Below are 72,089 nucleotides of genomic sequence, written 5' to 3'. Positions count from 1 at the left end.
GAGGACCGAGGTAGTTCGGCGGCGGAATCCGTCAACGGCGCAAGGCTAGCTCGGCCAAGGGCGGTGCGAGATGGGTCTCAGCTCAGGGTAGGCGGCACGGCGTGGAGGCTTGCTACTTATGGGACTGGCGCGGCTTGGACAGCAAGGCAACGAGCTCGGAAGGCAACGTGGGCGGGACGGACACGGCCTCCTTCGGCAGAGTAGTGTCCGGTGTGGCAACGGAACGAGGAAGAAGAAACCGGCTGACATGGGGGCTCAGGGTGGCAGCGAGGGAAGGGCGCGGGGTCTTCAGCTTGGGCCTTCGATGCGAGTGAGAGGAAGCGAAGGAAAACTGGGCCGGTCACGGAGGTGGGCTATGCGGAGCGAGCGCGGGAGATGGGCCGGTGCGCGCTGGGTTGCGAAGCTGGGCCGCGGGGCTTGCTGAGCCGCGGAGGGAATGGGGCAGGCCTTCGGGCGGGGAGGAGGCCAGGTCGAAGAAAACCGTGGGCCAAAAGGCAAGGCTTGCGAATTTTTTTTTTCCAAATTTGATTTTTCTAATACATTTTCAAATGGATTTCAAATTCATTTGAACCTTGAATCAAAACCAAATTTAAATATTATTTAAAATATACTTTCAATTCAAAGTAAACTGAGAAATTTTGGTAAGTTTTCAAAAATAAATTTTATAACTTTTTAAATTCTTTTATTTTCTAATTCTTTTCTTTTTTTTCTTTTACTTCAAAGCCATCTTCAAATTTTTTTTTTTTCAAAAGCATTTTGAATGTGTTCAATTTGAATCAAATCCACACAGTTCAAAGAAACAAATGCACCGGCATGTATGCACAAACATGTTGCTAAACCTTATGATGAATTTTAATTTAATGAAAAAATTTATTTCCCTATATTTCATGAACACAAAAATGTGAAATTAAATCAATTTAACTTCATTTCCAAAATTCAAATTTTAGGGTGTTACAATTTTTCTTGAACAAGATTTCTGTTCCATGCCATTTATATATTTTTGCACTACATTCTAGAGTTTGTAGTATTCTTATGCAGCATGATAAGACTAGAGAAACTCTTCCATTATATTCCCTTTTTGCTGTGGAAGTATTCAGAACAAATTTTGCATGGACATTCAAAAGAAATTGTTGCCATAACATTCATTTAGCTAAATCGAACTAAGTACATTATATAACCCATGATGGAGGACAGTTGATGCAAACTCAAATTCTCAAGTCATCTTGCATTACTCATTTTTACCACATCATACATAGCGTTGCTTAAATGCTGTTTAAAAGGTCAAAACTACAGAATGAAGCACACAACAATCTAGAATCCAGCAGCCTTTTGCCAATGTATCCAGACAAAGATATCTGCGTGAACTGGATATATTAGAAGAGCAGGCAATTGCAATACTCACCTCATTAAGTGGCATCATTTGCTATGCTCAATAGGTTTCCCGTGTACAAACCAATTCCAACACGGGACCCCATCTCTGCCACATCTGTACAAGTGTTGGTCCTTGGATTATAAATCCTCAACAATCCTCTAGATCCAATATAAGTAACTATGCTCCCATTCTTCAGTATCACCGAAGGATGTGCAAGGAATTCATCATGGGCACTCAAATTGATCTCTACAGTATGTTTTTTGACCCATAAGCTCTTTTCAAAGTGCACCAGAAACCACAGGTCCATTGAAACATGTAACATACAATGGACCAGAACTAAGGATCCATCAAGGGCAGCCAGAGAAAGATTAGAATAGTAAGCAGGGATGCTTACAGGTCCTTGGAGAATTGACCTCCACTCTTCTGTCAGAAGGTCAAAGGAAGCTATGCCTTTTGGTCGAACATTTCGGTTGATCAGATCCTCGTCCAAGAGAAAATACACAACTCCATCGACGACGACTCTGCTCATTGGGCTCATATGAACACGATCCTGAGCGGCCTTCTTTCCTCTCCACCGAGCATCGCCGCTGCCACCGAGTGTTAAGACCTCGCACAGCTGCATGTAGCGGCTGCCAAAGAAGGCATTATCAGTCACACGAAGCAACTTGAACTCCCCCGTCGAGGCAACCTGTCCCAATGCAAAGGAAGTTCTGTAATTCATGAAGTCGAGCTTCCTTGGCGTGTGTTCTTGGGACAATCCTTCAGGCAAGGAAAATCTGTCTCCAGTGACTAGGTTGAGCAACTGGCAGCTCTTGCTTGTCCCTTTCGCAATGCAGGTGAGGTTACGCTGGGTGGATATATCAGCCACTCGTCTTCTGTCGAGCGGATGATCTGCTTAATGACCCGGCCAGAGATGTCAATGATGTCGCAGAGGATGCCGTCATCACGATGTGATTTGTCGTGGCCTGCGACGATGAGTGGCCGTCGGTGACGGGTGGCATGAGCGGCCATGAACTGCGGATCGGAGAGGAGGGATCACCACGGCTGACAGACAGCACGGAGGCGGCAGAGATCCTTAACCGGAAGGCGGGGCAGGACCTCATAGAGCGTGTCGATAGGCAGGGCGCCTTCCCCTTCTTCTGTCCTGGAGTGCAGAGTCGACGATGCCATAGCCGATGCTGGTAACGGCTGACCTACAACCGCCGAAGAAAGATTTTCCATTTGTGATTGCACGGATCCCATGTATCAAAGCAAGAAACAAGAAGGGTTAAATGTATGAGCGGCTCTGAACTTATATGGAGTGCTATTTAGGTCCACGGACTTTGATATGTATTTCTATGTTCCTAAACTTGTTAAGCAGCCCAGTGGTCAGTGCCTGTGCCTTGGTATGGTCCATGGACCAGCGGTGCTCCAATTTACAAATTTAGGGATGTGTGGTGCACTATTTAGCAAGTTTGAGACTTACAAAATGTGTTCTTTAAATTTCTTGAACTTAGGTGGCATCTTTTGACAAGTTCAGAGGCTGCCATTTCTTAAAGTTCTTGAACCTAGGTTGCATCTCTCGACAAGTTCAGAGGCTGCCGATGCATTTAACTGTAATGTAATATAAGAAGCAAGGGGGTTTCTAAAAAAAAGAGTGGGGGTTTCTGCAACCGCAGGTACACAACTAGAGCTTACCAAGCAAGCGCGGTTGAGCGTTCTAATCTCCCGCCGGTGGTTAGGTAGTTAGGTTAGCCTGCGCCGCCGCGCCGCTTCGCTTGACTGCGATCTGGTTGATGTCCTGGCCAAAATCCAACGGATGCGGTACATATTCCAACCGCTTACCAGCAGATCGCGACGGATTCGGGCGCCGCGCAGGGGAGTTGTTGTTCGGGGGGTCGTTCCGGCGGGAACGAGGCAGTGGTGCGCCGTGTGTGATCCTGCGCTGCGCCGAACTGTTGACCGGGAGTTGTGGCGGCGAGCGGCTGGTCACGGTGCGACGCGGAGGGGCGGCGCGGTGTGTGAGGAACTGAGGAGTGAGGACGCCGCTGAGGAGGAGCGGAGAGGGAGAGCGGAGCGCCGAAGCAAACAGCAGCAACAAAGGAAAAAGGAGTGGGCCGTGATGAACCTTCTCGACTTCTTCGCAGCTGGGTCAGTGGGCCGCACCACTGCTGATGCTAGAAATCCCTTTATGCGTGGATCCACCTGTGAATACGCATGGAATTTCTACATTCCTCCAGCACTTGTGAATACGCAAAATTCCACGCCAATCAAGTGGTACTTTGGTTAATAAAAAAGCATACACAGACTGATAACCTTCTCCAATTTTAATTAAATTTAAATACAAAATCAGTTTCATCAAATACATCTTAAATATTTTTTGATATAGTATTTCATAATAATAAATAAGAGTCCGTTTGGTGGAGCTCCAACTTCAACAAAAACAACTGCAACTAATTTTATAATAACAATGGTCTATTTGGAAGAGCTATAACTAAGAAAAAACAAATACATCTATAAAAAAACATTTGATAAAACAGCTTCATTTGCCGGTTGAAAAGCACGGAAAGTCCATAATACCCTTCTTTGTTTCTTTATATTTTTATATTTTCTTCCTCTACTTTTTCCCTCTCCCACGTCTCTTTCCTTCCTATTCTCTCTCCTCATTTCCCAATCACCCACCGCACGCCTCCTCGCGACCTCATCCCACGCGCATCTCGTGACTTCGCCTCAGCTGGCGCTGTCGAGCCCTCTCCATTGTACACGCCCCCATCTCCGGCCACGCCCGTGCCATCTCCGTCGCACCCTCCAACCGCATTCACTCCAGTGTGCCAACCCGCCAGCTATGCCATGCTCTCTCATTGCCCGCGCTATGCCGGAGCATCTAGCCAAGGAGCCGGTGGGCGGGGGCTGCATGGATAGCCACGTCCACCCCCGTGCGTCTGGCCAGGGAGCGGGAGGAAGCTAGTTTTGCCAGCTCTACTAGTGAAAGCCCTCCACCTCCGGCCAACGGGATTTTAGGGGCTTCTCACGTAGAGCAGTTTGATGGGAGACGGCTTGGTTGTGTAAAATGGCTTCAGAAGCAGTATATATAAGGAGCAGTACGTACCAAACAGGCCGGGGCTAATGTAACTTGTCCTCTAAGTCCATTTGTATCACGCGCAAATGCGGGTACTAGAATAATTGGATATAGATGTCGTACTTAAATTGCATAGAGGAAAAGAGAAAAAAGTTCATACTTGATGAAACCCAATCAATCACTATACTGTACAAAATGTTGGAGACACTTCTGTCGACCAACGCATCTGTGGGGGTTCATTTGTGACCGCTAATAGCGGCTCTCAGGATCACCCATGTTGCTTCGAGCAGTTGTCACCTTTCACGACCATTGCGAAGTTCAAGTGTAGCCTTGCCATTAAGCAGTGGGCACGTGGCAAATGCTACCATTGTTTTCTTGGCGACCATCTAGTTAGCTCGTGTCGAGATCCGTTCTGTTACATTCGCGACATGGGTATCAGGACTTGAAAATGATGAAGTGTTGCCAGCCAACACCCAAAAAAATATGATTGGTTGTTGGACATGGTTCATGACAAAATTTGCTACAAGACATGTTTATTAATCTGAGTATATTTTATATTCTTTTCTCTATTCGGTTTCAGATATGGATTCAAAAATATCCGGTAACTTATGTGAGAATATGTACTAATTGAAACTATCTAAAAGTTATTATGTGTCTAATTACTAAGATTTTATAATATTACTAATATATCCAAATTGTATGTTATTTTAGTTTTTCTAGATACATAGCTATACACCTAGATGTACATTATGTCTATATACATAGTAAATGTTATGCATCTAGAAAAACGAGACTTACAATTTGAAACAGAGCGAGTACCATTTAAACTATTTAAGAGAAATGAATAATAATATTAATCCCAATATCAATAAGGATATATAAACAAAACTTTAAGTATTTTTTTTATGTAACTAATGAAATTAATTTAATATGGCTAATCATGTTAATTTTAGTTAATATGACCAATGATATAGAATGTAGTTTTTAAATAATTAGCATTCAACTTAAAATGTTGAGACTATTTAAAAGTTGTCTACGAGTAATTAGCAGCATGTGTTTTATTTTAAATACTAATGATACACATATAGTTAATGTGATTATTGATTTATATTCTATATATTTAATATGATTATTGATTTATAACTAATATAGTTACTATGATTATTGTTTTATAATTAATATGATAATTAGTATGATTTATTGTGTTTTATCCAATGTATAGAATTTAGCATGTTTATTATATTTTGATATCTTGTTACAGGATTTTGTTTCTCTCAGCACATAAAAAAGTTAAATAGGTATCTGAATACAAATCTATATCCAAACTATCAATTTTATATTAATGTCCGAGAATATTCAAATATGTACCCATATCCGATAAAAAGTATGGTAAATAATGATATTCATATCCAGTTGGATGCATAACCAATCCGTTTCCACCGTCCCAATGTTTTACCTGGCAACAGAGAAGTAGAGGTAGGGCTACTACACTTTTTTTTATTTTAAAAAAAGAGCACCACTTGGGAGGCCAAGTGCGGGACGGGCCATCCAACCCCACCGGCCGGAGCCTTCACCACTGGGCCACACTGACACTGAGCAGAGCCATCTTGTTAGGACTGGCGAAAGAGCTGTATGCCTATACAGAATAGTTGCTTGATGACTGTCCACCACAAATTCACAATGACACAAAGGTTGCTCAATGATCTCTGGTTTCTACTGGACAAAGGACGTAGACATGGGGACTACTGACCAAACAGTACCACATACGGTACGCAGCCTGATGTGAATGTGAGCAATACACACTCTGTAATTCATATCAACTACTACTATTTCTGATGATGAGCGTAACGATTTCAAGCCGTATAAGAGATTAAGACTATACTATCCAAGAACAACCACGTGGAAGGAGCGTCATACAAAAAAACGTGGAAGGAGGTCTTTTGTGTCCAGGTCTTCTTCAGAGGTGAGCCTTAGCTTTTAAAAAAGCACAGCATGAATTTGTCTCCATTCCTTCATGTAGCTTCAGCTTTCAGGATTAAGTTTTCAGCTTCTTCCTCCAGCAAACAACTGCTTCCTGCAATTTTTAGCTGAAAGTTGCAACAGAGATACCAAGGGAATTTACCAGAAAGGTAAAAAAAATGTGCTCAGTCACCACTTTAGCTTAAAAAAGAAAAGGTACAGACATATTTGGGTGGTTGTGCTATTCTCTCCCAAACGGTGTCTCCAATTAACTAAGCCCAATAATTGTTGAAAATAATGTTTGTATCTTGTTATACTGGTGCTGCATTTCATATATATTTTTTTCATGAGAAGAAACTCATGTGATCAGTATTTAGTTGTAAAAGGTAAGTGACAATGCATGTTTCTGGAGATCTTCTGCGGACTCTTCTCCAGTTGTTATCAGATTATTGGCTCATTCTGATGAAATCAAGTAGTAAGAAAATGGCTGCATTTTAAAAGGCATTGTTCTCAGGACATTTTTGCAGAACATTTTGCACTTGTCATGAGATTGGTTGCTCATTGATATTAAATCAATTAGCAAAGCGACCACATTGTAAAAACCAAAAAGTTTAAGATTACTTTATAATATCTGACGGTGGACCATAACATTCTCCTATAATGTATGGGTTTCAGAAGTTTGATTTTTCCTAGACAAGATTTCTGCCCCATGTCATTTTTATATTTGTGCACTACATTCCAGAGTTTGTAGTATTTTTATGCACTACATAACAGCTGATGCGAACTCGTACATAGCATTGATTAAATGTTGTTTAATAGGTCAAAACCACATAATGAAGCACAAATAGCAATCGAACCCACCAGTTTTTTTTTGGCAATGTATGCAGACAAAGATATGTGCATCAACTGGATATACTAAAAGAGCAGGCGATTGAAATACTCACTCATTAAGTGGCATCATTTGCTATGCTCAAAAGGTTTCCCGTGTACAAAGCAATTCCATCACTAGACACCATCTCTGCCACATGTGTATAAGTGTTGGTCCTTGGATTATAAATCCTCAATGATCCTCGAGATCCAATATAAATAACTATAACTATACACTACGCCAGATTTGGACATCACTGTCGGATTTATGAGAACCGGCAGTGATGTACCTTCACTGCCGGTTATGAGCTCGAAAATAAGAAAATGATTGGGGTTGGGAAAAACGGAGGAGGGGAAGAAAAGAAGGAATTTTCTTTTTTTTCCAAACAAATTTTTCAAAAGCATTTTCAAATAATTTTTGAATTCATTTGAACTCTAATTCAAGAACAATCATCACATGAATAAATATTACAGCAGCATGTATGCATCAAAAAGTTTCTAATCTTATAATTGATTTTAATTCCCCAAAAATTATTAATTTCTTATAATTGAATGCACACTTAATAACATAATTAAATCTAATTTACTTATTTTAAAAGAATGAAAAATTTTGGGTGTTACACTTGCCAACTGTTGTCTTGGTGAGAGTAGTTTTGCGTGGCTGTCCGAGTAGGTGCTTTGCTTCTGGCCTTTCTTGGTTGTTCGACTCGGTCGTTTTGACTATGGTTTCTTTTACTTTCTCTGTTGTGACTTCTACTTGGTCCAAGTCTCTCGAAGGTGGACTTCCTTTGATTTTGATCTTGCTGCTCATGAGATGTTGCCCTTCCGTCGTGCGTCCTTAGGACTGTTGATCGGAGGAAGTCCCGGAGTTGTTCTTGTTTTTCATTGGGATGTGAAGTTGCCCTGAGTTCTTCTAGTGCTTCTCGGATCTTATCGTAGGTGTATTCACTGCACGTCCTTCTTCGACCTCTTGCTCTGATTTTCTTCTATTGTACTCGGCTAGGTCTGACTCATATTTGATCCAAGCTTCCTTGCGCTGCTTAGCACGACGTTGACGTTCTTGTTTCAATTTGTTCTTTCTTTCTCTGGCTTGCCTCTGACTCTCGGTCTCACCATCGTGCCCCTAGGTGAATGGTGATATGTTGGACTTAGATTCATTTGAAGACCTGACGTAGGGCGCTTCTGGGGGGACCAATGGTGATTGAGGACAGCGAATCATGAATACTTCTCGAGCGTGAGTTGTTCTATCATCGGCGTTGGTTTCCGCACTGCTAAAGTTGTTGATAACTTCAGTAGAGGCTTCTAGGTCGCAGATCGAGTCTCCTTGGTAGGGTAGAGTTGTTGTTTTCATATCGTCAACTAGTTGGGTGCCGCCATCCTCAGGAACGGAACCTGGCCAGTAGACGATGTAGTCTTGAGATGTTATAGTTAAGACGAGACCTTCTTGAGCTCCCCGTCAGTGGTATTCCGAGCACTGGATTCAGAGATCTTTTGAGCTGTGCCTGATAAGACGTTGCCATATTGTGGAGTCCGAATGGAAGAGGATCCGACTTCTTTAGAGTACTCTGAGTGTACTCCGAGTTGTATTCTTGATAGGTTGATGTCGTGTTCCGGAGCCTTGTTGGAAAAGAACTTGGTTTTTCAAAAGAACTTGGATAAGACTCTGTCTTGGAAGCGGAACCTGAGTTTGAATCGGATGCGTGAAGCCATGAAATCCGAGTCGGATCGAACATCGCGAGCTGCGTGAATCTTCCAGCAAGTTGATCTATCGTTGTCGCTGAAATGGAAAGGTCTTGATGATGATCCAAATCTTTGAGGAGATGGCCTTGGAGCTTGCCATTGTCACCTGCCTTGTAGATCCACAAACCGAAGATGAAGGTTGACCCTGTCAAGAAGATCATGTTGTCGAGGTCCATCGAGCTCTCGGATGCAAAGTCGCCGAAGGCCCCTACCTGGCGCGCTAGCTGTCGATGTTTGACCACCGGGCAGTATGTTCAGGCTTCAGCGTATGCAGAACTCGACGGTAAACACAAGAGACGGTCGATTTATCTTGGTTCGGACCCTCGATCTTTGATCGAATAATAGCCCTACGTCCAGTCGGCGTTAGCCTTTATATTGGATTAATTGTAAAGTGTTGTGTCGTACAATTGTTTTTTCTCCCTAGGAACCCTACCCTCCTTTATATAGTCAGGAGATCAGGATCCTAGTCAGTTTACAATAAGAGTTCCTAGTAGGATTACAGAATAATACTACTACTAATATTACAGGGGAAGAATCCTATTTAGACTAGATCTTCCCTCTTCCTTGTGGGGTATCCTGTAGGTCCCGCATCGACATATACACATAAGAGTAGAGGCTGTCCTATACCCGATTCGGCAAGCCATTCTTACGCCAATAAAGGTAACCACTAACAAGCTAGAAAAGGTCATCATACTGAGCTAAAGCCAGAGCTACGTAGCCCTCATAGCTGTACTGTAAGTCCCGGATGATCACTTACAGATAAGTCCGTATGGAGAGGAATCTAGAGCACCATAAAAACAACCCAATGCTCTAGCCCCCTGATTCCATGTTGCTAAAAAGCATCTTTTAATGTTTATTGCATATTACAATAGTCAAGTTACAAGATCATGGCTTTAGTTGAGCACTAGCATCATACTACCCAATGCAATAACCCAAAGATATCAAGGTACAGGGTAACAAACTACTAGGAAATCCTTAGTGACAGTCAAGGTAGACACATGCAGTATGAATTAAATGATTAATGGTGTATAGGTAACAAGAAAGATCCCATGCTATACTTGCCTTAAACTTAGATCCTTCTTTAAGTCCAAAACTGCAAAGATCTGCTTCTTGATTCACCACATATATCTCACCGACTAGACATGATCATATAGCACCACACAAGCATCCATACAATCATACACGAAGCAAACAATAGATCTAAATTAGAACAGTACACCAAACATAGAAAAATAAGTAAAAGAGTTTGAAACATGATTCTACGCATCGCTACGAACACGCAGTCGCGAGAAGCACTCTAATCGGAACTACGGTTGAAAAGATACATCTACCGAAAGATCTACTCATAAAACTATTAGTTTCATGTGTTTTAATTAGATAAAAACATATATAATATATTTTATAGATAATATAAATTAAGTCAAATTTGAGTTTGAAATATAATACTAAAGTAAAACAAATCATATTTTATTTATAAAACCCAGTTGCATAATTGTTATTCAAGATATGATTTAAACCATGAAATTCCAAAAATAGTAATATGATAAACATGGTTACTAACGCGTAGATCTCGTTGCTATGAATCTAACGCAACTTGGATGGATCAAAACGGAGCTTAAACGCAGAAGATATGAAATAAACAAGATTTCCTTTAGTAAAATATTAGATTAAATCTAATCGCGAATTTTAAAAGTTGAAAACATACTTAACAGTTGTATGAACACGAAGGTGATGAAATTACGAACCTAACGTAATTTGAACGGGTCAAATCGGAGTTAAAACGGAGAAGTTATGGCTAAAACAAAATCAGTGGCAAAACTGTAAATAGTTGTAAACGTATTTTTGAAGTCAACCGAGAAAAATACGCTTTTTAAAAGAAGAAGACGCATTCTATCTGATACGTAATGGACCGCGGGTTCTATTTTAAAGAAACCGAGGGGCTCTTTATAAAGATGGCATGTGAAGGGGTAAGTTTTATTCCCCGCCCTTGATCTAGATTTGGACGGCCAGGATCAAAACAGGAAGAGAGAGGGAGGAGGCTGTTGCCAGAACAGTAGCTGGCGCGGTGGCGCCATGGCCGGAAAATCCGGGACCTCGCCGGCGCGCGTGACTCAAGGCCTACGGCCACGATTTTTAACGGGAACGGCACGGGGCGAAAGAGGAGGTCGATGCGAACTCACCTAGCTGCTTCCCGCGGAGGATTAAGGGTCCGTGGCGGTGTGGAGAGGACGGCAGCGTGCGGCATGGAGAGGACGATAGCGTGCGGCTATGGCGGTGCTAGGCGGCGGCGTGGCTGTTCGGCGTCTCGGCGAGAGCAGCGGCTTGCTATCGGGTTAGGCGAGGGCAGCAAGGTGCGGTCGGCTGATATGGGGCGGAGCGGCGTGGAGAGGACCGAGGTAGTTCGGCGGCGGAATCCGTCAACGGCGCAAGGCTAGCTCGGCCAAGGGCGGTGCGAGATGGGTCTCAGCTCAGGGTAGGCGGCACGGCGTGGAGGCTTGCTACTTATGGGACTGGCGCGGCTTGGACAGCAAGGCAACGAGCTCGGAAGGCAACGTGGGCGGGACGGACACGGCCTCCTTCGGCAGAGTAGTGTCCGGTGTGGCAACGGAACGAGGAAGAAGAAACCGGCTGACATGGGGGCTCAGGGTGGCAGCGAGGGAAGGGCGCGGGGTCTTCAGCTTGGGCCTTCGATGCGAGTGAGAGGAAGCGAAGGAAAACTGGGCCGGTCACGGAGGTGGGCTATGCGGAGCGAGCGCGGGAGATGGGCCGGTGCGCGCTGGGTTGCGAAGCTGGGCCGCGGGGCTTGCTGAGCCGCGGAGGGAATGGGGCAGGCCTTCGGGCGGGGAGGAGGCCAGGTCGAAGAAAACCGTGGGCCAAAAGGCAAGGCTTGCGAATTTTTTTTTTCCAAATTTGATTTTTCTAATACATTTTCAAATGGATTTCAAATTCATTTGAACCTTGAATCAAAACCAAATTTAAATATTATTTAAAATATACTTTCAATTCAAAGTAAACTGAGAAATTTTGGTAAGTTTTCAAAAATAAATTTTATAACTTTTTAAATTCTTTTATTTTCTAATTCTTTTCTTTTTTCTTTTTTTCTTTTACTTCAAAGCCATCTTCAAATTTTTTTTTTTTCAAAAGCATTTTGAATGTGTTCAATTTGAATCAAATCCACACAGTTCAAAGAAACAAATGCACCGGCATGTATGCACAAACATGTTGCTAAACCTTATGATGAATTTTAATTTAATGAAAAAATTTATTTCCCTATATTTCATGAACACAAAAATGTGAAATTAAATCAATTTAACTTCATTTCCAAAATTCAAATTTTAGGGTGTTACAATTTTTCTTGAACAAGATTTCTGTTCCATGCCATTTATATATTTTTGCACTACATTCTAGAGTTTGTAGTATTCTTATGCAGCATGATAAGACTAGAGAAACTCTTCCATTATATTCCCTTTTTGCTGTGGAAGTATTCAGAACAAATTTTGCATGGACATTCAAAAGAAATTGTTGCCATAACATTCATTTAGCTAAATCGAACTAAGTACATTATATAACCCATGATGGAGGACAGTTGATGCAAACTCAAATTCTCAAGTCATCTTGCATTACTCATTTTTACCACATCATACATAGCGTTGCTTAAATGCTGTTTAAAAGGTCAAAACTACAGAATGAAGCACACAACAATCTAGAATCCAGCAGCCTTTTGCCAATGTATCCAGACAAAGATATCTGCGTGAACTGGATATATTAGAAGAGCAGGCAATTGCAATACTCACCTCATTAAGTGGCATCATTTGCTATGCTCAATAGGTTTCCCGTGTACAAACCAATTCCAACACGGGACCCCATCTCTGCCACATCTGTACAAGTGTTGGTCCTTGGATTATAAATCCTCAACAATCCTCTAGATCCAATATAAGTAACTATGCTCCCATTCTTCAGTATCACCGAAGGATGTGCAAGGAATTCATCATGGGCACTCAAATTGATCTCTACAGTATGTTTTTTGACCCATAAGCTCTTTTCAAAGTGCACCAGAAACCACAGGTCCATTGAAACATGTAACATACAATGGACCAGAACTAAGGATCCATCAAGGGCAGCCAGAGAAAGATTAGAATAGTAAGCAGGGATGCTTACAGGTCCTTGGAGAATTGACCTCCACTCTTCTGTCAGAAGGTCAAAGGAAGCTATGCCTTTTGGTCGAACATTTCGGTTGATCAGATCCTCGTCCAAGAGAAAATACACAACTCCATCGACGACGACTCTGCTCATTGGGCTCATATGAACACGATCCTGAGCGGCCTTCTTTCCTCTCCACCGAGCATCGCCGCTGCCACCGAGTGTTAAGACCTCGCACAGCTGCATGTAGCGGCTGCCAAAGAAGGCATTATCAGTCACACGAAGCAACTTGAACTCCCCCGTCGAGGCAACCTGTCCCAATGCAAAGGAAGTTCTGTAATTCATGAAGTCGAGCTTCCTTGGCGTGTGTTCTTGGGACAATCCTTCAGGCAAGGAAAATCTGTCTCCAGTGACTAGGTTGAGCAACTGGCAGCTCTTGCTTGTCCCTTTCGCAATGCAGGTGAGGTTACGCTGGGTGGATATATCAGCCACTCGTCTTCTGTCGAGCGGATGATCTGCTTAATGACCCGGCCAGAGATGTCAATGATGTCGCAGAGGATGCCGTCATCACGATGTGATTTGTCGTGGCCTGCGACGATGAGTGGCCGTCGGTGACGGGTGGCATGAGCGGCCATGAACTGCGGATCGGAGAGGAGGGATCACCACGGCTGACAGACAGCACGGAGGCGGCAGAGATCCTTAACCGGAAGGCGGGGCAGGACCTCATAGAGCGTGTCGATAGGCAGGGCGCCTTCCCCTTCTTCTGTCCTGGAGTGCAGAGTCGACGATGCCATAGCCGATGCTGGTAACGGCTGACCTACAACCGCCGAAGAAAGATTTTCCATTTGTGATTGCACGGATCCCATGTATCAAAGCAAGAAACAAGAAGGGTTAAATGTATGAGCGGCTCTGAACTTATATGGAGTGCTATTTAGGTCCACGGACTTTGATATGTATTTCTATGTTCCTAAACTTGTTAAGCAGCCCAGTGGTCAGTGCCTGTGCCTTGGTATGGTCCATGGACCAGCGGTGCTCCAATTTACAAATTTAGGGATGTGTGGTGCACTATTTAGCAAGTTTGAGACTTACAAAATGTGTTCTTTAAATTTCTTGAACTTAGGTGGCATCTTTTGACAAGTTCAGAGGCTGCCATTTCTTAAAGTTCTTGAACCTAGGTTGCATCTCTCGACAAGTTCAGAGGCTGCCGATGCATTTAACTGTAATGTAATATAAGAAGCAAGGGGGTTTCTAAAAAAAAGAGTGGGGGTTTCTGCAACCGCAGGTACACAACTAGAGCTTACCAAGCAAGCGCGGTTGAGCGTTCTAATCTCCCGCCGGTGGTTAGGTAGTTAGGTTAGCCTGCGCCGCCGCGCCGCTTCGCTTGACTGCGATCTGGTTGATGTCCTGGCCAAAATCCAACGGATGCGGTACATATTCCAACCGCTTACCAGCAGATCGCGACGGATTCGGGCGCCGCGCAGGGGAGTTGTTGTTCGGGGGGTCGTTCCGGCGGGAACGAGGCAGTGGTGCGCCGTGTGTGATCCTGCGCTGCGCCGAACTGTTGACCGGGAGTTGTGGCGGCGAGCGGCTGGTCACGGTGCGACGCGGAGGGGCGGCGCGGTGTGTGAGGAACTGAGGAGTGAGGACGCCGCTGAGGAGGAGCGGAGAGGGAGAGCGGAGCGCCGAAGCAAACAGCAGCAACAAAGGAAAAAGGAGTGGGCCGTGATGAACCTTCTCGACTTCTTCGCAGCTGGGTCAGTGGGCCGCACCACTGCTGATGCTAGAAATCCCTTTATGCGTGGATCCACCTGTGAATACGCATGGAATTTCTACATTCCTCCAGCACTTGTGAATACGCAAAATTCCACGCCAATCAAGTGGTACTTTGGTTAATAAAAAAGCATACACAGACTGATAACCTTCTCCAATTTTAATTAAATTTAAATACAAAATCAGTTTCATCAAATACATCTTAAATATTTTTTGATATAGTATTTCATAATAATAAATAAGAGTCCGTTTGGTGGAGCTCCAACTTCAACAAAAACAACTGCAACTAATTTTATAATAACAATGGTCTATTTGGAAGAGCTATAACTAAGAAAAAACAAATACATCTATAAAAAAACATTTGATAAAACAGCTTCATTTGCCGGTTGAAAAGCACGGAAAGTCCATAATACCCTTCTTTGTTTCTTTATATTTTTATATTTTCTTCCTCTACTTTTTCCCTCTCCCACGTCTCTTTCCTTCCTATTCTCTCTCCTCATTTCCCAATCACCCACCGCACGCCTCCTCGCGACCTCATCCCACGCGCATCTCGTGACTTCGCCTCAGCTGGCGCTGTCGAGCCCTCTCCATTGTACACGCCCCCATCTCCGGCCACGCCCGTGCCATCTCCGTCGCACCCTCCAACCGCATTCACTCCAGTGTGCCAACCCGCCAGCTATGCCATGCTCTCTCATTGCCCGCGCTATGCCGGAGCATCTAGCCAAGGAGCCGGTGGGCGGGGGCTGCATGGATAGCCACGTCCACCCCCGTGCGTCTGGCCAGGGAGCGGGAGGAAGCTAGTTTTGCCAGCTCTACTAGTGAAAGCCCTCCACCTCCGGCCAACGGGATTTTAGGGGCTTCTCACGTAGAGCAGTTTGATGGGAGACGGCTTGGTTGTGTAAAATGGCTTCAGAAGCAGTATATATAAGGAGCAGTACGTACCAAACAGGCCGGGGCTAATGTAACTTGTCCTCTAAGTCCATTTGTATCACGCGCAAATGCGGGTACTAGAATAATTGGATATAGATGTCGTACTTAAATTGCATAGAGGAAAAGAGAAAAAAGTTCATACTTGATGAAACCCAATCAATCACTATACTGTACAAAATGTTGGAGACACTTCTGTCGACCAACGCATCTGTGGGGGTTCATTTGTGACCGCTAATAGCGGCTCTCAGGATCACCCATGTTGCTTCGAGCAGTTGTCACCTTTCACGACCATTGCGAAGTTCAAGTGTAGCCTTGCCATTAAGCAGTGGGCACGTGGCAAATGCTACCATTGTTTTCTTGGCGACCATCTAGTTAGCTCGTGTCGAGATCCGTTCTGTTACATTCGCGACATGGGTATCAGGACTTGAAAATGATGAAGTGTTGCCAGCCAACACCCAAAAAAATATGATTGGTTGTTGGACATGGTTCATGACAAAATTTGCTACAAGACATGTTTATTAATCTGAGTATATTTTATATTCTTTTCTCTATTCGGTTTCAGATATGGATTCAAAAATATCCGGTAACTTATGTGAGAATATGTACTAATTGAAACTATCTAAAAGTTATTATGTGTCTAATTACTAAGATTTTATAATATTACTAATATATCCAAATTGTATGTTATTTTAGTTTTTCTAGATACATAGCTATACACCTAGATGTACATTATGTCTATATACATAGTAAATGTTATGCATCTAGAAAAACGAGACTTACAATTTGAAACAGAGCGAGTACCATTTAAACTATTTAAGAGAAATGAATAATAATATTAATCCCAATATCAATAAGGATATATAAACAAAACTTTAAGTATTTTTTTTATGTAACTAATGAAATTAATTTAATATGGCTAATCATGTTAATTTTAGTTAATATGACCAATGATATAGAATGTAGTTTTTAAATAATTAGCATTCAACTTAAAATGTTGAGACTATTTAAAAGTTGTCTACGAGTAATTAGCAGCATGTGTTTTATTTTAAATACTAATGATACACATATAGTTAATGTGATTATTGATTTATATTCTATATATTTAATATGATTATTGATTTATAACTAATATAGTTACTATGATTATTGTTTTATAATTAATATGATAATTAGTATGATTTATTGTGTTTTATCCAATGTATAGAATTTAGCATGTTTATTATATTTTGATATCTTGTTACAGGATTTTGTTTCTCTCAGCACATAAAAAAGTTAAATAGGTATCTGAATACAAATCTATATCCAAACTATCAATTTTATATTAATGTCCGAGAATATTCAAATATGTACCCATATCCGATAAAAAGTATGGTAAATAATGATATTCATATCCAGTTGGATGCATAACCAATCCGTTTCCACCGTCCCAATGTTTTACCTGGCAACAGAGAAGTAGAGGTAGGGCTACTACACTTTTTTTTATTTTAAAAAAAGAGCACCACTTGGGAGGCCAAGTGCGGGACGGGCCATCCAACCCCACCGGCCGGAGCCTTCACCACTGGGCCACACTGACACTGAGCAGAGCCATCTTGTTAGGACTGGCGAAAGAGCTGTATGCCTATACAGAATAGTTGCTTGATGACTGTCCACCACAAATTCACAATGACACAAAGGTTGCTCAATGATCTCTGGTTTCTACTGGACAAAGGACGTAGACATGGGGACTACTGACCAAACAGTACCACATACGGTACGCAGCCTGATGTGAATGTGAGCAATACACACTCTGTAATTCATATCAACTACTACTATTTCTGATGATGAGCGTAACGATTTCAAGCCGTATAAGAGATTAAGACTATACTATCCAAGAACAACCACGTGGAAGGAGCGTCATACAAAAAAACGTGGAAGGAGGTCTTTTGTGTCCAGGTCTTCTTCAGAGGTGAGCCTTAGCTTTTAAAAAAGCACAGCATGAATTTGTCTCCATTCCTTCATGTAGCTTCAGCTTTCAGGATTAAGTTTTCAGCTTCTTCCTCCAGCAAACAACTGCTTCCTGCAATTTTTAGCTGAAAGTTGCAACAGAGATACCAAGGGAATTTACCAGAAAGGTAAAAAAAATGTGCTCAGTCACCACTTTAGCTTAAAAAAGAAAAGGTACAGACATATTTGGGTGGTTGTGCTATTCTCTCCCAAACGGTGTCTCCAATTAACTAAGCCCAATAATTGTTGAAAATAATGTTTGTATCTTGTTATACTGGTGCTGCATTTCATATATATTTTTTTCATGAGAAGAAACTCATGTGATCAGTATTTAGTTGTAAAAGGTAAGTGACAATGCATGTTTCTGGAGATCTTCTGCGGACTCTTCTCCAGTTGTTATCAGATTATTGGCTCATTCTGATGAAATCAAGTAGTAAGAAAATGGCTGCATTTTAAAAGGCATTGTTCTCAGGACATTTTTGCAGAACATTTTGCACTTGTCATGAGATTGGTTGCTCATTGATATTAAATCAATTAGCAAAGCGACCACATTGTAAAAACCAAAAAGTTTAAGATTACTTTATAATATCTGACGGTGGACCATAACATTCTCCTATAATGTATGGGTTTCAGAAGTTTGATTTTTCCTAGACAAGATTTCTGCCCCATGTCATTTTTATATTTGTGCACTACATTCCAGAGTTTGTAGTATTTTTATGCACTACATAACAGCTGATGCGAACTCGTACATAGCATTGATTAAATGTTGTTTAATAGGTCAAAACCACATAATGAAGCACAAATAGCAATCGAACCCACCAGTTTTTTTTTGGCAATGTATGCAGACAAAGATATGTGCATCAACTGGATATACTAAAAGAGCAGGCGATTGAAATACTCACTCATTAAGTGGCATCATTTGCTATGCTCAAAAGGTTTCCCGTGTACAAAGCAATTCCATCACTAGACACCATCTCTGCCACATGTGTATAAGTGTTGGTCCTTGGATTATAAATCCTCAATGATCCTCGAGATCCAATATAAATAACTATAACTATACACTACGCCAGATTTGGACATCACTGTCGGATTTATGAGAACCGGCAGTGATGTACCTTCACTGCCGGTTATGAGCTCGAAAATAAGAAAATGATTGGGGTTGGGCTAAAACTGACAGTGAAGCACCACATCATTGCCGGTTTGTGTCTTGAACTGGTAGTGTTTTGGCGGTCACTCATCACTGTCGGTTCAAGCCACAAACCGACAGTGATTGGGCTCTATCACTGTCGGTTCTAGCCAAGAACCGACGGTGATAAGCCTACAACAAAAAAAGGCAGCAGCCGTCCTCTTCTTCCTCTTATCTTCCATCCCGAGAACAGAGGCGCGCATTTGGGACCTTCCCTCCATTGTTGCGGCTGCTTTTCACCATGTAACTAGCGCTTGGATTTTAAAGAATGGCTTGATCTTTTTGCTTTAAGGTTAGTAACAAACATCCACTCTCTTGATTTTGTTTCTTAATTAGGTTCGTTTTGATGGCTACATTGCTTGATTCTCATTCTAGTTCTTTCTCCATTCTAGAGAGCACTTTTTCAATTGGACATTTATGCAAGGCTCAAATTGTGGTGAATCCATCATCCAAACGGTTGGTGTCTATGAACATATTTAAATTCCTAGCTAATTATTCCATGGTGGTCAAGATCATCATTGTTAGTATGTGATGCTATAATTAGTTCTTAGAAGTAGAGTAATATAGTTGTTCTTCAATATTGTGCAATAATTGTTTTTTACTATGATTTTCAATTTACAGGGCCGGTGCTACCAATTTTAATTTTTCAATAATTAGTGTACAATAATATTTTCCAAAAACGGTACTTTCGAGCTACAATTGTTGTTCATGAAGCTCGATTTCTTATTATTTCTTTGTAATTACTATCTCAGTATTTTTTTGTGTAGAGATGGATCGAGAGTGGATTCATCTGTCCTGAATGGATAAGCAGTACATGCATGGCGTCAGCCAGTTTATCATCGATGCCAAAGCCCATTCTAGGAATCGGAACCCTGTCTACTGCTCATGCAAAGATTGCAAGAATCAAAGGAACTTTCGTCAGATTGAGTCTATACGATCACACTTGATTACCAGGGGGTTCATGCCAAATTATACGATATGGACTATGCATGGCGAGGTTGGTGTGAATATTCTGAAGGAAAATGATGATGATGTGGACATGCCTGATGTAGCCATCCACGATGGTGACGAGGAACCCAGTGTCAACATGGAACCTATGGCCACAGTTAATAATGTGTTTAGGAACACGCTAGCTGATGACATCGAGGATAACGATGCCATTTCTCAGCTGCTACGTAATGTAAAGACCAGATGTCTTAGTGAAAGACAGCTGAAAAAGCTAGAGAAAATAAGACAAGATGGTAAAATACCATTGTATAGGAATTGTCCAATGAGCAAACTGGAAGCTGACATCATGCTGTTAGAGTTAAAATCAATAAACGGATTGAGCGATAAAGGCTTCAATCAGTTGTTAGGTATAATAAGGAAAATGCTCCCAGAAAAAAGCGAGTTGCCAGAAAAGACATACTTGGCCAAGCAAATGATCTACCCCATCGTCCTCGAGGTTGAAAAAATCCACGCATGTTCCAATAATTGCATATTATACCGTGGAGAAAAATACAAAGACTTGGACAAGTGCTCCAAGTGTGAAGCTCCACGGTACAAGGAAGGGCCGTCAGATGAGGGTACCAAGACTAGAGGAGGTCCCGTAAAGGTCGTTTGGTATTTCCCTATAGCTCCCCGGGTGCATAGGTTGTTTGCTTGTGCAAAGTCAGCCAAGCTGTTGCACTGGCATGGTGAAGAGCGTAAGAAAGATACAATGATGAGGTACCTCGCCGATGAGCATGACTGGAGGACTATCAATATTATATTCTATAAAGACATCGATGGAGAGGTAAGACACCTTTGGTTTGCTTTGAGCACACATGGGATGAATCCTTTCGACCAGGTTAAAAGCAATCATAGCACCTGGCCAGTGACGTTCTGTATATACAACCTTCCACCTTGGGTCTGTATAAAGCGATCGTACATTCAGATGCCACTAGTTATCCAAGGGCCAAGACAACTTGGGAATGACATCGATGTGTTTCTAGAACCAGTGATGATGAGGAATGCTACTGAGGTGGTTATATTATAATATGTTGATACACATTGATTGTAACATTGACCTGTACGCAAATAGATCTTTGTTATCGTATATGAAATTTTAGTGTAAGGTCTTTGTTATCGTATTTGTAATTTATTTCTAATATTTTTGTTATTTTTTGATGTATTTCATTACTATCTAAATAAATATATTGTTGTTGTTAAAACTTTCCCACTGTACTATCTAAATAAATATATCATTTACATATATGCACCTTCACTGTTGGTTCTACTTAAAAACCGACAGTGATGTCCATGCCCCCTATATAAAATAGACCGCCGGCCACATACATCGATCCCACCCACCCACGAACTCTTAGTCTCATTTCTAACGTTTCACTCTCACTTCTCAAGAAATCCACTCTCTCTATGTGATTTGGTCATGGCTCCTGCATTTTTCAATGGTATTGATATGTTGTCTTCTCTAATATTTTATCTATATTCATTTGATCTATATTTATATTCATGTTTCTTTGCATTCTACATTTATATATATTCTTATTCCTTGCATTCGATCTATATTTAATTATGTTACCATATTTTACTTAGAAGAATTTTTTGTGCATATATTTTATATTCATATTTTTTGGTATTTTATCGATCAGGTGGTATGAACAACGGACCCCCCCACCACAAGAACCAGGTTTCCACCCTGGCGATGAGCCATTCACTCCTAATGTGGTCATTCCACGATTCCCTATTTCAGCTATTGTATGAAATATTTTCCAACATCTTTTGTTTTTTGATGCTAACAAATAAATGTAATTAGTTTAATATCATTGTTGCATACATATATATCGCTGACTATATCCCCAATAGATTAGCTGTGAACAACACTTAGCTGGTTCTTTATCTCGGACATCGTCGAGAACACGACATCTAATACAAGCTGGTTTTTCCATCCCTTTGAGGGGTGCAAATCATCGGAACCATATCCACAAGACGAAAAGACAGAGCCCAGACGTGATAAGCGCCCAATTTAGTGTCGTGCACATCTGGTTAGAGGCACTTTGACGTGTTTGCTATGATGTGATTTCTCGCACTTCAAGGCACTTGCTTTGAATGCTGGTGATATCCCCGTCCCGCAAGCAAGCGAATGGTTTGCGAGCTACAACCGTGCGGATGTGGTAAAATGGTCACTTATACCTGAGTCATTGTTATTTGTTGTTTATTATTGTAATAACATTCTTTTATATTTTTTCTTTTTCTCCGCATGTAGATTGCTCTCTAGGACCTTACCTATGCTATATGTGGCTTGTGGGCCGTTCTAGATCAAGCTACGGAGCAACTCGGATACGATTGAGACTTCTACAATGGTATCCTCGGGCAGCTCACTGTAGGAGGACGCCAGTACTGTATAAGTATTACTAAAGGGGCAGTGGTCATTCAGTAAGTTATATCTATGGTCGACCATTCTTTTTGATATTGTGAGGCACGAGAGAGTGCACTCATATGGGCATTGGACTTCATCGATACAAGCGGATACATAATCCGTGACATCAATTACCATATATGGCTACAGAGGTATGTTAGTGTGCGTGGCCCGATCAAATCCGACAATGATTCCGATAGTAATTAATGTTTATTAGGTTGTTTTCAAGGTTGTAGTTTAATTGGGTTCTAATTTTAATTTATACGACTTTGTGTGTTTAATTATTATCATGCATGTAATACGTGTAATATTTGTTGGGCAACTAGAAATATACATTCTGATATTGTATTTGTCTCAAACTTTTTCTTAGGCTTGCACGTGCCACGTGTGAAGGAAACACCAAATTTGGGATTTTCTGGAGATGGTTTGCTACTTTCTGAGGTTTAATTGAATTTTCGCACGACGACACCGATTAATTATAGGTTGAACTGAGTCTACCCACGAAAAGATCCAGAATGGTGCCAAACTTTTACACAGTCTCTAATGTGCCCTAGGGATAAAAATTTTGTGGAGGTGGATGAAAAAATCTGTTAGGTCCAAGATAAAATTCACCCTCTTTTGTCTCATTCAGCACACAGAAAAATATAATAAATAAGAAAACTGATCAGAAAAACCTAAGATCCTGTGTGGGATCTTAATTTTGGTGTACATGCTTGCCAAAAAAATTTCAAGTCATTTCGACATAGGCGGAGTATACATGCTTCACAGAGGTACATGTGTCCTTTCATCGAACCATGACTATACACATAGGTTATTAAGGTTTCTGTGGTTCATACGCATTTCGATGTGTATTGGTCTCAAACTTTTTCTTAGGTTTGCACGTGCCACGTGTTAAGGAAACACCTAGTTTAGGATTTTCCGAAGATGATTTGCTACTTTCTGAGGTTTAATTGAATTTTCGCATGACGACACTGATTAATTATAGGTTGAACTGAGTCTACCCACGAAAAGATCCGGAATGGTGCCAAACTTTTACACAGGCTCTAATGTGCCCTAGAGATAAGAATTTTGTGGAGGTGAATGAAAAAATCTATTAGGTCCAAGATGAAATTCACCCTCTTTTGTCTCATTCAGCACATAAAAAATATAATAAATAAAAAAACTGATCAGAAAAACCTAAGATCCTGTGTGGGGTCTTAATTTGGGTGTACAAGCTTGCCAAAAAAATTTCAAGCCATTTTGACATAGGAATACATATGCTTCTATTTATTCAGTATATAAAAGAATTTTTTTAATATATATAAACATCATTATTGGTTTCAAAAAACTGACATTGATGAGAATAAACCGACAGTGATACTGGTTATCACTATCGGTTTATTTTGAAAACCGGTAGTGATATATAAAAAAATAAAAAAAATTGTGTCAGCCCTTAGGTTCGAGCGTGGGTCTCAGGCTGTAGAGTTCAGAGACTTAACCGCTGCGCTAGTATAGGATGTGTGCCAAGAGTTATTTACTTTTTTCTTTTGACCTTTAGGCCGCTTAAAAAATTATAAAATAGAACAAAAAAATTTGGGCCGTCTGGGACTCGAACACGGGTCTCGAGGGCTAAGTTGAGGGATCTTAACCGTTGCGCCAGTAGAAGGAGTTTGAAAGAAAACAAAAAGTTATCCTACTTAACATCTAACTTAACACTTAACTGCTACACCACATCACTGTCGGTTTGGGAAATGACCTGGCAATGATGTACTCCATCACTATCGGTTTATAAGTAGAATCGACAGTGATGAGCTAATTCTGAAATAAATTAATAATTTATAAAATAGAACAAAAAAATTTGGGCCACCTGAGACTCGAACATGGGTCTCAGGGGCTAAGTTGAGAGGTCTTAACTGTTATGTCAGTAGGAGGAGTTCGAAAGAAAATAAAAAGTTATTCTACTTAACATCTAACTGCTACACCACATCACTGCCGGTTTGGGGAATGACCCGGCAGTGATGTACCCCATCACTGTCGGTTTACAAGCATAACCGGCAGTGATGAGCTACTGGTATAAAAGAAAAGAGGCGCGGGTTGAAATTATCTAAATTCATTTCAACCCCGTGCCAACCCCTCCCCTCGCGCCGCCAGAGCACCACCTCGCGCCGGAGCACCGCCCCACGTCGTCCACCACCCCACGCCGGAGCACCGCCCCACGCCGTCCACCACCCCAAGCCAGAGCACCACGCCGTCCATGCCAAGTCGGAGCACCGCGTTGTCCGTTCCACCGCCAAGGCCTTCATGAGTGTGCAGACAACTGCTTTCCTACCCCCATGGTGAGTGCGTGGCTCACTGCCCGCTACGTGTCTGATAAAATATCCCACAACTCCTTACTTGAATCAGTAGAGGCTTTTCATTTACCAAGTACTACAACTTATTGTTTGATATGATAATTTACTTGCCATAATTTATGTTACTGCTACTTTATTGCAATGCTAGCATATAGTTTGATCATGAATGTCTAGTCTGTAGTGCCACCGATGCTCAATGTTTTTGGATGTGAGGATGGAGTATATATATTTTAGACCTATAGAACTAATATATGTACATCTAGTTAAATAATATCTGCTATACTCCAGTTTTTAAAATGCAACAGCCCCCACAATTTGACATCAGTTGTAATTTGACATTAGCTATAATTTGCCATGGGACCGTCCTCTTGGTGTAGTCATCATTGATAGAATCCCAAAATCATGAACAAAACATGTCCCATTTAGCATAATATGTGATCCAAGAGACCATGATGAAGATCCCACTAGCCTAAAAGAAAAGAAAACAGATAAGTCAGTTATTTAGCAAATAAACTATAAAATTTTCCATTAATAGTAGATGCATTGCATTACCTATCAGAGGTCATACTTATGCCCTTTTCCTTCAATTGTCATGAAACGCCGAACCACGGCCTCATTGGTCACTTTCTTCATTTCTTCTTTCTCTAGATAGCAAATAAGTCTATGACTCAAGTGCTGATCACCCATATGATTAGACAAAGTTGTTTTGACAATCTTCATTCCCGAAAAGCATCTCTCAACTGTTGCAGTAGCGACAGGCAATACTAGCAAAGCAATGCACATAATAAGCTGTTTTACTTTCTCTCATGAATCATGATCAATGATTGCAAAGTGAGTATTTTATGTGCATTATGTGATTTAGTAAAATAGACTTTGCAGCCCTGCAAAATTTTCATTTGAAATGTAACCTGGATTGCTTGGAGGATGAGTAACATTAAATAGATTTAGTTTGGCCATATAACTTGAATAATAACTCTTGTTCAGTGAGTTACCATCACCACTTACCACATGCCTAATTTACTTAAACGTATAGGCAACCATGGCATGGTATGTAGTGCATGTTGGTCACATGCCTAGGATTTATCGAACCTAGGAAGATTCCTATGCTCAAGTCAAATTTGCACAAAAAGTACAACACAAAAGTTGAAGCTTTGAGGGTCTACTATAGTCATCCGGCCTACCTTGCAAACCATGGGCAACCGGCCTACTATGGTCCAAGGAATGCAAACCATGGCCATCCGTTGGCACTAGATATTGAAGAGAAGCCATCCGCCGGAGATGTGAAGATTAGGAGAATTGCTCCTTGGTCTTGGAAAGATGTCATGCTTTTATTTATGGCTATGTTCATTACTTTTCTTATTTGGAAGTTGATGTAGGCTTAGTTTCGTAGAACAGTAGGTGGACTTTGTTGTATGTGGTCAATCAAACAATGAATTTGTTCTAGGTGAACATATGCTATTATTTGACTTTGTTGTATGTGGACTTATTATTAGACTTTGCATTAAAACATAATACACACACACACACACACACACACACACACACACACACACACACACACACACACACACACACACACACACACACACACACACACACACACACACATATATATATATATATATGAACGTATGCTATTAGTAGTTGTCCGTAGCCAAAACTAACCATGATCGTGTCATAACCATGACTCATCGTCGCTTGTTACCCCGTCGCCGAAGAACAGATCGGCAACAAGAAGTGTCTGATATCGCTGGGACGAGAGAGCTGCATGATCCGACAAACGGTTATGGTGTCAATCAGGACGGTGAGAACGAGCAGCCATGGACCTTGTCCGGCCTGCTCTATCTGGGTCAAAATGACCAAGATGGCTAGGTAACTTTGGTATCATGTGACTATGTGAAAGCTCTAGTTTGGTTTTGGTTAATTGATGAAACCCTAAGTGCTAATCTAGTTTATCAAAGTGATTATGAGATAGGTAGCACTACTCCAAGTGATGAAGCAATGACGAAGATCATGATAATGGTGATAGCATGGTGATGATCAAATGCTTGAACTTGGAAAAGAAGAAAGAGAAAAACAAAAGGCTCAAGGCAAAGGTATAAAATGTAGGAGCCATTTTGTTTTAGTGATCAAGACACTTAGTGAGTGTGATCACATTTAGGATAGATAGCCGTACTATTAAGAGGAGTGAAACTCGTATCGGAATGCGGTTATCAAAGTGCCACTAGATTCTCTAACTCATTGCATATGCATTTAGGATCTAGTGGAGTACTAACACCCTTGATAATATTTGTGAAAATATGCTAACACATGTGCATAAGGTGTTTGCAGGGTTGAGATGGGTTTGGGTCCCTCTCTCCCTCCCACCAAGCAAGCTCGGCGGGATTCGGCGTTTTCAGGAAAATTAAATGTCTATTTTCTATTGCGCCGGATGCAAAATTCTTGGTGGTTGGCACATTTGAGCAAGGGTGAAGAAGTTAGAGTTGAAATGGAGTTGGTCAAAATGATGCTGGCGTCGGTCTACTGACCGGACGCTGGGTCACTCAGCGACCGGACGCTGAAAGTCTGCGTCCGGTCGAGCTGTCAGACGGCACAGTCGCTAGGGTTGAGCACCAGACGCTGGTCTGCGTCCGGTCAAGGTGGACCAGATGCGTCCGGTCGAAAAAACATGCCTCGGGGAGCTTACTGGAAACGACCGGACATTGGGGCTTCAGCGTCCGGTCAGTTTTGACCGGAGCGTCCGGTCAGCTTCGTAGCCGTTGAAATCTGACGACCAGCGTTTAAAGCTGGTGACGCGTGGCGTCCATCGGGCGACCGGACGCTGAGGGCCAGCGTCCGGTCGGTATGACCGAAGTGTCCGGTCAGAGCGTGTTTTGCCCAGTGAAGGGGTACAACGGCTCTATTTGATGGGGGCTCTATTTATAGCCCCATGGCCGGCTCATGGGGTAACTCTTGCACATTTTCATTGACATAACAACCTTGTGAGCTTAGCCAAAGCCCTCCCACTCATCTCCATCATTGATCCATCATCATTGTGAGATTGGGAGAGAATCCAAGTGCATTGCTTGAGTGATTGCATCTAGAGGCACTTGGTATTCGTGTTGCGCTGTGGATTTCGCTTGTTTCTCTTGGTGGTTGCCACCACCTAGATGGTTGGAGCAGCGGTGAAGGATCGGCACGAGTTGGTGATTGTTCATGGCCGCCTTCGGTGATTGTGAGGGGAGTTGTACCTTCCCCGGTGGAGCGCCGAAAGGTAACTCTAGTAAATTGCTCGTGTCATTGAGTTACCTCACTTGTGGGTCGGTTCTTGCGGTGTCCAATCGTGTGGACGAGGTTTGTGAAACACCTCTTAGCCGCCAAACCACCAAGTGTTGGTCGACACAACGGGGACGTAGCGTGTTGGCAAGCACGTGAACCTCGGGAGAAAATCGATTGTCTCTCTTCTTTGTCATTCTCCCGGTGATTGGCTATATATTCATCTTGTGATTGGTTCATCCCCTACACGTCGGTATAATCACTCTACTCACTCATTTACATTCTTGCAAACTAGTTGATACAAGCTCTTTAGTGTAATTAGAATTGAGAGCTTGCTTTATTATTTACATTCATCTAGTTGAGCTCTTTAGAGTAGCAAGGTTGAGAGCTCTTAGTGAGTAATTACATAGCTAGTTTGTGTGCCTAAGTATTCATTGCAACTAGAATTGTTGGATAGGTGGCTTGCAACCCTTGTAGAGCTAGAGCAAGTTTGCATTACGCTATTTGTCATACTAATCAAATTGCTCTAGTTAATTTGTAGATTTTTAAATAGGCTATTCACCCCCCTCTAGCCATATTAGGACCTTTCACTATGTAGCCACGCACGCTAATCAATTGAGAGGGTCATAGCTTACTTGGTGTCTCTAGCAGGAGCCTCCGTCGACCGAGGAGCCAGATGGTTCGGGTAGCAGGAAGGCCAGATCCAAGCGAGACATGTCAAAGATTCCTATTGGTAGGAATGCACACTGGCACATTACTGAGTTCGATGAATTCGGGGATCCACTCTCACCGTCTATAGCTTTGACCAAATACAAGACTATGCTCGGGTTACTTGTTAGGGACTTTATCCCGATTAGGTACAGGAAGTGGATTGGGAAAGATGATGACCTGTGGAGGGTTACCAAAAGTGAGAAGGATCACATATGGGATATCAAGATCCCAGAGTATTTCACTTTCCCAACTGAGTATGATAGGGAGTTAGTCAAGAAAAAAGCAAAAGAAATCATGGGAACATGCTTCTAGAATTTCAAGGGGACATTATACAAGAATTTTGTCCTCCAAAATACAGAGCCAGATTTTGATGGTGGATAGTTTAGCAAGCAGAAGGACTTCTGGCAGGATTTCAAGGAATATAGGTTATCCGAGGAGTACTTAGCACTGAGCAGGATGAATAAGGAGAACTCATAGAAAGCGACGAATGCTCATCATCTCGGCTCTCGTGGCTACGCCAAATAGATGCCAAAATTTAAAGCAGAACTTCAAAAGATGGATCGCCTTGCTGAGGAAGGCATTTATGTTGAGACCACTGATTGAGAGCCTAGATCGGTATTATACTGTATGGAGAGGAATATACGGCACGTCGAGGACGGGAGCTTTAGCTCCACAAATCAACCCATGAGCGAACTCATCCAGAGGATCTCCCAGGTAACTGAGGAGGTGAGACAAGGGACTCGCACTTCTAATAGGAAGAAAGACATGCTCATCCAAGCACTCGAAACCAAGGAGCACCCTGGTCGCACTAGAGGAACTGGTGTTGTTCCTTGGAAACTAACATTCCCCCAAGAATCTAACATTTACCGGAGCCACTAGAGGGGTAGAGCAGAACATGAGGCAGAGTATTTAAGGCGACTAAAAGAGATGAAAGATAGAATGGAAGCACGGATTGAGGCGACTGTTGAAGCGTGAGTCAAGCAAATTTTGTTGTCCAAGGGGTCAGGAGTACCATAAAACCCTACTCCTACTGCCTTTAGCCCATAGTTTAGGGGTCACAACAGCTACAGATCGACCCCGCTCAATAAAGAAGAGGTGAGTGTGCCTCATCCGGTGGACGGCATCACTGAACCCATCAATGTCAAGTTGTACATCCATCAGGAATGGACAAAGGACAAGGTGGCGCTCGGCTAGGCCTGGCCTACGGGAGACAGGACAATTAATGGCCGCCCAATTCGACAGGGGTATGCTCGCATCACCATTGACAAAATACTTGATAAGAAGTATAACAAGATACCCATTGAGTACCCTGTAGTTGAAGACATGCCAAAACTTGGTCAAAACAAGGGCTTTCAAGTGGCCTGGCGCAAGCGCTTCATTAAGCTTAGCCATCAATTATCCTCTGATGATGAGGACGACTGTGAGTCTTCGCCCACCCACAATGATCACTCACCATCTCTCAACACAGATCACTCCCCTCCTCATCCAGAGCCATCACCCTTGAGAAGATAGATGTCTCCTTCTATTCCTCCTCGTCCGACTCCATCTTCATCAGCCTCGAGAAAGGAGACTACTCCTCCTCCATCTACATCAACACTGGGAAAATAGAATTCTCATCGTCCTCCTCCTCCACCTCAGCCCAAAACAAGATCAGGGACATCCTCGTAGTCGTAGAAAAGGTCCTTGGATTCGGTCGCTAATGCTCCCAAAGTGGACCAACAGAAAAGAAAAAGGTCGTTCAGTGGTAGCGTTATCACCTTGATGAAAGAAAAATTTACAACACACATCTCGAAGGAAGTTTGTGTTAGTTTCTTCAATCTCTGTGCCTCACTGCCTTCATTTTTGTTGAAGTCCGAATTCAAAAGGCAAACACAGAATAAATATGCTACAACAAGAGACAAAGAAATACATAATAAAGATTTAAGGAACATATAGAAGTACGTCGAAGACAACCTAGGATTAACCATGAAAGAGGCTGCGAACATCTATTATGATGTACAAGGGACGGAAACACCGACAATGAAGTATGAAAGGAGCAATCTTTTGGTTCCCAATCATGAGTATAAAAATCTGACAACATATATGCGCCAGTTTCATGAATATTACATGGCTCAAGCAATAGAGATGGACAACTTTGGTTTTGAGGTTATTATCCGTTCGCCACATGTTTCCATTATCCTGAAGAAGAGAAGTTCGATGTCGAGTGGGAGTGCTTGTTCCAGCTATACCAGAAATGCTCTCTCGATGTTCAAATGTTAACGCTGTGGATGATGTAAGTACCCTACACGCACGATATTACAATTAACTACTCTCTCAAGACACAAATTGTTAACTTTTGAGCACTTCCCATGATTTTATGTAGGTGTATAGCAAAATTTTGCATTCTAAAAAGCAAATGAGATTACATAGGCTTCTTGGACCCCTTGCAAGTCAATGAGAGGACATGTCTAGGCCTCCATAGATATGATGTGGAAGACATGAAACAGAGATTGATTGCTGTTTTCGATGAATTCACGATGAAGAAGAAAACACACATACTTCTAGCCTACAACTGCGAGTATGTGTTCTCGGCTTTTAATTTTATGCTTCTTTTTTTGTTAAGATTATTCGATAATTAGGATTATGTGATTGCAGCAACCATTTTGTTTTCATTTGTGTTAATCTTGCCAAAAATCTGCTCGAGGTGTGAGACTCGAAGAAAAAACCATTTCATCATCTGGATGAACGGGTGGCAGTGCTGAATTAGTAAGCGATCCTAATAACATATTATTTTCTAATCACACATATCGCTTTCTAATGTTTCTCCTTTTAATATTGCTCAGTGTCCGAAGAAGACATATCAGTGGGACGCCGGTCCCATTCAAGGTTGTTGAAATGGAGGGAAAGTACCTATCATAGCCGGCGGGAAACAATGAATGCATGTTTTATGTAATGTGGGCAATGCTTCGCTACATCGGCGGGAAATTGGAAGAAGCCGATAAGTTGGTGTGTATAACCCCCATTTCATTTATGTCTGTTAATAATTCAACAAAATAATTTACTGTTCCTCTTTGGATATCATCTTTTTTGAACGACAACGCAAGAAATATAACTATGAAAGGCTGCTAGATATGGAGATCGTCGCACTGCAATTGGAGCTGGCAAAATTTGTCTTAGTCAAGGTATTGGAAAAAGATGGAGTATTTTCCATTGCACAATCCGTGAAGTACAAGGACCAGTATGGCCCAGAGTGGCTTGCTAGATTATTGTAAGAAGTCCGAGAATATTTCTTTTTTTTTTTATTTTGAGGGATGGAGATCTGGATAAGAACATTTGAATTGTAACAGTAACATTTGTAATGTTTAATATTGATGGACCTGTCGTCTACGTAGTGTATATAAAGCGAAACCTGATTCCACGAAAAATATAAATTAAAATCAATTATAAAACAATAAAATACGAACATGACATCACGCCGGTTAGCAGAGAACCGCCAGTGTTGTCGTAAAACATCACTGTCGGTTAGCAACAAAACCGGCAGTGATGGCACTGCCAGCTCCAACCACAAACCGACAGCGTTGGCTGAGCCATAACTGTCGGTTCCTACAAACCGGCAGTGATTCTTACGACAACACTATCGGTTGAACACAAACCGACAGTGTTGGTAGAACTGAACTTTACTGGGTGATCTTATGAACCGGCAGTGTTGGTGGTAATGAACACTGTCGGTTGTGTAAAGAACCGGCAGTGAAGTTGAAGAACACTGCTAGTTTGTAGGAACCGACAATGATAGCTTACCCTCATCACTACCGGTATGGTTGTGTCTGTTCAAAATCCAACAGTGATGGGGTATTTTGAACCGGCACTGATGGGGTATTCTGACGTAATGATACTCCCATTCTTCAGTATCACGAAAGGATGTGCACTCAAATTGACTTCGACAGTATGTTGTTTGACCCACAAGCCCTTTTCAAAGTCCATCAGAAACCACATGTCCATTGAAACATATGGCCTACAATGGACCAAAACTAAGGATCCATTAAGGGCAGCCGGAGAAAGATTGCCATATCTATTTTTAGCAAGGATGGATATAGGTCCTCGGAGAATTGCCCTCCACTCTTCTGTCAGCAGGTCAAAGGATGCAATGCCTTTTGGTCGAACATCCTGGTTGCTCACATGCTCGTCCAAGAGAAAATACACAACTCCATCAATAGCCACTATGCTAATAGGGCTCATATGAACATGATCCTGAGCGGCCTTCTTCCCTCTCCAGCAAGCACCCCTACTGCCACCGTGTGCGAAGACCTCACATAGCTGTTCACTGGGGACTTCTTCAAAGGCCTTATCAATCACACGAAGCAACTTGAACTCCCCCGTCGAGGCAACCTGCCCGAATGCAACAGAAACCTTATGATTGAAGAAGTCGTGAGCTTCCGCAGGGCGTGCTCTAGGGACAATCCTCTAGGCACTGGAAATCTCTCTCCGGTGACTAGGTTGGGCAATTGGCAGCGCTTGGGGACTCTGCAACCTAGTAGAGGAGAATAATGTTGTTAACCTACAAGTTGCTCTAGCAAGTTGCTCGATGGATCAGCGAGGAGGTAATGTGGCTAAGCAATTCAAGGTTGTCAACCTAGTTGGTCCTTCAACCACTGCTGAACCCAAGGTAATACCACTTGTGAGTGACCCCATCTTCTCTAATTACCTTTGAACAAGTGCATGAATCAACAATAGATCATGAATTAAAATTGATAGAAAGGTTGTTTACCATGAAACATAATGTTGATCTTAAGAACCTTATCGGTTAAAAGCTTGTTTTTACCTAGTAGACCAATACCGGTGTCATCAGCTCGTAAGACCACATATTTTTTTTGTATGGCAAGCCGATGATTTTGGTCAAGTAGGTCATTCTGCAGGTTTTCGGGTGTAAGGAAAATGGCACCCATCATGGGCCATTTATGTGATTTTGGTGTTTGATGAACAACATGACCATTTGAACTAATATTATTTGCTAGTATACAAGAAAAGTTAAAATGAATGCAAGGTTGGCTTGGACTTAGGAAACATGGAGATTGAAGTGAGCAACACCTCAAGCAAGACATTAGAAGTTATGTTGAAAACCTACAAGACACGCTAGAAGTCTAAGACACCAAGAAATAGGAGCCCGGACGCAAAGACTCAAACAAAATTGAAGCTAAAACAAAGAGATGGATGAAATGGTGTTGTCTCATGATTCTAGATCTACTTGAATTGATATGATGTCAGTTTAAAGATGTAAAAATCTTCATTAGCTTTCAAAAAAGTCCGATATCATAAAAATCGGAGTTTGGAGCTAAAAGTTATGCCCAAAATTTAACAATCTGTGGGCTAAAAACAAGACATCAAAATTTCCAACGACGTGAATGGAACTTTTGATACACAACGGACGACTGACTAATGGTCAAATTCAAATGGCTTGTTTGCATGGCAATCATCAAAATTTTCGATTAGGGGATCAAAATTTCCAATATCTATGCAGAATGAGCTGCACATTACCAAACAATTAGTTTTGGTGTTGGGGTCTACAAATTCCCCCTTGGCCAGCCATTTGAGGAATGTAGGAGTTCTAGAACATACCAAGGGAGTTGAGGCTCCACTCTTGTGCTCTTGCCACCATAGTGTTTAGTGAAATCACTCAATGATTAATGTAGGTGCTTTGCAAAGTGTTTAGACTAGTTAGACCAGTGCAGAAAGTGCTTGCTTTAGGTTTAGGCCTAGTGTTATTGAGGTTTGGATACCTCTTGCTCACTCGGTGATTGCACGTACTGTTGTTATACTCGGAGGGGCTTGTAGTCTTGGGAGATCACACCAACAACGTTTTTGGTGTGGCGGCCACAGGTGTACTGGAGGGAACCAGACCCATGGTGTTTTGGCTAGAAGCTCAATAGTGAAGACGGCGCGGAGCGATCTAGGAGACGCCATCTTGGAGACCCACTTGCACATGGGGAAGGTCTGGGGCTATCTAAGGAGTTACCCAACCGGGAGCTTGTCCCTTGCAAGGGCATACTTGTGAGAGGCTCCCACAAGGACTAGGAGAAGCATAAGCTTCTCGATACATTGGTAAAAGTACTAGAGTTAGTGACGGGAGTTTGCATATCTATCTCATTTAAGCTTCAATATTTATATTATGTACTTAGGTTATGTGTCGAGCCGGTGTCCGGGAGTGCAAGGAGTCAGTGGTTGTGGATGTAGATGTGGAGGCGCATGACATCCTCCATGCGGATGTTGGCGATCATGTGGGAGGGAGACGACCGGTGCATCAGATGCCTCCTCGTCGGCCGCCACAACTTTGGTGTCATCGGTAGCATCATCGTTTAGATAGTCAGTGACATCAAGGAAGAACAACCGCTGGCACTTGTGTCTCTAGACATACTGCTAATGCAGTTGTAGTAGAGCCCCTACCGGTGGCGCTCGACCAGCTCAGCCGGGTGAGATGGTGGAACGACCACGCGCCATGGGCAGGGCCACAAGCAGAAGGGGCGTCTATAGCGCATGGGCGGGTGTTGCTGGTGCGCCTAGGGTGTCTGCGGTCGCGCGCACCGTAGGGGGTAGCGCCAAGGCCAAGAGCTAAGGAGGCCGAGCTAGGCTCTGTGCAGGTGCTAGTGGGGTCACCTCAACGTGGCACGCTTACGGTTTTGTGAGGTGCATTGTTGTCTGGAGGTCACGTCAATCGCGAAGTTCGACCTTGATCCTAATGTGCTCCGGAAGGCCATCGACAAATTGATCGGGCTTATGAATCGGCGACAAGTTGGGCGTGTGGCACAATAGCGCGTTGAAACGCTCTTGGTACTCATGTACCGTGAAAAGGAAGTGTGGGGGATATGACCCCCAGTATCCATAAGACAAGACATGGGCCACACCATTAGAGGTGGTCGAGCCCACAAGATCAAGGCATGCGGTGCTCGGCACTAGTCGGCGTGCACCGCAAGGCTACAAGAAGATGTAATTTACTGTATAATACCAAATATGATACTTTTCTTGCAACCTTATCCATCTGTAGCATATAAGGAGGGGCAGGGGTCCTCTAGACGGTACCTCATACATCCCTATACGCATCCTAGGCTTAACCTAAGGCATCTGATGACACGCAATATCATACGATAGCCAATACAAACCAACAGACCACAGGAGTAGGGTATTACGTCGTGTTGATGGCCCGAACCTGTCTAGCTCTTGTGTCTCTGTTGACTTCTTGTTCTTGATTATGCGTACCTCTACCGATCAATCTACCTTCGTGGGATACCCCTCGAAGGACTGTCGAGCATCTTTTGTCGACAGTTGGCGCGCCAGGTAGAGGTGTGCGTGCTGTTTCATGGCGAACAAGATGGTACGATTTTCGAGCTCTCCGTTCTCCCTGAAGCCTGGCCAAACCTTCACGGTTGGGTCAATCTCCTGGTTCATCAACGACAACGGTGATGGGGAGATCATCGAGCCGGCGCATAACTCTACTGCGCCGATTACGCCTGTGCCTACGCCTGCGCCTGCGCCAGCAGATCTGATCGTGGGTTGGAGTGGTTAGGGGGCGAACACGTGAAGCCTGAGATCGTGGGTTAGAGTGCTGCTAGCCGCGAAGTGCATGCTTTTCGTGCGAAAAATTGCATGAAATGTGTCTGGACGTGAGTGTGGCTGCCCAGTGGGGTCTCTCCTACTATTAAATTTTATTTGCTATTTTTTCAGACCATTTTTTGGGTTTTCTAGAAACCTTATCACTGCCGGTTCTAGAACTAGCAGTGATAGCACCAGCACAGCATTGTCGATTTGGTACTACTGGTTCAAATTCCTACAGTGACAGGGGTTTTGAACCAACAATGATGTGGTCTAGGGTAGTGTTTATATGAAAAGCATATATCGATTGGAAGCTTAAATGTTTGGGATAAATTGTTACATTGGGAGTTGTACTGGCCCTAAGTGTCTGATCTCAGCTGATGAGTAGCTGATAAAGATGGCAAGGAGGCACTTATCACGAAACTTTCAAGCCACAAAAACAATCAACTATTAGATTGGAGTAACATTTGGGATTGCAGCGTTTTAATATGGTCTTATCAGAAACTAATAGACAGGGTGTTTAGGCTGACGAATGACTGTAGGGGTATAACCCAGGTACCCACGGCAAAGGATATGGGCCGCACGGTCAAGGACGGTCCAGCCTATAAGATTCAAGACTTGCGGCGTATGGTACTGCTCGACATACACCGCAAGGCATCTAGAAGATCTGATCAGATAATATAGATATTGTAATCCTACCATATAACCGACTAGAATACTTTCCTTGTAACCCTACCCCTCCAGAGTATATAAGGAGAGACAAGTATCCCCTAGTCGGCATCACACATCCCACATCTCATCTCGTATTCTAGCAATACAAACCAACAGAGCACAGGACGTAGGGTTTTACGTCACATTGATGGCCTGAACCTGTATAAATCTTGTGTCTTGTGTCTCTGTTACCATCTAGTTCCTGATCACGTGTACCTCTACTAAACAATCTACCATCGTGGGCAACCCTTCGGTGGATTGCCGAGTATCTTTTGTTGACAGTTGGCGCACCAGGTAGGGGTGTGCATGCTGATCTCATGACGAACCAGATGGTGCAACTCTACCAAACAATTTATCATTGTGGGCATACCCCTCGGTGGACTGCCAAGTATTTTTTGTCGATAGTTGGCGCGCCAGGTAGGGTGTGTATGCTGATCCCATGACGAACCAGATGGCGTACCTCAATAGCAACGTCGTTCGTGGCAACTCATCCGGCTGCGACGGCATCCTCGATGTCGACGCGCGTCGTGGCGACATCCTTCGGCAACAGCGACTACGACCTACAATGGGACTCGCCGTGCTTCCCGCGCAAGCCGTCCTGGCAGATGGGATCGGCAAGCAAGCACACCCCTACCTGGGCGTACAACTCCTCGATGCAAACTACATGCACCACTCATCAGGCCCCATCAGGGCGTTCCCATGCGATCCCGATTTGGTGACATGATTTCTGTCTCCCGATCAATCGTGCCTTCACCTCCGTGCCTGCTGAGCCGATCGCCGATAGGCTGAGAGGCACAGATGCCATCGGCAACGACACCACGCAGCACCAAGCTAATCAAGATAGAAAGCACGTATGCACCTACCATGCAGGCTAATCAACGAGAGCCGCGTGCAATATCAAGACCCAATCAACAACAAGCAAACCAGGAAAAGCTGACCTACGATCTGCGGATGTCATGCAAAGCTAATTGAAGTAACCAAGATATGCAGCTTGCATGCGCTGTACGGATCTGCATGCATGCAAATATGCAATCACGGATCTACAAGGGCACATGCATGTGCACGTATATACGTACGTGTGCATCATGCAGCCCCAACCAAGCCGAGCACTGTCTATTCATCCCATCTCGTGACAAGCTCTCCAACGCCGACATGACCGCCGAGATGATCTTCAGAGGCATCAAACAAGCTGTTCGATTGCACCAAGCAACTACGCCCGTTCAACTACGACTCCGCATACTTCTTGGTGGACTGCCGAGTATCTTTTATTGACGATGACTCAATTCTAGATATGGTGATGTATGGTAAGTCCATTCCTCAAATTAGTACTCCCTCCATTCCTTAATACAAGCCATATAGTTTTTAGCACCAATATTAACGCACGGCTTGGGGAAGGATGTGAGACCGAGGAAAAAAAAAGAAAAATCAGGCCATCTTCTCTCTCCCAATCAGATTGCTTCCTAAATCTAATGGATTGGTTGGGGCATGTGCTATGTACGGTGGGAAGGTTTCCAAACTAATTGACGTGGGAGCTAATACGTACCTATATTTTGGAATTTTCTTTAAAAATCTATATGGCTTATATTAAGGAACGGAGGGAGTATTAATTATTAGCTTGTGAGAAATAAAATGACGATAGATGAACCCATCTTATTTCACAAACCAAATAAAAAAAAATGAGGATGGACTAACACATTCCTTAAACCAAACACCATGTAAAGCACTAGTACTTCCGTACTAAAGAAGCCATATTCGATCCACATTATTCTCAGTGCAAGCCTTACCGACAAAAACAGTAGTCCTATTTGGAACACAGGAACCTTTTCCGAACTCTGAGTTTTTACTATGAACTGGTTCCGTTAAATTCCTGCTTAATTTCTTGTTGAAACTGAGTTTATGCTGATCATTGAATCCCGAAATCTGATTCTGAAAGTGCCCAGCAAGGATGAGGCCGGAAAATGCACACTAGTATATATCACGAATATTTTCACCAATCCTTATTAGATACTAAATCTGTTGTAAATTATAAGACGTGTTGGCTTTTCTAGATACATTGCTTTTATTATATATCTAGACATAGGAGCCATTCGCTGGTCTGGTTTCCAGACCAGCCGGCTGGTTTCTCCTCACAGCGACACTATTCATCAACCAACCGCTACAGTATTTCTCTCACACACAACAGTCGCTACAGTGTTTTGACTTCTTTTTTCATGCAAGCGAATGGGGCCATAGTGTATACCTATGTGCATAGCAAATACAACATATCTAGAAAAGTTAAAATGTTTTATAATTTGGAACGAAACCAGTACTGTCTTGGAATGGTTTGCCAAAACAGTTAATGCTGATCATTGAATTCGGGAATCTGATTCTGAGAGTACCCGGCAAGGATGAGGTTGTAAAATGCATACACTATTAGTCACTTTATTCCTGCCTTTTGATCCTCTCACACAGATTCGTTATCTTCCTCTCGCTCACAGCTTGAGAAGGAAAGGGATAATAGGCGTAGCTGTCGTTGCAGTTCCACTGGCACTCAGGTAATCGCATCGCATCGCAATGCAATCGCATCAGACAAGGGTAATGGGGAAAAAAGCGGCATTCTCTAAATCATAGGGACAAAATGTTACTCTCATAAAAATAACAACAGAATAAGGTCCAAAGATAAAATACAACACAGAGATTTCCTAGCCAGAATCAAAAGTTCCCTGAAAAAAACTGGGTACACGAACTCTATTAGCCCACAGGATCATTGGTTCAGGTGAGTGAACCATTCACCAGTCTTACCGAGCATCCGCTAGTGTTGCCAAGCACCTACTAGCTAAGCCGACTACGAACAAGCGTTGTCCGTCCCCACACACTATGGCTAGAGGTTGAAGAAGAGGGAGAACAGAGCATACACACAGTACAAGATACCAGCGTTGCCGAAACCCTATATAGGAGATGGCAAATCTGAGCTCTCTTTACTGAGTTGCCGTGTATGTCTATTTATACAACTCTATCCATTTAATTCCAGTACAACGCACATGCTGCAACAGTAACTAGATAACACAGCAGGACTGACTTCTGCGCCTGTCCCTGCATGTGGCTATAGTCTGGCAGGTGAGCCATTCGGCGCCTGCCTCTGTAGCGGCTACAGTACCACAGCAGGAGGCCTTTTCGGCACGCCTTCTCTTTGTTGTGTGTTCACACAAGAAAGCAGTAGTTTATTCTAACAATTCTTCCACTAAACCTAATGTTATCCCTTGTATCCCCTCCATGCCGATCATCTCCTTCAGCTCCGTGAGTCGAAGACGTCCAAGCGGCTTGGTGAGGATGTCCGCGAGTTGCCGACCAGTTTCGACGAACTCGATGACGATCTGTCCTCCATCAACACAGTCCCTAAGGAAGTGGAACTTCACGTTGATGTGTTTGCTCCGGTCATACAGAACCGGATTCTTCGCGAGGGCGCGAGGGCGGGCTGGTTGTCCACCATCAGTGCTGGTGGGTGAGCTTGCACTCCGGTTAGCTCGCCCAACAGCCGGTGTAGCAACACAACTTGGCACGCCGCTATGGCCGCCGCTACGTACTCTGCCTCATACGTAGATAGCGCCACCACCTTCTGTTTCAGCGACAACCATGAAATTGGGGCCGCCCCGAGAAAGACGAGCACGCCAAAGGTGCTCTGTCGTCCGTCGATGTCCCCCACCATGTCTGCATCACTGAACACAGTGAGCTGCAACCTACTCCCGCCGGTCTTGGGAAAGATGATCCCTTGATCCACTGTCCCCTTGACGTAGCGCAATAGCCACTTTACTGCAGCCCAGTGATCCTCTCTGGGATCCTCCATGAAGCGACTGACGTAGCCCACGGCGAATGCAATGTCTGGCCTCGTGTGGACTGGGTAGCGCAGACCGTCGATGTTGCTCTGGTAGAGTGTTGCATCCACCTTCGCCGCGGTGCTGGCCTTCGTCAGCTTCAGCCACTCCTCCATCGGAGTCACGCATGGTTTGCACTCAGCCATGCCGCTCCGCTCCAATAGCTTCGAGGCATACGTGCTTTGACCGAGCGTGAGTTCCTCCTTCCCCTGTCTTACCTCGATGCCGAGGTAGTAGGAGAGTGCGTCGAGATCACTTATTCAAAAACAAGCCACCATCTCACGCTTGAAGCCGTTGATGTCCTCCGTGCGCACGCCGATAACGATCAAGTCGTCCACAACACGTCGACGACGAGCTCCTCCTCTCCCCGTTGCCACGTGTAGAGCACGTGCTCGGTTGCGCATTGCTGAAATCCAAGCTAGCCCAGCGTGGTGTAAAGCTTGGCGTTCTATGCTCGTGGGGTCTGCCACAGCCCATAGAGCGCCTTGTGCAGTCGGAGCACCCTATGCTCCTCTCCCTTGACGGCGAATCCTAGAGGTTGCCTGACGAAGACCGTCTCCACCAGCTCACCGTTGAGGAAGGCCGATTTAACATCCAAGTGATGGACGCGCCAGTCCTTTGCTGCTGCCAAGGCTAGTAGCAAATGGACCGACTCTATGCATACTACAGGCGCAAAGACCTCCTCAAAGTCTATGCCCTCACGCTGAAAAAAGCCTCGGGCGATGATGCGCGCCTTGTGCTTGACAATGGTGTCAAGCTCGTCCCGCTTGACCTTGTACACCCACTTCAGGCTGATCGGACGGCATCCTGGAGGTGGATCGACAAGCTGCCATGTCTCGTTTTCCTCGATCACCTTCATCTCCTCCAGCATCGCCCGTCGCCAGTTTCCGTTCCGCTCGGCCAGCACAAACGTGGGTGGTTTCTCTGTATTGACGAGCAGTAGCTCTACGTCATTGAGCAGCCGACCAGCCAGTCCTAAGGGTTCTGTGCCACCGACAATGTCGTCTAGCCTATGGAACCGCACCTCCTCACCATCGTGGAAGGCATCCACGAACTCAGTGATGTCACTTAGAGGTGAGGCAAACTCGATCGGCATCGATAGAGTTTCCTGTTCCACCGGAGTGCTCAGCACAGCACCTAGAATGCTCGGCACCCTGGTTGTCATGCTCGACACTACTTCTGGACAGCTCATCATAACTCCTGCAGTGCTCGGCACTACTGCGGGAGTGCTCAGCCTCAGTCTTGGAGTGGTCGGCTCTATTGCAAGACGTCTTGGCCCCGTGCATGGGAGTGCTCGGCACCCGTCATGGAGTGGTCGCCACCACTGCAGAACCTCCCAAGACCACTCTTGGCGTGCTCGGCATCCCTCCAAGAGTGCTTGGCACTTCTCCCGGAGTGCTTAGCATCCCTCCCGAAGTGCTCAGCTCTATCGCTGGAGTGCTCGGCACTTCTCCCGGAGTGCTGTACACCTCTTCCCTAGCGTCTCCACCACCATGGATGACCAAGTGCTCGACGACGAAGGTTCTGGTGAAACCGCCAGCTTCCCCCATGCTCGGACTATTCTAGTCCCAAGCTGCCTTCTCGTCGAACACGGCATCACGCGAGACAAGTACCTTATCTCCATGTGTATCATAGAGCCGGTATGCCTTGGTATCCTCCACATAGCCCAGGAACACCATCGGTGTGCTCCTGTCCTCCAGCTTGGTGAGGTTCGGCTTCGTCTTCCTGACGTGGCCGATGCAGCTGAATGTCCGGAGGAAGGACACGCTTGGCTTGCGCCCATACTAAGCTTCGAACGATGTCTTGCCCGTCAGAGCCTTGGTCGGAGCACGGTTGAGGATGAACACCGCTGTGGTCACCGCCTCCCCCTAGAACCTTGCCGGCATGCCTTTGGCCTTTATCATGGATCGGGCCATGCGGACCATCATCTGGTTCCGTCGCTCCACCATGCCATTCTACTGTGGCGAGTATGACGCGGTGTGGTGTCGCACCACACCCTGATCCGCGCAGTACGCAGCGAACTCCACCGAAGTGAATTCGCCGCCGTGATCAGTCCTCAGCACGTGGAGCTTCTTGCCGCTCTCGGCCTCCGTGCGCATCTTGAACTTCTTGATCGCCGTCGCCGCTTCGTCCTTGCTCGTCAAGAGTTGCAGCCACATGTAGCGACTGCAATCATCCACGAGCAGGAGGAAATACCACCGACCACCGTTTGTAGCTGGCGTGATCGGCCCATAGAGGTCGCCGTGGATGAGCTCGAGAGCGTCCTTCGCGCGATACGTGGCTGCCTTTGGGAACGGTAGCCTCCTCTGCCTCCCGGCCAAGTAGCTATCACACAGCTCGCCTCCGTGCTTGATGTCGGGTAGCCCTCGGACCATCTTCTCCAGCCGACCAAGCGCGTTAAAGCTGAGATGTCCAAATCGGGCATGCCACATCCACAGTTCCTCGGTGTGCCTTGCCACCAGACACACCAGTAGCTCTACCTTCAGGTCGAGCAGGTACAACCGGTTCAGGGACTTCTTCACCTTGGCAAGAAGTCGCTGCTCCTGGTCACTGATCCTAAGGACTCCGTCTTTGATCAGTACCTTGCTACCGTGCTCATCCAGCTAACCAATGCTGATGATGCTGGAATGCAGCTGTGGGATCTAATATACATTCGTTAGCGCGCGGTGCTCCCCGTTCTAGCACCTGAAGATGATGGTGCTGCGCCCTTGGATAGCCACCCTTGAGTCATCACCAAATTTCACCGTACCGATAACATTGTCGTCGAGCTTGGAGAAGGATGCCTTGGAGCCCGTCATCTGGTTGCTGGCACTAGAGTCCAGATGCCACCGCTGCTCCTGGTCGGCGCCCACACATCCGAGGTGGACTTGGGCGCGTGGTTCGTCGAGGTTGACAGTCTTCAGGGCCTTTCCAGGTCCTTTCACCATCGTCGCCTCTTCCTTCTCCTCGGCCTCGATATCGTGCAGTGCATAGAACGTCGCCATCAGGATAGTGGCTTCATTATCATCATCTGCTTATGCCAGATGAGCCTCAGCCTTCTTCTCTTGCTTGCGATTTGGGCACTCCCGTGTCCAATGGCCCATCTTTTCACAGTGCCGATAGGCATTGGGGTCGACCTGCTTCTTCTTCTTCGAAGAAGCCTTGCCACGGCGCATGCCATCGCCACCGCAGCTGGAGGAGGCTGCCTTTACGGAGTTCCTCCGAGCAGCTCACTCCTCCTCTGTCAGCAGCAGTTTGCCGCTATCCTTCGTTCCTGTCGCCTGCTCCAGGCGCTCGTCCACTGCCCGCAGACGACCTGTCACATTCTCAATGGTGAGGGTGGACAAGTCCAGCATCGTCTCTATGGAGAGAGCGATCTAGATGTACTTTGCCGGCACAGAGTGGAGGTACTTGGAGATGGCCTCCTCTTCGTCGATGGTGATGCCGTGGCTCTTCAGCTTGCTGATGAGTGTCTGCAGGTGGAGGGAGAAGTCCTCCACCATTTCATCATCCTTGAACTTGAGGTTGGCGTACTCCTGCTTCAGAAGCTAACCCGTCGCCTTCTTTGCGCGGTCGGAACCGACGTGCATCGCCGCAATAGCCTCCCACGTCTCCTTAGCCGAGCTCTTCGTCCCCAACGGCTCCTTGTACTCCGTCGGTACAGCAGCGAGGATAGCCTCCAACGCTGACATGTCATCTTTCTCATTGTCGGTGCTCTTGTCAACAGCATTCCAGAGCCGCCCACTGTTGTTGCCCATTTCCGAACTGCCCGTCATCGTCATCGGTTAGTCTGGCGACGACGCTTGTACGGCTATGATACCACTTGTTAGCCCACAGGATTACCGGCTTAGGTGAGTCTTGCCGAACACGCGCTAGTGTTGCTGAGAACCCACTAGCCGTGCCGACCACGAACAAGCATTGTCCGTCCCCACACACTATGACTGGAGCTAGAAGAAAAAGGGAGAACAGAGTATACACACACAATACAAGACACCAGCGTTGGCCGAAGCCCTGTCTATGAGATGATAAATCTAAGCTCTCTTTAGTGAGTTGCCGTGGTAGTCTATTTATACAACTCTATCCATCTAGTCCTAGTACAGCGCACATGTTGTAACAGTAACTAGATAACATACAGGGCTGACTCTGCGCCGGCCACTGCATGTGCCTATAGTACACCTGCATCTACAGCGTGCGACGCCTGCATCTACAGCGGCTACAGTATCACAGCAGGGGGCCTTTCGGCAACACATTCCCTTACTGTGTTCACACAAGGTAGCAGCAGATTATCTAACAAACTCATCAAACTTGATTTCCATACAAGCAGCAATAGCAGTAAGAACACTTTGGTACAAATCATATCTCACACATTCACACTGTTTGGTACATGCTCATGGTCGTGGAAAACAGAAGAAAGTAAACTAAAGCAAATCGAGTGCACCCTTTGGCGCTGGGTGTCTTGCGACGTCTCAGGACTCAGGAGACGAAGACGATGGAGGGGTCGCAGCAGCACTCGTCGAGGAGGCAGCAGCAGCACAGCGCCGCCAGGCTGCAAATTAAATCACCGGAGCCGACACTCAGAGTCAGAGGGATAGGTAAAATTAAAACGGCTGAAATGATTCGCCGGCCGTCGCGGAAACTAGATCCAGCCCAGAGCGGTGAAAGTAGGAATTGAATCAAGATGGCCGGCAGTAGTACGTACCAGCCCTCGAGGAATCCAGGCGACCGAGGCGGCGGCGGCTGTGCGTACTGGTACTGCGGCGGCGCCATCACCGGCGGCCCCTGGTTGTAGTATCCTTTAATTTGGAAAGAACAGACAGCAGGATATATCATCATCAGCTTCTGTTGCAGGCAGAGCTGATCGAGGAGAGAGCGGTAGGTAGAAGCCACGAACTGGAAGTAAGCCAAGCGCCACGTACCTTGCTGCGCCGGATATGGGTAGCCGGCGTACCTCGGATCACTCATCCTCGCTCCCACGTGCTCTCGCGGCGGGAGTCGGAGAGGAGGGGAGCCGCGACGGCGACGTGTGCGACGACGAAACTTGTGACAGCCGACGGGACTCGGTCCGGGAGGAGCGGCTGCTGGTTCTGGCTGTTGCCCTTATATATATGGCTTATGCAGTTATGCTCGCAATGCGCGCGTTTATAAGGACACGGAGAGGCGCAAGTGCAAAAGCGCGGGCAAGGTCATCGAGGACGATGAGGCCGAATCGCCCAGCCGCGTCAGCGCCGGCGCGGACGACGGACGGATTATTCCCGGCGACCCGGCCTGGCTGCTGCTGTGGTGCAACCACACTCACACCGTTGCCAACTTTTTTTTTTTGAAAGAACAGGAGGGGTTTCCCCCTACTGATTATATATTAAAAAAAGATAGAACACAAATGGTCAAAATAAATACAAACCCAAGAGATAGGGCCGAAAGGAAAGGAAGAACTAAAGAAAACTGAAAGGAAAGGGAAGCAAACAACAGAGAAGGAGACATAGCTCAGAAGCTCAAAAGCTCAAAATGATTGAAGCCATATCTCCATGAGGTTGATCTGTGACTGTTTCACCCGGTGCGTGAGCAGGTTGAACTCGTGGACAAACTTGTCTTTGCACTTAAGAATCGTCGGGTCATCGTTATTAAACATCCATGCATTTCTTACTGACCAGATGCTCCATGTCATGAGTATGATAATATCCATAGCAAAAGGGAGTTGAAGAGCCCTCTTGATGTGGGAGATAATTTGCAGGATATTCCTTGTCGTGCTGAAAGATATTCCAATTGAATTCCAGCAAGCTTTGGCGAACCTACATCTGAAGAATAGGTGTGACGTCCTTTCTATTTTTTGCAAAATGCAGAGCTCACAAGTATAAGAGTCCAATTGCATATTCTTCCTTCTTAGGATGTCTTTTGTGCTCAGCCTGTCCTTGAGTAGGAGCCAGAAAAAAACCTTGTGTTTCATCTGGCATTTTGATGTCCAAATCCATTTGAAAGCTGGGTGTATCATTCTAGTTCCGATCATCACTTTATATGCTTTCGCCGTTGAGTAAATTTGGTTGTTCCAGATGTATGACCATATGTCTTTATCTTGTCTCAGAACAATTCCATGCATGGTTTGCTTTAAAGATTGTAGCTGCTCAAACGCCTGAGAGGAAAGAGGAAGATGGAAGCATTCAGTGATATCATGAAGAGCTGCGACATGGCTGAAAGTAATGTTGGGGTCCTTAACAAAAGAGAACAGGTGAGGGTAGTCTTGTGCTGGTATGACCCCGTGCCATAAATCCTTCCAGAACCAAACTGTGGAGCCATCATTAATTATCGGTGCTGCTAGTCCCTTGTATGTATCTAGTAGCTTAACAATGTCCTTCCACCAGAACGAACCCTTGTTTTGCTGACCCGGCAATGTCCCATTATGATAGTAGTTATCCCATATGAGTTTGACCCAAGGAACATTCACTTTGTTGAAAAATTTATGGAGAAATTTCATGAGCATAGCATCATTAAGTGTCGCTGTTCTCTGCACTCCCAGTCCTCCTTGCTTTTTTGGTAGTGTTACCATACTCCAAGCCGCTTTGTGAGGTTTTTTTAGCCTAATTCACCACCTCTCCATAAACAGTGCTTCCGGTACTTATCTAGTTGATTGATGACCCCTTTGTGAAGCTTTAAAGTTCCTGCATGAAAGACTGCTGAGGAGGAGAAAACCGAATTAACCATTTCAAGTTTGCCTCCTTGACTTAAGAACATTGATGTGCATTGCAGTCTCTTTTCGACCTTTTGCATTAGGGGGACGAAATCTTCAATGTTTGGTTTGGTAGTACCCAGTGGCAGTCCAAGGTATGTGAAAGGAAGGGACCCTTTTTGACATTGAAAGGTTTGCAGTTGCAAGTTTCTTCAGAAATATTGAGAGGGACCATGACGGATTTGTTGTAGTTAACTCTCAAACCAGTGGATGATGCAAAAGCATTTAAGATTTCTTTGAGATGTAAGAGCTGGGTCGGGCAAGCTTCCATGACCATTAGCGTGTCATCAGCGTATTGAATTACCGGGAAGTCTGTTCCAGCTCGTTGTGGGATTGGCAAATTGAGTAGTCCCCTATCTTTGGCATCATTTACCACTGTTTGCAAAAGGTCTGCTGCTAGGACAAACATCAGTGGAGAAAGGGGGTCTCCCTGTCTGACTCCTCGCTTGCAATGAAAAACTTTCCCAGGTGTGCCGTTTAGAAGAACCGAGGACGTTCTTGAACTGAGGATAGCTGATATCCATTTAATCCACTTGGCTCCAAATCCCTTATGCTTCATGACCTCCAGGATAGCTTGATGTTCAATCTTGTCAAAGGCCTTCTCGAAGTCTAATTTTAAGATAACCATTTCCTTCTTTGATACTTTGCAGATGTGAAGGTACTCAAAGGCCCATGCAAGGCAATCATGAATGGATCTTGACTTAATGAAACCATATTGGTTAGCATGAACGAGTCTCATGATGACTTGCTGAAGCCACTCTGCCAGAATCTTAGTGAGTATTTTGATAGTTGAGTTGAGCAGTGAGATGGGCCTGAAGTCCCCTACCAAATGCGGGTTATCTTTCTTGGGGATTAGGGTGATATAGGATGAGTTAATACTGTTAAGACAGATGTTCCCTTCTTGGAAGTCTTCACAGAGCTTGTAGAAATCCTGACATATTGTTCCCCAACATTTTTTGATGAATTCTCCATTGAAACCATCAGGTCCTGGAGACTTGTTATTTGGAAGTTCATGAATCACCCTGTCTATTTCCTCCTTCGTTATTGGGCTGTGTAACCATTCCAAGTCCGGGTCTATTTGAAGGAGGTTCTGAAGATCAAAGTACATATGGGAGTAGTCTGAAGTTCCTAATCTGTCTTTGAAGCTTTCCCACAAAAGGGCAGCCTTTGCCTCATGATCATACAGAGCTGTTCCTGCTTGATCTGTCAGGGTGGTTATTGAGTTTAACCGATTTCTTACGGAAGCGTTGGCATGAAAAAACTGGGTGCATTCATCCCCTAGCTTGACCCATTTGATATTTCCTCTTTGTTTCCAGTAGATATTTTGATGGTGCAGGAGAGATTGCAAGTGCTGGGTCAAAAGTTGCCTGAGTTCCCACTCATGAATGCTCAGATCTCTGTCTTCCTCCAAGACATCCAGGAATAAGATCAAATCTTTGCAAATCTGAATGGTAGATGCCAGGTTTAGTAGTTGCTTTTGCCATTCCTTAAGAACACGTCTTAGATTCTTGAACCGAGCTGTCACTATTTTAGCACTGTCAGTGTGTTGGGTGGGTAAGTTCCAGGCATGTTGTAAGACAGGCGTAAAATGATCATGCTCCAGCCAGTAATTTTCAAATATGAAGATATGTGGTTTTGGCACTTTGGTGGAAGCGGTTATAAGACATGGAGTATGATCTGAGATATCTCTTGATAGGGCTGAGACAAAAGTGTTTGGAAAGGACGTTGTCCAGGAGGCTGAAGTGAAGAACCAGTCCAGCCTTTCTAGCAATGGATCATGCTGTTTGTTGGTCCATGTATACTGACCGCCCCTTAGTGGCAGTTCTTCTAACCTTAGCTTACTAATTGTAGCGTTAAATAAAAGCATTTCCTGTATGCTTCCTCCCGGCTTGTTTCTGTCTTGTGGCTTGCGAAGCAGATTAAAGTCCCCTACCACCATCCAGAGAAGGTCATCAGGCATATCTATGTTGTCAAACCAATTGAGGAATTGCATTTTCCCCTCCGGAGTGCACGGGGCGTAAATATTTGTGAGAATCCAAGACTGGCCCGATACTTTACAGGTTAGGTTGACCGACTGCGCATACTCATTCAGGAAGATCATTTCCCCTTCGAATTTAGATTCCTTCCAGACAATTAGGCTCCCTCCCGAGTTACCATTGGACGGGAGATAAGTGAATCCTGACATTGTCGGGGGACATAATTTCTTAACATATTGTACATCAAACACCTCTCTTTTTGTCTCCTGTAAGCAGATGATGTCGCACTGAGACTCTTTTATTTTGCTCCGAATTGCCTCCCATTTGCTCTGAGCGTTGATTCCCCTGATATTCCAGGACAAAATCCTCCAGGACCTGTTATTGTTGTTCTGATTCATATTGTTAAAAGAATATTTGTGTGGCTACTACCCCAGAAAGAAACGGCCAAAGAGTACCAAAAAACGGGGTTCACACAGCTCATCAGAATAAAGGAACTGGGAAACATAGGAGAGCTTATGACGACCATATAGGAGCAAATCGTTTCTGAAAGCCACCAAGTTCGGGACCATTTGTTCCCATTCACCACATTGCATGTGGGGCGCAAAGTGTAGGACATAAACATGTTCAACATACAGAAAAAGAAACCACCGGCCCAACAAACTGATTGTCTAGAACAACACTTATCCATAGATAATAAAAGAATTAAACTTCATTGTCCCTGGGAGCCTTCATTTCTTTGATTTTTTTGGGCACCTCATGGGGTTGGGGACCTTCCATGCTCCCTTTGGCCTTTGCTCTTTTCTTGGCTCCAATTGGGGACTTGGAGCTACCTTGTTTGTCTACCATGTCTGAGTTTATTTTACACAAGTCAGAGCTGATGGATTTAATGAGAGCACTAGGAATAGTTGGAGGAGTGGCTGCACAAGCTAAGCAGTTCTTACTGAGACAAGTTTGGTGCTTGAATCCACCCTTTTTCTCCCTCAGTCTCGGGCTTCTTCTAGCTTCTGTCTCAATCATGGGCCCTTTTTTGGCAGCATCCCTAGTGTGTTGAGTGTGTCCCTTGTCCCCATCTTCAAAGTCGTTTGGGGATGAAACACATTGTATTTCAGCATTTGGTGGGCATACAGATGGTAAGGCAAAAGAAATCAATGTTGAAGAGTTGCTGGATGAAATAATGAAATTCCATGCTCTAGATGCCAGGAAATTTTTTGCCCAATCAAAATATGCAGGTGATAGAAGCTTTTGTGTGAAAAAAGAAGCCCAGTTAGTGGGGATGTCAATCACCTGTCTGGTCCCATCTGTCATGGAGAAGTGTTTGGCCCATAGCCTGTAGACATCTGTAGGGGCTTTATAGGAATGCACCATCCATCCTGGGTCAGCCTACGGGTTGTTCCATGTGGCCATGTTGATTTGAAGCCTGTTTGAGCTGAGGGGAGCAGACACTGGTTTAGTGGAGTTCTGATCATTGGGCCCCATTGGATGGTCTTGATGCAGATCCAAGGGCTGTTCATCAATGTTCATGGGGTTTGGCAGATTGACCCCCATCTGAGCCTCCAGAGGCTGGTTCAGGTCCACATTGAATCCCAGGTTGTGGAGGTTGGCAGCTGGCAAGAAGTCGGGAGAGAAGTTGTCCCCAATGATAAAGTTCCCCCCGACTTCATGTATTGCTGGTTGAATGACAGGGTCATGCTGCAATTCTTGGACTATGCCAGCATTGCTCATTGCTTCTTCTGCTATGTCTGGCTGATTTTCTGGCTGCCCATGTTCCTTCTGCGGACTTGTGACAACATTGGCTTGCATCTTAGAGCTGTTCCCACTTGTGGATGAGGAATCTACTTTTGATGCCACAGGTGCCGACAGACTGAGCTCCAAATCCAGGAAATCTTGTTGGGCCTCTTCCTCAGTAGCATCAATTGGGCCCTCATCATTGTTCTGATTTTCATCTTGCTGTGCATTGTTGTCGGCCTCAATGAGGAAATCATTAAGGTCAGGAATTAAGTTGGGCTGGTTAGCCTGACCCTGGATCTGTTGGTGAGGTTCCTGTTGAGGCTGTGCTGGACCAATGCCAGGGAAGAAAAAGTCCCCGTCTACCCCAGGTGGTGGAATGTCTTCATCTTGTAGGCCTCCACCAAGCAAATTTTGGTGCATGATTTCTATCTGCACAGTGGTGGAGACTCCTTCAAAGTCATCCTCTTCGGATAGAACCAGGTAGTGCGGGATATCCTCTAAATCAGTGACTCGTGCCTTGACAACCACCCTTGACAGAACATTGTCCTTTTGCCAACAAATGAGCCTGCCAAAGGACTTGATAGTGTCTCTGATTTCATCAATGGAGCGAGCATCCACCGGGTAACCGATGAGCATGAGCCAACATTCTCTGTTGAAGAGTACTCTTCGTGCATTGGGTCCTCTGTTGTGCGGTACCACCTCAATGTTGAAGCCTTGGAACTGATGTGGGCTCCGGTGGACTAGGGCATCCCTGTCGGTCACACGTCCTAACCGGACAAAAGCTTGGGCTCTAGCAAACGGGCTCCGCTGAATCTCCGTGACCCGCAACTCATAGTGCCCCTCTATCAACCCCAGGATAAGCTCTCTAGAGTCGGCAAAAGGAATCTCACCCGGAGGAGGGTTAGTGATGGTGACGATCGCAAGGTCCTCATTTGCCGGCGGAGTTCTTGGAGGGACCACCCTTGCAAACCTAGGCCTTCCTTGAACCAAGACTCTGTGGAAACCTGGGAACATCATCGGTGCTGGGTTGATGTTCAAGAACGCCATTGCTTCTGGTTCTGGTTGGTGGTCGCCGGCGCCAACCTCCTCTGCAACAGTGGTGAACTGGGGTTTTTTTCTTTTGGGGGAAGTTGTCGGGGGAAAAGGGGAGAGCAAGGTAGCTGAAGGGGTGGCGACTGTTGGGATGCTGCAGCCGGCAGTAAAAGGTGACTCGTTAGCCGGGCCTTGTTGTGGGCTATGCGGAATGGGCCTTACAGTGTCCCTGAACCAACTTTGGATGACTGGGAGGGGCCTGAGCTAGCGCGTGCGTGCTCTTCTCAGTAAAACTGGGTGCTGCGTCCGGGAATCGGCAGGACAATTGAACAAAGTTTGCATTTTGGTTCTGTGTTACACGGATGCTAGTAGATATTCTTTTATCTTCAGATTTTGACAGGGATCGATGGTGGTGAAGCAGTTGGGGGCCTAGAAAGTAGGTGGAGCCCCAAGTGCCAAGCCTCTAATTTACAAGCTTAGTGGAGTTGCTCTAAGAAAAATGATAAAAAGATACGCTCCGGCTACGTGATCTAGATTTTAGGACTTTAGCATGGCACGCCAGGGTACCCAGCCGTTGAGATGAACAAGTACTGGTTGCAAACGAAGTGTAAGCTTCTTAAGTCCTGTCCTTTGTACCGGAACATGGCCACCACATTTTTCCTTGATTGGGTATGTGTGCTGCTATTATTATTATTGGGTCTAACAACGTTTTCTTTAATGCCTCCTTTGGATTGTAGGATTGATAAAACATTGAAAAGAAAAAAAGCGTAGGAATAGAATAGGAATGCAAGTGCAAAACAAAGCAATCGAAAACATAGGAATTTTTCGTACCTAGGTGTTTGGATAGGCAAAGGAGTAACGCATGAATCTTAAAGGATTTTTAGGAGAGCAAATAGTGATTGCCTTCTTAATCAACCTAATTTATTCTATTCCACTCTCATGATTAGACACAAGCTGGTCCCATAAATCCATTGTTTGTATTGTTCCTTGTGCATAGAAATTTTTCCATGAGGTCTAAATCGATTGTTTTTTCTTACTTCCGGAAAGTTTCCTTTGGTATTGCTATGAGCAATTTCTACAAATCAAAGGTTGCTATGGTATTTCAATCATATGGAATCTCAATCCTATATTTTTCCTTTGTTTCACCTTGATTCCAAAGGAGCCCTAAGTGGTAACCAACGTTCGCAACGAGGAGTGATGACTCGGCAATCTCGAGCGACAATTTTGTCAATCTCGAGATATATCGGCTCAGTCTCTAGAGGTGCTTGCAATGATAGGAGGTGTTTCATAGGGCGAAGGCACGTGATTGTTTGTGAGTTGTGCAATCCATAAAAAACAAGCGGTGATTCTAGCGCCCGGACGTCCAGCGCGCGAGTGCGTCCGGACGCAGGTCCCTTACGCCCGCCCGCCCCCCGCGCATGAAACAGAATAGAATGAGACCCACCCCTGTCCCCAGCTCCCCACCGCGCCCTTGTCCCCTGTTCCCCAACGCACCCCTGTCCTAAAAGAGCATGAAACACTTCAACTGCAACATTGCAAAACATATGGAAAAACTATGTAGTGCAACATCTGGGTATAAATACCGCAACATCGAAAAAATATGCGGAGCAACATTGAAAACATGCACTGCAACATCAAAAAATATGTACTGCAACAACGAAAAATATGCTCTGCAACATCGAAAAATATGTACTGCAACATCGAAAAAACATGTACTGCAACATCGAAAAAATATGTATGCAACGTCGAAATTTATGTGCTATAGTATCAAAAATTATGTACTGCAACATTGCAAAAACATCTGTTGCAACGACCCAAAAATCCCATTACAACATTCGAAAATCATCTGTTGCAACATCCCAAAACACTCATTGCAATACGGGAGAAACAGAAAAAAAAACATAAAACAGCCCCTGGCCCATCACCTTCAAGCTCACCGGAGGAAGGAGAAAATAGGATCCTAGAGCTTGTCGGAACCCTAGCCACTGTCGCGTCCTCAGATCCAGAGGAGCAGGAGGAGGAGGGCTCAGATCCAGAGGTGGAGGAGGACTCAGATCTAGAGAAGAACCGACCTACCTCGTCAGAGCCACCGCCGTCGTCCTCGTCTCTGGTAGGGGGAGCGGGAGCGGGGTCGTTGGGGAGTGCGGGGTCGTATGGAGGTCGCGCAGAGGGGAGGGAGGGGGCGGGCGCTGCGGGAGTGAGCAGTCGAGAGGATAGGGAATTATCAATATCCAAAAGGCGGTAGAGAATAATCCCACAATTGTTCTCTTGTGTCTATTTCTGTGTTTGCGTTGCTATTGACAGCGAGAGCCGATCCGACGTCAACTACGAGTTTTAAAACACATGCAACATTAGCAACGTTTGAAAAGAAACAATAAATCCCTCCCTTCCGTAGTTTTCTTTTCCATAAAAAAAAGGAGAATCTCGTAGTGCGAGGAGTAACGATCCGGGATGTAGATTATAGGCGGATCGGCGGGCTACGGCCCAGAAAGGGTGCATGCAAGTGGGGCGGGCCGCAGCTAACCAAGATTTCTCGTGTGCCCACCACGTGCAAACTTTTGTACGCCGCGCGAGTCCCACGCGCACGTCCTACCGGCAAAGCTCTATCTCTACATCTCTACAGCGAAAACGGATCACTTGTTATTGTCAGATTGGACTAATCCGACTGCCTACCCCTAATTACATTGACCCGCGAAAAAAATCTGCCGTGCCCACCCCACCACACGCCTTGAACCGCCTCCCCACGACCCCATGTCTCCCACATCGCCGCCGCCACCAGCGTCTGCCCCATCCGCTGCCCACCCGGCCTCGGGACATGTCAGGCCCAACACCACAAGGGAGTGAAGAAGACAAACAGAGAAGAAGGCGCCTTCTATTTGGAGAAACGTCATTTAGGTTTTGTAATAATCAAGCTTATGACATGTGGGCCATAGGCCGTGGCTGTGGCTTATAAGCCAACTCTGTAATGACGGTGAACACTATTGCTTATCTGAAAAACAGAATCGAACAGAGGAAGATTCCTCCTCCGTTCCCCATCTCCCGTGTATCGCTCTCGATCTCCTCATGTCGACGGCGGCCAAGGGGCGTGACAGGTGGTATCGGAGACTATCCTTCCTCGGCGTGGGCGGCGGGCTTCCTCAGCTTCGTCTCTCTGCTAGTTATCTGGGGCGGCGGTGGCTCCAGATCGACGCATCTGCGCATCTCTGACGAACCAGCGACTCCACCAACAACCACACTAAGATCCACTACCTCAAGTTGGTAAGCGCTTGCTGTAGCGATTTCATTTCCGTCCGGCTTAGATCGCGATTCGTAATTCCGGGTGGCGGGTCGATTCCCGATGGCATCCGCGCGGTGTCGTGCTGGGGTTCCCGTAGGTCCACCCTTTGGTGGAATCGGGTTAGCCGCAGCCTTCGTCTACTGCGCGATCCAACGCTCCATCTCCTACATCTTGGGCTCATCCGCTTGACTGGGGTTCGGCATCGACTTGTGGATCGGCGGCGTGATCCTGGTGAGCACATCAATTCAGGCTCCCAAATTACATTCAGTCACTCAAACAAAGGTTGCGGCAAGGGTTGCGGGACAGGTTCTCGTGTAAAATTCCGTAGCATCCGTGTTCGATTGCTGTGGCGGAGGTGTGGGCAGGGAAGTGTCCTTCCACTTGGGTTGCAGGGCCTTGTCTCTGTGTAAAATCCCTTGGTGGAGCCTCACTTCCAGGCGTAGTCGGCGAATTGGGTGCTGCAGATCATAGGGGAGGTGATTACCGAACCTATTGCTGCACCCAGTTGACAGTACTCCATCTGCGCGATTCTGTTCATCTTCACAACGGCTCCTCCAAAGCCCTCGGCGCAGACATCATTCATTCTCGACGCTATGTTGAAGAATACTGATGAGGACAGGACACGATGGGATCAGGTCATGGACAACTTTGATTTGTTATTCACCACGGTGAACAATATTGGCCTGATCCAGCAGGAGATGAAGAAGGAGAACAGTGAGATCAAGGACGCTCAGCACATCATTTCTCAGCAGGTGCAAGCTAATGGGCCTGCAGTTGCTGCTTTAACGCTGCGACAAATGGAAAATGAGGTGAATTCTGAACATTCTGATGTCTTATCACTGTTATCTGAAGATGCTCCCTCTTTTGAGAATGCGTTCGGCAAAAACAAAGATGAGTCCAAGCCTGGAACTTCCAAAGCTCCTCCTAAAACTCACAAAGACCCCCCAAGAACCGAAACTTTACCCCACCACACCCTACCCAAAATGCACTTCCCAAAGTTTGATGGATCCAACCCCAAGATATGGTTTGACAATTGCAACAACTACTTTACTATTTATGGCATCCCTACAACCTTGCAAGTCAATGCTGCAGTAATGCATTTGGAGGGCAATGCAGCCAAGTGGTGGCAAGCCTATAAGCAAAACCATGTCATTCCTCAGTGGAAAGAATTATGTGAGTTGATTCAAACCAAATTTGGAGCTGATGATTTTAGGACAGCAATATCTGAGTTGTTAAACATCAAACAAACAGGGTTTGTGGAAGAATATACAATTGCATTTCAATCGTCTCTCCAATTTGATATAACCATGCATAACTGTCATTATGATGAGTTGTTCTTTGCCACTAAGCATGTGGAGGGTCTCAAGGAAGAAATTATAGCTGCAGTGGAGCCCCATGTCCTAGTCACTGTGGACAGGGCTGCAGTGATTGCCAAAGGCCCCGTTCGTGTGCCCTTAAACCCGGCTTGATCTACTTATTTTTTTTCATCCGGAACAGTGTTTTTCTCTCACAAATTCCTCCAGCATTCCTCCAAACCATCCAAATTCCTCCAGAATTCAGACAAGCGAACAGGCCCAAATATGCCAGACCTCAACCTCCTCGTGCTCAGGCACAACAGAGAGCTGAGCTCCATCCTCAAACCAGTTGTTAGTCGCTGAATTCTTACTCTTGGTAGTAGCAGAATTCTTACTCTCGTCGAGAGAGGATGACACTAGGAGTTGGGGCAATTTTCTGGTTTATTTTCAAATGCCATGTCAACCTGAGGGGTTGGGGTACATATTTATAGGCTGCTAGCCAGCCAAGCATATGCCAAGATGCTAATCTAAGATGCTGTCCTAAAAATAGACTATGCAGCCACAAGGACCATGTGACCAGCACAGCCCCACAAAGATCAGCCCACACATGAGACTTATCCCATCATTCTCCCCCTAAGTCTTATGCGTCGTCCTATGGGAAAGTTGAACCATCCCGGTCCAGGAGCAGAGCTCAAGGAACTTGATCCTCCCAAGGGGCTTGGTGAGCAGGTTCGTAAGCTGGTCCTTGGTGTTGATGTAGCTCGCCTTGATGCTCCCTTCCTCCAAACAGCCTTGGATGAAGTGGTACCTCACCCGGATGTGCTTGCTGCGTTCATGGAACACGGGGTTCTTTGCCAGGGCCAGAGCGGACTTGCTGTCCACCCTAAGCTCCACCGCTCTAGTGTCTCTGCCGAGGAGATCACCAAGCAGTCGAGCGAGCCAGAGCGCCTGAGTTGAAGCGGTGGAGGCCGCTATGTACTCGGCCTCACAACTGGACAGGGCCACCACCTGCTGCTTGACCGACTGCCAGTTAACGAGGCACTTGCCGAGGAAGAAGAGGATCCCGCTCGTGCTCTTGCTGGTGTCGATGTCGCCGGCGTGGTCGCTGTCGCTGTACCCAACAAAGTGTGCCACCCCAGGGCACCTAGGGTAGTAGAGGCAATGATCGAGAGTCCCCGCAACGTAGCGGATGATCCTCTTCACAGCCTGCTGGTGCTCCGTCGTCGGTCGCTGCATGAACCGACTAACGTAGCCGACGGAGAATTGCAAGTCCGGCCGTGTGTGGGCGAGGTAGCGAAGGCTCCCCACAAGACGCCGGTACTGCGTAGCGTCCACCTCCTCCATCGTGCTGTCGTGGCTCTGCTTCAGCCTCTCCTCCATCGGAGTGAGAGCTGGGTTGCAGTCAATGAGCCTAGCTAGCTCAACGACGCGCTTGGCGTAGGCGGTCTGTCGAAGCATGATCCCAGAGTCATCCTGGTGCACCTCGATTCCATGATAGAAGGAGAGAGGCCCTAGGTCACTCATCTAGAAGGTGGCCTTCATCTCTTCCTTTATGCCGCCACCTCTGCATCCTTGGTGCCGGTGATCACTAAGTCGTCGACGTAGACACCCACCAGCAGAGTATTTCCTCCACTACCCCATCGGTAGATGGCCGCCTCGTGCGGGCTAGCTCGAAGCCCATCCCTTTAGCGTGGATCCAACTTGGCATTCCACGCCCTCGGTGCCTGTCGCAAGCCATAGAGGGCCTTGCGCAGGCGGAGCACCTTGCTAGGGATCGCAAATCCTGGCGGATGGTGCACGTAGACCTCCTCCTTTAAGTCGCCGTTAAGGAACGCTGACTTGACGTCTTTGTGATGAACACGCCAGCCCTCCTGAGCAGCTAGCACAAGGAGGAGTCGCACGGACTCCATCTGTGCCACGGAAGCAAAAGCGTCGTCGAAGTCAACCCCTCCTGCTGCACGAAACCTCGTGCCACCAAGCGAGCCTTGTGCTTGATGATGGCGCCGGCTTCATCCCTCTTCAGCTTGTACACCCACTTAACGGTGATTGCGCGGTGACCACGAGGAAGGTCAGCAAGCTCCCAGGTGCGGTTCTTCTTGACCGCATCCATCTCCAACTACATCGCAGCGCGCCATGCCGCGTGTCTCTCGGCCTCTGCAAACGACCGAGGCTCGCTATCGTCACACGCAAGGTGCAACTACGCCTCCAGGTCATGAGGCACCGGTCCCGCCACCGGCTGGTCGCTAAGAAGGTTCTCCATCATCGAAGAAGAGCTGCCTACTCCCCCAGCTCCCTCGAAGTGGACGTACTTCGGAGCCGAGCCGTCATCCACCGCCTTGTCCCACGCCCATCCTCGCCCTTCGTCGAACACAACGTTGCACGCCGTGCGCACATGCTGTGTCTTCAGGTCGAGGATGCGGTAGGCCTTCAAGCCCTCTGTGTAGCCGATGAACACTCCCGAAGTGCTCCTGTCGTCGAGCTTGCTAATGTGGCCAAGCTCCTTGGCAAACGCGACGTAGCTAAAGACCCGCAAGTGGGAGACCGTCAACTTACGCCCATGCCAAGCCTCGTACGGCGTCCTGCCATCGAGCGCCTTGGTAGGTGAGCGGTTGAGGATGTAGATGATCGCCACCACCGCCTCTCCCTAGAAGACAGCCGGCATCCCCCTTTGCTTGAGAAGGGCCCAAGCCATCCCCACAACCGTCTGGTTGCGCCGCTCGATGACGCCGTTCTACTACGGGCTGTATGGCACAGAGTAGTGGCGTTGAATGCCCTCATCAGCACAGTACAACACGAATTCAGCTGCTATGAATTTGCCACCATTGTCGATGCGTAGCACGCGCAGCTTGCGGCCGCACTTCGCCTCCGCTATAGCCTGCGAGTGCCTGATGGCGTCCACAGCCTCTCCCTTGCTGCCGAGGACCATCACCCACATGTAGCAGGAGAGGTCGTCGACGAGCAACAGGAAGTAGCGTCGTCCTCCCGGTGTGGCTAGTGTCACTGGGCCACACAAGTCCCTGTGCACAAGCTCGAGCCTCTCCTTGGCTCAAAAGCTCACCCGCTGGGGAAAGGGGAGTCACCTCTGCTTCGTCAACATGCAGATGTCGTAGAGCTGCTCCACATGGTCGAGGCATGGTAGGCCTCACACCATCTCCATGGCACTGAGCCGCTTTAGGGCCTCGAAGTGAAGGTGCCCGAAGCGCTCGTGCCACTGCCACGCCTCGTCATCCCGACGAGCAGCGAGACAGAGGGGTTGTGCCACCTGCACGTTAAGGATGTAGAGTCGATTTGTGCTTCTGGATACCTTGGCAAGAAGGCGACGACGGCGATCTCAAATCCTCATGACTACATCCTCAACCACCACACGCGAACCGTTCTCATCTAGCTATCCCAAGCTAATGATGGAGTTCCTCAACACGGGGATGTAGTAGACTCCAGTGAGCAGCCTGTGCTCACCAGACACGGCGGTGAAGATGATGGAGCTGACTCCCTTGATCTCCATGCCAGAGGCATCCCCAAACTTGATGGAGCCTCAGATGCTAGAGTCAAGCTCGGTGAAGAACTTCTGTCGACCGGTCATGTGATGGGTGGTGCCGATGTCAAGGCACCACCCATCAGTCTTGTCATTACCGGAGCCATTGCCGAGGAGGGCGTGTGCTTTTGGCTCATCAAGGTGGAGGAGAGCCGCTGCAGCCAGTGCCACTGGAGGTAGCTCGATGCTTGCCTATGCCATGAACAGAGCTGGCTCCTCCTCTGTCTGTGCGACGTGGGCCTGGCCGCATCGTGGCTATCGACAGTCCTTGGCCCAATGGCCAAGCTGGCCATAGTTGTGGCAGGCGTCGTCTCATGCTGGCTTGTGCCTGCCGGTGGCGCCGCCCTAGGTCCCTCCGCGGGCATCACCCTTGGCACGTCCTCACGCCCCAGCCTGGGAGGCTCTGCGTGCCTTGTGCAGCTTGCCACACTTGCGACCGCCTGTCACGGAAGAAGGCCCCCCTTCTTCCGGTCACCTTGGCTGGTAAGCCACTGCTCCCGAGTGAGAAGGAGCTTCCCGCCAGTGGTGATGGGCCTCGAGAGGGACTGTGGCTCATCGCTGTCAATGACCTTGAGGCGACCTATCGCCTCCTCGATCGACATCGTGGAGAGATCCAATAGAGACTCGATCGAGCGAGCCATCTGCTTGTACTGCTTGGGGATGCAGCGGAAGAGCTTTTCGACAACTCTCTCCTCGCCGTAGGTGTCATCGCCGAACTGCACCATCTTCTACAACAGAGTGTTGAGACAGAGAACAAAGTCATCAACGTCCTCACCTAGCTTGAAGGCTAGGTTCTCCCACTCCATGCGAAGTGCCTGCAGTGTGGACTTGCAGACATGGTCGCTGCCGATGCGTGCCACAGTGATGGCATCCCAAGCCTCCTTGGCAGTCCGCTTGTTGGTAAGCGAGAACTGCATCTTGGGCGGGACTGCAGCGATGAGGGCATCCAGCGCCCGTCGATCTAGGTCGTAGTCGACGTCACCGTATCGGATTGCCTCCCACATGTGCCGCACCTAGAGCTTTACCCTCATCACCGCAGCCCACTTGACGTAGTTGGTCTTGGTGAAGGTAGGCCACCCACCGTCGGGGCCGACGTCCCTAACGACAGCCTGGAGCCTGTGGTAACCATGGTACCGATCCGGGGAGAGAGAGCCACGCTGCCTATGAAGGCCATGCTCTCTATCGACCCGTCCGCCACCGTTGCCGTGCGCGCCTCCTCTAGGAGCGCCACTAGCGCGTCCACGCCTATCAAGGCTACGACCGTGCTCATGGGTGTGTGGGCTGTCCACTACGCCGCCCGTGCTTGTCCTGCCTCCCTCCCCAGCAACTCGAGGTCTGCGTCAGCACTGTCGTCAGTAGAAATAGAGTTGTTGATGCTGCCGCGCAAGGCCTCGACCTTTGCTGCCACTACACGCGCTGCATCCGTCACCGCCGTTGCTTCCGCCTCCGCTCTAGCTACTGCCAGCTCTGCCGCTACCAGCCTCGACGCCCTTGCCGCCGCCGCGGCGGTCTCTGCCGCCGCTCGCTCGCGTTCCTCTACCACGGTAAGTTCGGCCTCCTGCCGACGCCGCGTGCTCAAGGCGACCGAGCGCTGAGAGTGCCCTACAGACATAACGCGCTACTGGGGTGCTGCTGCGTGGGGAGAGGGCTACTTCAGACGAGGCATAGAGGGAGAGGGGTGAGCAGGAGCGGCCGGAGCTGCTGCTGCTCTTAGCTGGGGCTGTTGCGAGGCTGGGAAAGAAGATGAGCAGGAGATGCTCAGGCTACAGGATAATATGGCTTTGATACCAGTTGTTGGTCGCTGAATTCTTACTCTTGGTAGTAGCAGAATTTTTCCTTTGTTTCACCTTGATTCCAAAGGAGCCCTAAGTGGTAACCAACGTTCGCAACGAGGAGTGATGACTCGGCAATCTCGAGCGACAATTTTGTCAATCTCGAGATATATCGGCTCAGTCTCTAGAGGTGCTTGCAATGATAGGAGGTGTTTCATAGGGCGAAGGCACGTGATTGTTTGTGAGTTGTGCAATCCATAAAAAACAAGCGGTGATTCTAGCGCCCGGACGTCCAGCGCGCGAGTGCGTCCGGACGCAGGTCCCTTACGCCCGCCCGCCCCCGCGCATGAAACAGAATAGAATGAGACCCACCCCTGTCCCAGCTCCCCACCGCGCCCTTGTCCCCTGTTCCCCAACGCACCCCTGTCCTAAAAGAGCATGAAACACTTCAACTGCAACATTGCAAAACTATGGAAAAAACTATGTAGTGCAACATCTGGGTATAAATACCGCAACATCGAAAAAAATATGCGGAGCAACATTGAAAACATGCACTGCAACATCAAAAAATATGTACTGCAACAACGAAAAATATGCTCTGCAACATCGAAAAATATGTACTGCAACATCGAAAAACATGTACTGCAACATCGAAAAAATATGTATGCAACGTCGAAATTTATGTGCTATAGTATCAAAAATTATGTACTGCAACATTGCAAAAACATCTGTTGCAACGACCCAAAAATCCCATTACAACATTCGAAAATCATCTGTTGCAACATCCCAAAACACTCATTGCAATACGGGGAGAAACAGAAAAAAAAAACATAAACAGCCCCTGGCCCATCACCTTCAAGCTCACCGGAGGAAGGAGAAAATAGGATCCTAGAGCTTGTCGGAACCCTAGCCACTGTCGCGTCCTCAGATCCAGAGGAGCAGGAGGAGGAGGGCTCAGATCCAGAGGTGGAGGAGGACTCAGATCTAGAGAAGAACCGACCTACCTCGTCAGAGCCACCGCCGTCGTCCTCGTCTCTGGTAGGGGGAGCGGGAGCGGGGTCGTTGGGGAGTGCGGGGTCGTATGGAGGTCGCGCAGAGGGGAGGGAGGGGGCGGGCGCTGCGGGAGTGAGCAGTCGAGAGGATAGGGAATTATCAATATCCAAAAGGCGGTAGAGAATAATCCCACAATTGTTCTCTTGTGTCTATTTCTGTGTTTGCGTTGCTATTGACAGCGAGAGCCGATCCGACGTCAACTACGAGTTTTAAAACACATGCAACATTAGCAACGTTTGAAAAGAAACAATAAATCCCTCCCTTCCGTAGTTTTCTTTTCCATAAAAAAAAGGAGAATCTCGTAGTGCGAGGAGTAACGATCCGGGATGTAGATTATAGGCGGATCGGCGGGCTACGGCCCAGAAAGGGTGCATGCAAGTGGGGCGGGCCGCAGCTAACCAAGATTTCTCGTGTGCCCACCACGTGCAAACTTTTGTACGCCGCGCGAGTCCCACGCGCACGTCCTACCGGCAAAGCTCTATCTCTACATCTCTACAGCGAAAACGGATCACTTGTTATTGTCAGATTGGACTAATCCGACTGCCTACCCCTAATTACATTGACCCGCGAAAAAAATCTGCCGTGCCCACCCCACCACACGCCTTGAACCGCCTCCCCACGACCCCATGTCTCCCACATCGCCGCCGCCACCAGCGTCTGCCCCATCCGCTGCCCACCCGGCCTCGGGACATGTCAGGCCCAACACCACAAGGGAGTGAAGAAGACAAACAGAGAAGAAGGCGCCTTCTATTTGGAGAAACGTCATTTAGGTTTTGTAATAATCAAGCTTATGACATGTGGGCCATAGGCCGTGGCTGTGGCTTATAAGCCAACTCTGTAATGACGGTGAACACTATTGCTTATCTGAAAAACAGAATCGAACAGAGGAAGATTCCTCCTCCGTTCCCCATCTCCCGTGTATCGCTCTCGATCTCCTCATGTCGACGGCGGCCAAGGGGCGTGACAGGTGGTATCGGAGACTATCCTTCCTCGGCGTGGGCGGCGGGCTTCCTCAGCTTCGTCTCTCTGCTAGTTATCTGGGGCGGCGGTGGCTCCAGATCGACGCATCTGCGCATCTCTGACGAACCAGCGACTCCACCAACAACCACACTAAGATCCACTACCTCAAGTTGGTAAGCGCTTGCTGTAGCGATTTCATTTCCGTCCGGCTTAGATCGCGATTCGTAATTCCGGGTGGCGGGTCGATTCCCGATGGCATCCGCGCGGTGTCGTGCTGGGGTTCCCGTAGGTCCACCCTTTGGTGGAATCGGGTTAGCCGCAGCCTTCGTCTACTGCGCGATCCAACGCTCCATCTCCTACATCTTGGGCTCATCCGCTTGACTGGGGTTCGGCATCGACTTGTGGATCGGCGGCGTGATCCTGGTGAGCACATCAATTCAGGCTCCCAAATTACATTCAGTCACTCAAACAAAGGTTGCGGCAAGGGTTGCGGGACAGGTTCTCGTGTAAAATTCCGTAGCATCCGTGTTCGATTGCTGTGGCGGAGGTGTGGGCAGGGAAGTGTCCTTCCACTTGGGTTGCAGGGCCTTGTCTCTGTGTAAAATCCCTTGGTGGAGCCTCACTTCCAGGCGTAGTCGGCGAATTGGGTGCTGCAGATCATAGGGGAGGTGATTACCGAACCTATTGCTGCACCCAGTTGACAGTACTCCATCTGCGCGATTCTGTTCATCTTCACAACGGCTCCTCCAAAGCCCTCGGCGCAGACATCATTCATTCTCGACGCTATGTTGAAGAATACTGATGAGGACAGGACACGATGGGATCAGGTCATGGACAACTTTGATTTGTTATTCACCACGGTGAACAATATTGGCCTGATCCAGCAGGAGATGAAGAAGGAGAACAGTGAGATCAAGGACGCTCAGCACATCATTTCTCAGCAGGTGCAAGCTAATGGGCCTGCAGTTGCTGCTTTAACGCTGCGACAAATGGAAAATGAGGTGAATTCTGAACATTCTGATGTCTTATCACTGTTATCTGAAGATGCTCCCTCTTTTGAGAATGCGTTCGGCAAAAACAAAGATGAGTCCAAGCCTGGAACTTCCAAAGCTCCTCCTAAAACTCACAAAGACCCCCCAAGAACCGAAACTTTACCCCACCACACCCTACCCAAAATGCACTTCCCAAAGTTTGATGGATCCAACCCCAAGATATGGTTTGACAATTGCAACAACTACTTTACTATTTATGGCATCCCTACAACCTTGCAAGTCAATGCTGCAGTAATGCATTTGGAGGGCAATGCAGCCAAGTGGTGGCAAGCCTATAAGCAAAACCATGTCATTCCTCAGTGGAAAGAATTATGTGAGTTGATTCAAACCAAATTTGGAGCTGATGATTTTAGGACAGCAATATCTGAGTTGTTAAACATCAAACAAACAGGGTTTGTGGAAGAATATACAATTGCATTTCAATCGTCTCTCCAATTTGATATAACCATGCATAACTGTCATTATGATGAGTTGTTCTTTGCCACTAAGCATGTGGAGGGTCTCAAGGAAGAAATTATAGCTGCAGTGGAGCCCCATGTCCTAGTCACTGTGGACAGGGCTGCAGTGATTGCCAAAGGCCCCGTTCGTGTGCCCTTAAACCCGGCTTGATCTACTTATTTTTTTTCATCCGGAACAGTGTTTTTCTCTCACAAATTCCTCCAGCATTCCTCCAAACCATCCAAATTCCTCCAGAATTCAGACAAGCGAACAGGCCCAAATATGCCAGACCTCAACCTCCTCGTGCTCAGGCACAACAGAGAGCTGAGCTCCATCCTCAAACCAGTTGTTAGTCGCTGAATTCTTACTCTTGGTAGTAGCAGAATTCTTACTCTCGTCGAGAGAGGATGACACTAGGAGTTGGGGCAATTTTCTGGTTTATTTTCAAATGCCATGTCAACCTGAGGGGTTGGGGTACATATTTATAGGCTGCTAGCCAGCCAAGCATATGCCAAGATGCTAATCTAAGATGCTGTCCTAAAAATAGACTATGCAGCCACAAGGACCATGTGACCAGCACAGCCCCACAAAGATCAGCCCACACATGAGACTTATCCCATCATTCTCCCCCTAAGTCTTATGCGTCGTCCTATGGGAAAGTTGAACCATCCCGGTCCAGGAGCAGAGCTCAAGGAACTTGATCCTCCCAAGGGGCTTGGTGAGCAGGTTCGTAAGCTGGTCCTTGGTGTTGATGTAGCTCGCCTTGATGCTCCCTTCCTCCAAACAGCCTTGGATGAAGTGGTACCTCACCCGGATGTGCTTGCTGCGTTCATGGAACACGGGGTTCTTTGCCAGGGCCAGAGCGGACTTGCTGTCCACCCTAAGCTCCACCGCTCTAGTGTCTCTGCCGAGGAGATCACCAAGCAGTCGAGCGAGCCAGAGCGCCTGAGTTGAAGCGGTGGAGGCCGCTATGTACTCGGCCTCACAACTGGACAGGGCCACCACCTGCTGCTTGACCGACTGCCAGTTAACGAGGCACTTGCCGAGGAAGAAGAGGATCCCGCTCGTGCTCTTGCTGGTGTCGATGTCGCCGGCGTGGTCGCTGTCGCTGTACCCAACAAAGTGTGCCACCCCAGGGCACCTAGGGTAGTAGAGGCAATGATCGAGAGTCCCCGCAACGTAGCGGATGATCCTCTTCACAGCCTGCTGGTGCTCCGTCGTCGGTCGCTGCATGAACCGACTAACGTAGCCGACGGAGAATTGCAAGTCCAGCCGTGTGTGGGCGAGGTAGCGAAGGCTCCCCACAAGACGCCGGTACTGCGTAGCGTCCACCTCCTCCATCGTGCTGTCGTGGCTCTGCTTCAGCCTCTCCTCCATCGGAGTGAGAGCTGGGTTGCAGTCAATGAGCCTAGCTAGCTCAACGACGCGCTTGGCGTAGGCGGTCTGTCGAAGCATGATCCCAGAGTCATCCTGGTGCACCTCGATTCCATGATAGAAGGAGAGAGGCCCTAGGTCACTCATCTAGAAGGTGGCCTTCATCTCTTCCTTTATGCCGCCACCTCTGCATCCTTGGTGCCGGTGATCACTAAGTCGTCGACGTAGACACCCACCAGCAGAGTATTTCCTCCACTACCCCATCGGTAGATGGCCGCCTCGTGCGGGCTAGCTCGAAGCCCATCCCTTTAGCGTGGATCCAACTTGGCATTCCACGCCCTCGGTGCCTGTCGCAAGCCATAGAGGGCCTTGCGCAGGCGGAGCACCTTGCTAGGGATCGCAAATCCTGGCGGATGGTGCACGTAGACCTCCTCCTTTAAGTCGCCGTTAAGGAACGCTGACTTGACGTCTTTGTGATGAACACGCCAGCCCTCCTGAGCAGCTAGCACAAGGAGGAGTCGCACGGACTCCATCTGTGCCACGGAAGCAAAAGCGTCGTCGAAGTCAACCCCTCCTGCTGCACGAAACCTCGTGCCACCAAGCGAGCCTTGTGCTTGATGATGGCGCCGGCTTCATCCCTCTTCAGCTTGTACACCCACTTAACGGTGATTGCGCGGTGACCACGAGGAAGGTCAGCAAGCTCCCAGGTGCGGTTCTTCTTGACCGCATCCATCTCCAACTACATCGCAGCGCGCCATGCCGCGTGTCTCTCGGCCTCTGCAAACGACCGAGGCTCGCTATCGTCACACGCAAGGTGCAACTACGCCTCCAGGTCATGAGGCACCGGTCCCGCCACCGGCTGGTCGCTAAGAAGGTTCTCCATCATCGAAGAAGAGCTGCCTACTCCCCCAGCTCCCTCGAAGTGGACGTACTTCGGAGCCGAGCCGTCATCCACCGCCTTGTCCCACGCCCATCCTCGCCCTTCGTCGAACACAACGTTGCACGCCGTGCGCACATGCTGTGTCTTCAGGTCGAGGATGCGGTAGGCCTTCAAGCCCTCTGTGTAGCCGATGAACACTCCCGAAGTGCTCCTGTCGTCGAGCTTGCTAATGTGGCCAAGCTCCTTGGCAAACGCGACGTAGCTAAAGACCCGCAAGTGGGAGACCGTCAACTTACGCCCATGCCAAGCCTCGTACGGCGTCCTGCCATCGAGCGCCTTGGTAGGTGAGCGGTTGAGGATGTAGATGATCGCCACCACCGCCTCTCCCTAGAAGACAGCCGGCATCCCCCTTTGCTTGAGAAGGGCCCAAGCCATCCCCACAACCGTCTGGTTGCGCCGCTCGATGACGCCGTTCTACTACGGGCTGTATGGCACAGAGTAGTGGCGTTGAATGCCCTCATCAGCACAGTACAACACGAATTCAGCTGCTATGAATTTGCCACCATTGTCGATGCGTAGCACGCGCAGCTTGCGGCCGCACTTCGCCTCCGCTATAGCCTGCGAGTGCCTGATGGCGTCCACAGCCTCTCCCTTGCTGCCGAGGACCATCACCCACATGTAGCAGGAGAGGTCGTCGACGAGCAACAGGAAGTAGCGTCGTCCTCCCGGTGTGGCTAGTGTCACTGGGCCACACAAGTCCCTGTGCACAAGCTCGAGCCTCTCCTTGGCTCAAAAGCTCACCCGCTGGGGAAAGGGGAGTCACCTCTGCTTCGTCAACATGCAGATGTCGTAGAGCTGCTCCACATGGTCGAGGCATGGTAGGCCTCACACCATCTCCATGGCACTGAGCCGCTTTAGGGCCTCGAAGTGAAGGTGCCCGAAGCGCTCGTGCCACTGCCACGCCTCGTCATCCCGACGAGCAGCGAGACAGAGGGGTTGTGCCACCTGCACGTTAAGGATGTAGAGTCGATTTGTGCTTCTGGATACCTTGGCAAGAAGGCGACGACGGCGATCTCAAATCCTCATGACTACATCCTCAACCACCACACGCGAACCGTTCTCATCTAGCTATCCCAAGCTAATGATGGAGTTCCTCAACACGGGGATGTAGTAGACTCCAGTGAGCAGCCTGTGCTCACCAGACACGGCGGTGAAGATGATGGAGCTGACTCCCTTGATCTCCATGCCAGAGGCATCCCCAAACTTGATGGAGCCTCAGATGCTAGAGTCAAGCTCGGTGAAGAACTTCTGTCGACCGGTCATGTGATGGGTGGTGCCGATGTCAAGGCACCACCCATCAGTCTTGTCATTACCGGAGCCATTGCCGAGGAGGGCGTGTGCTTTTGGCTCATCAAGGTGGAGGAGAGCCGCTGCAGCCAGTGCCACTGGAGGTAGCTCGATGCTTGCCTATGCCATGAACAGAGCTGGCTCCTCCTCTGTCTGTGCGACGTGGGCCTGGCCGCATCGTGGCTATCGACAGTCCTTGGCCCAATGGCCAAGCTGGCCATAGTTGTGGCAGGCGTCGTCTCATGCTGGCTTGTGCCTGCCGGTGGCGCCGCCCTAGGTCCCTCCGCGGGCATCACCCTTGGCACGTCCTCACGCCCCAGCCTGGGAGGCTCTGCGTGCCTTGTGCAGCTTGCCACACTTGCGACCGCCTGTCACGGAAGAAGGCCCCCCTTCTTCCGGTCACCTTGGCTGGTAAGCCACTGCTCCCGAGTGAGAAGGAGCTTCCCGCCAGTGGTGATGGGCCTCGAGAGGGACTGTGGCTCATCGCTGTCAATGACCTTGAGGCGACCTATCGCCTCCTCGATCGACATCGTGGAGAGATCCAATAGAGACTCGATCGAGCGAGCCATCTGCTTGTACTGCTTGGGGATGCAGCGGAAGAGCTTTTCGACAACTCTCTCCTCGCCGTAGGTGTCATCGCCGAACTGCACCATCTTCTACAACAGAGTGTTGAGACAGAGAACAAAGTCATCAACGTCCTCACCTAGCTTGAAGGCTAGGTTCTCCCACTCCATGCGAAGTGCCTGCAGTGTGGACTTGCAGACATGGTCGCTGCCGATGCGTGCCACAGTGATGGCATCCCAAGCCTCCTTGGCAGTCCGCTTGTTGGTAAGCGAGAACTGCATCTTGGGCGGGACTGCAGCGATGAGGGCATCCAGCGCCCGTCGATCTAGGTCGTAGTCGACGTCACCGTATCGGATTGCCTCCCACATGTGCCGCACCTAGAGCTTTACCCTCATCACCGCAGCCCACTTGACGTAGTTGGTCTTGGTGAAGGTAGGCCACCCACCGTCGGGGCCGACGTCCCTAACGACAGCCTGGAGCCTGTGGTAACCATGGTACCGATCCGGGGAGAGAGAGCCACGCTGCCTATGAAGGCCATGCTCTCTATCGACCCGTCCGCCACCGTTGCCGTGCGCGCCTCCTCTAGGAGCGCCACTAGCGCGTCCACGCCTATCAAGGCTACGACCGTGCTCATGGGTGTGTGGGCTGTCCACTACGCCGCCCGTGCTTGTCCTGCCTCCCTCCCCAGCAACTCGAGGTCTGCGTCAGCACTGTCGTCAGTAGAAATAGAGTTGTTGATGCTGCCGCGCAAGGCCTCGACCTTTGCTGCCACTACACGCGCTGCATCCGTCACCGCCGTTGCTTCCGCCTCCGCTCTAGCTACTGCCAGCTCTGCCGCTACCAGCCTCGACGCCCTTGCCGCCGCCGCGGCGGTCTCTGCCGCCGCTCGCTCGCGTTCCTCTACCACGGTAAGTTCGGCCTCCTGCCGACGCCGCGTGCTCAAGGCGACCGAGCGCTGAGAGTGCCCTACAGACATAACGCGCTACTGGGGTGCTGCTGCGTGGGGAGAGGGCTACTTCAGACGAGGCATAGAGGGAGAGGGGTGAGCAGGAGCGGCCGGAGCTGCTGCTGCTCTTAGCTGGGGCTGTTGCGAGGCTGGGAAAGAAGATGAGCAGGAGATGCTCAGGCTACAGGATAATATGGCTTTGATACCAGTTGTTGGTCGCTGAATTCTTACTCTTGGTAGTAGCAGAATTCTTACTCTCGTCGAGAGAGGATGACACTAGGAGTTGGGGCAAATTTCTGGTTTATTTCCAAATGCCATACCAACCTGAGGGGTTGGGGGTACATATTTATAGGCTGCTAGCCAGCCAAGCATATGCCAAGATGCTAGTCTAAGATGATGTCCTAGATGCTAAGATGCTGTCCTCTAAGATGCTGTCCTCTAGTCTAAGATGCTGTCCTCTAAGATGTTGTCCTCTAGTCTAAGATGCTGTCCTAAAAACAGACCATGCAGCCACAAGGACCATGTGACCAGCACAGCCTCACAAAGACCAGCCCACACATGAGACTTATCCCATCACCAATCCTTTCACTATGCAGAGAATTAGGCAACTCAGGGATTATTGGTGAGCCAACAATTTGTGCTTTGCCTATGGGGATAAATATGAGCCTAGTCACTTAGATGTTTGCCCCAAGAAACACAAACCTCAGGTCAATGCTTTGGTAGTGAATGATTTGGATAAAGAGGAAATTACTGAAGAAATGCTGAATCACCTAGCCGTGGAATATGCCTTAGCTAAAAACTTTTGTCAGTTGTCTCGGAATGCTCACACCACCACTGATTCAGACAACTTTATCAAGCTCAAGACACAATTGCAGGACAAGGTGATGTTGGCACTATTAGACTCAGGCAGCTCTCATAGTTTTGTCAGCTCCAACTTTGTCCAATTATCTAAATTACAGATAGTTCCCATTGCACCTAGAAAAGTTAAGTTAGCAAATGGTCAGTGGCTTACTACTTCAGAGATGGTTCCTAACCTGCATTGGTACATTCAGGGCCATATCTTATCAAGTGATATGATAGTGTTGGATATGGGACCCTATGATGCCATATTGGGCTTTGATTGGCTGAGGCAAAACAGCCCCATGACTTGTGATTGGAACAACAAAGTGTTGGAATTCACACATCTTGGCCATAAGATTAAGATATAGGGATTATTGCCATCTCCACTACATGCCACACCAATATCAGCTACCAAGTTATACAATGCCACCAAGGGAAATGACACTTGGGCTTTTGCTATTGTCACCCCAATAGCTGATAATTTTCAATCACCAGAGGAGGAACCC

General features: G+C 47.0%; 2 protein-coding genes, 1 long non-coding RNA gene and 3 pseudogenes across 3 annotated transcripts; 2 read left to right on the top strand and 4 right to left on the bottom strand.

Annotated features, from left to right (window-relative positions):
• Positions 1-1,138: 1,138 nt before the first annotated feature.
• On the bottom strand, positions 1,139-3,460 carry LOC136551080 (F-box/kelch-repeat protein At3g06240-like; annotated as a pseudogene).
• Positions 3,461-12,526: 9,066 nt separating this feature from the next.
• On the bottom strand, positions 12,527-14,849 carry LOC136551079 (F-box/kelch-repeat protein At3g06240-like; annotated as a pseudogene).
• A 3,875-nt stretch (positions 14,850-18,724) lies between these two features.
• LOC136548188 (uncharacterized) lies at positions 18,725-40,936 on the bottom strand (annotated as a pseudogene).
• A 4,155-nt stretch (positions 40,937-45,091) lies between these two features.
• LOC136551078 (uncharacterized) lies at positions 45,092-45,852 on the bottom strand. Its single transcript, XR_010782438.1, has 3 exons — positions 45,716-45,852; positions 45,499-45,592; positions 45,092-45,345 (listed from the first exon to the last, which is right to left on the bottom strand). It is a non-coding gene; the product is annotated as an uncharacterized lncRNA (long non-coding RNA).
• A 15,632-nt stretch (positions 45,853-61,484) lies between these two features.
• LOC136548187 (uncharacterized) lies at positions 61,485-61,952 on the top strand. The gene has a single exon (XM_066539799.1). The coding sequence runs from the start codon at positions 61,485-61,487 to the stop codon at positions 61,950-61,952; it is 468 nt and encodes a 155-aa protein (XP_066395896.1).
• An 8,336-nt stretch (positions 61,953-70,288) lies between these two features.
• Positions 70,289-70,756, top strand: LOC136548186 (uncharacterized). The gene has a single exon (XM_066539798.1). It carries the CDS (start codon positions 70,289-70,291, stop codon positions 70,754-70,756), a length of 468 nt encoding a protein of 155 aa, XP_066395895.1.
• Positions 70,757-72,089: the final 1,333 nt, after the last annotated feature.

The sequence above is a fragment of the Miscanthus floridulus genome, chromosome 4 (assembly GCF_019320115.1).
Source record: "Miscanthus floridulus cultivar M001 chromosome 4, ASM1932011v1, whole genome shotgun sequence".
In the NCBI taxonomy this organism is placed as follows: Eukaryota; Viridiplantae; Streptophyta; class Magnoliopsida; order Poales; family Poaceae; genus Miscanthus; species Miscanthus floridulus.
The sequence above is the reverse complement of the archived record's forward strand: the minus strand, read 5'-3'. Positions and strand labels throughout refer to the sequence as shown.

Bases quoted from the DNA above. Each gene is read 5' to 3' on its own strand.
- LOC136548186 (XM_066539798.1), top strand. From the start codon at position 70,289: ATGGTACCGATCCGGGGAGAGAGAGCCACGCTGCCTATGAAGGCCATG.
- LOC136548187 (XM_066539799.1), top strand. From the start codon at position 61,485: ATGGTACCGATCCGGGGAGAGAGAGCCACGCTGCCTATGAAGGCCATG.